At 39.6% G+C, this 72,089-nt stretch overlaps 1 protein-coding gene and 6 long non-coding RNA genes across 19 annotated transcripts in view; 4 read left to right on the top strand and 3 right to left on the bottom strand.

The window, feature by feature from the left end:
- LOC147758462 (uncharacterized) overlaps positions 1-1,433 on the top strand; it is a 1,604-nt gene extending 171 nt beyond the window's left edge. The window contains exon 2 of the long non-coding RNA XR_015327167.1: positions 1,011-1,433. This is a non-coding gene — a long non-coding RNA (uncharacterized LOC147758462). The remainder of the gene's footprint in view (positions 1-1,010) is intronic.
- A 3,349-nt stretch (positions 1,434-4,782) lies between these two features.
- Positions 4,783-9,277, top strand: LOC111253183 (uncharacterized). 3 transcript variants are annotated; one of them, XM_086988123.1, is made up of 4 exons: positions 4,783-5,020; positions 6,720-6,823; positions 7,540-7,673; positions 9,150-9,277. In XM_086988123.1, the coding sequence occupies exons 1-4, from the start codon at positions 4,962-4,964 to the stop codon at positions 9,180-9,182; spliced, it is 330 nt and encodes a 109-aa protein (XP_086844249.1). In that variant the 5' UTR covers positions 4,783-4,961; the 3' UTR covers positions 9,183-9,277. The 3 variants fall into 3 exon arrangements, with proteins under 3 accessions (XP_086844249.1, XP_086844258.1, XP_086844264.1); XM_086988138.1 differs by lacking the exon at positions 4,783-5,020 and adding an exon at positions 5,049-6,451; XM_086988132.1 differs by lacking the exon at positions 9,150-9,277 and having other exon boundaries at positions 7,540-8,265.
- A 467-nt stretch (positions 9,278-9,744) lies between these two features.
- LOC147758460 (uncharacterized) lies at positions 9,745-33,809 on the bottom strand. Of its 11 annotated transcripts, none has more exons than XR_015327145.1 (4): positions 21,760-22,091; positions 14,138-14,195; positions 13,292-13,305; positions 9,745-11,613 (listed from the first exon to the last, which is right to left on the bottom strand). It is a non-coding gene; the product is annotated as an uncharacterized LOC147758460 (long non-coding RNA). The 11 variants fall into 11 exon arrangements; XR_015327124.1 differs by lacking the exon at positions 21,760-22,091 and adding an exon at positions 18,297-18,369; XR_015327150.1 differs by lacking the exon at positions 9,745-11,613 and adding an exon at positions 19,313-19,516 and having other exon boundaries at positions 13,149-13,305; positions 13,975-14,195; positions 21,874-22,091.
- LOC147758461 (uncharacterized) lies at positions 22,228-23,075 on the top strand. The gene is made up of 2 exons (XR_015327165.1): positions 22,228-22,387; positions 22,840-23,075. It is a non-coding gene; the product is annotated as an uncharacterized LOC147758461 (long non-coding RNA).
- Positions 33,810-34,528: 719 nt separating the features above from the next.
- Positions 34,529-35,547, bottom strand: LOC147758459 (uncharacterized). Its single transcript, XR_015318958.1, has 2 exons — positions 35,392-35,547; positions 34,529-34,810 (listed from the first exon to the last, which is right to left on the bottom strand). It is a non-coding gene; the product is annotated as an uncharacterized LOC147758459 (long non-coding RNA).
- Positions 35,548-51,032: 15,485 nt separating this feature from the next.
- Positions 51,033-55,789, bottom strand: LOC147758458 (uncharacterized). The gene is made up of 4 exons (XR_015318476.1): positions 54,909-55,789; positions 52,632-52,741; positions 51,612-51,798; positions 51,033-51,338 (listed from the first exon to the last, which is right to left on the bottom strand). It is a non-coding gene; the product is annotated as an uncharacterized LOC147758458 (long non-coding RNA).
- A 185-nt stretch (positions 55,790-55,974) lies between these two features.
- Positions 55,975-57,121, top strand: LOC147758457 (uncharacterized). Its single transcript, XR_015321312.1, has 3 exons — positions 55,975-56,086; positions 56,314-56,472; positions 56,994-57,121. It is a non-coding gene; the product is annotated as an uncharacterized LOC147758457 (long non-coding RNA).
- The last annotated feature ends 14,968 nt before the right edge of the window (positions 57,122-72,089 follow it).

The raw sequence follows: 72,089 nt of genomic DNA, 5'->3' as shown, positions 1-72,089 counted from the left end.
AAAAAGACCTAGAAGAAAATACTCCATTATGAACCTAATAGTGGACTTTACGTTTATGCTACGAACTTGACTGACTAGTGTCCAAACATGGCGTCCTGCGAACGTCTCACAAATCAACATTATTATCAAGTGGATTAACACCCCTAAGAAATGCTTGCTTCTTACGTTTTCCATAAAGAACATTAGAATAAATCGCTCGATGTCCTATAAGAATCAGTGCTTCTATTAGACAATTTAAGCTAATAGCACTACTGTTGCGGGAATAGCCCCACCTTCCAAACGCTATGAGGAGACTCGTGAAGTAAAACCCTATGAAAGTGCCTATGGGTTTAAGAGCACTACTGGTCGATACGAAAGGAAATTGACGATCAATGGTGCAATGGCTGCCTTTGATGTTTTAGAGATGAAGAGGCAACTACGATGGATAACAATTAGTAATAATAATAGTTAACAGTGATAACAAAATTTACTCGTATTGGAGGAAGAATGGATATATGGTACAGTTTAGGTATCGCTAATGCTTTAATCGGTGGAGGATTTTCTCTATAGTGCGGTGATTTGAAATAACAGTATACCTGTAATGGAAGTGTGTCCTGTGGAGAACCAATCCGTTATTAAGTATACGTATTGGAATATCATATAGAAATTTCAACGGACTAACAACAGTAACACTTGATCCATTTCCAATTGTGCCTGATGATTGCATTTTAGACCTCTTGTAATACAAGTCACTTTGTTTTCTTATTCACGTATGTTGTGTACCACATGTCAATCATGGGGCCTGAACCAGCAACTCCTAGCTTCTTCAAGCAAAAATTTTTGGCCACCCCTAAAAGTACGAATATGTCAATGCAAGCTATCTTTTGCACATCTGCCATTAGTGAAAAGCATCCATTCCGTGAATGTTGTAGCTAATGAACCGCATTAGTAGTTGCTGGACGATTATAGGACGCAAAGTACTAACTAATAAACGTTCCCGAAGTGACCCATGTACATGTTTCATTTGACAGATTCGAAAAGTTGTCCTAGCACACCGCAACAGTCGTTGTCCAGATCCTAGTCTTGCCGTAGACGGGAACCTATTTGCTCGAAGAATGTCTTCGGATTTTCGGGCGGAAGCCGCCCAAGGCTCTGAATGGATGGCCGCATCAGGGAAGGAAGAAGCGAAAAAAAATGACAAAGCGCAGGAAAAGAAATGAAGACATCCACAATAACAGCAAACCCTTCATTAATTAGGGAAATAGGAAAATTATGAGCAACCTTATTATATTTCACTATTCCATGTATAGTGGCCTTTTAGTAACTAATTGGTACGTAAAGCGGTCTCGGGATAGTGTGTCATATACGTATCTTATATCATGTAATGTTGGTTATGCGTATTACTGTCGTATTTCAAATGTATTCTATGTCAATAAATATTATTTACTTTAGAATCTCGTACTCTGTACGTCTAACAGTATGTTACAGATTCAGGGATTAGGGACGATGCCCTTAAAGCCAACCTAGCTTCCCCTATACAGTAAAGCATATGACCATATAGTCACACTTTTAGAGAACTAAATTAAGGATAGATTCATATAGTACACATTTTCAGGCTTTGATCGCATCATTTTTCGTTAAATTAAGAATCGAAGATATATAAAATGGAGGGCGGAGGAACAGGCTATACGCTATCTAACGCGTGTTTGGTATTCGTGTTCGTACACACATATATGTATCCCAATTACGGATGAATAAAATAGGAACCGTTATTAGGTTTTCAAACAGCTCAACGCGGAATTCATTGTCGTTAATGATGGTAAGTTTTCACACAGTAGATACTGTCTATCACCTCTACAGGCTATGGTACTGCTCACATATTATTACAATTACACTTGACCCCCATTCAGGCCGTCCGCAGGGTGGCACGTAAGAATAAACTCTAGACCTTGCCCAAACCAGATGCGCTTTACACAAGGCTATAACTCATTCCCTCGTAACATTCGTTTATAAAGTGCATGTTTCTTGCCAGGCCCGACGCGGGATTCGTTAGTTATGCATAGACTCCTCATATTAATCTGATAAGAGTCCCTTCACATGATTGCGTATGCAAACACGAATAAAAATGAGCAGACGAGTTTTCCGTTCTTCAAAGCATTTTCTTGCGGGGCTCCTAATTTTTCACCCCAGTAAGGTGGGTATATTATTTCGACGACACTGTGATAGAAAGCTAGCATTAGCAACGTTTTTGTGCGTGAATAAACTACGCAAACTTATAACTCCTATAAAAGTTATGAGTGGTGTGATGAGCTCCTGTAAGAGCGTTGACCGCATGTATAAATACATATGTAAGCGCATGATCGATCCTAGTTTGTTAACCGGATCAGAATGGTCATCGTATGTAGTGTACTTGAAAATTTTCTGTGTGCGAAAATTAAAAAAAGCTTCAACATGCTTCAGAAGATCTTAGTGGAAGGCCTTCACGGAGCGTCGATTGAATAAATGCATCATCATAGCGATCGACTGGCACTATGTTGATATTGGCCATCCTCTGTGAAATGTACAGGTTCGCACACTGAGACATGGCGAGCGTTTCTGGTTGGGACGAATGGCAAAAATGAAGATAGTCGTTGTGTTTAAGGGAGAAATACTTGGCAACAGAGAACTGCCGCGAATAAAATCTCCCGCTAACTTTCAAATGTATACAATCGTGGCTATGTCCTTCTACGACAATGGTGGCCGCATAATGGTGGCCATTTACTAGAATGGTCAGGGGCCTACTCAATTTTAAGGTGGGTCAGGTAAAATTTATAAGTTTAACATCCGCTGTGTTGCGCTGCATATTAAGCTACTGGATATATAGTTGTTGTGAACTTTTCAACTTGTTTTGACTAGTGATGGTTATAGATTCAACTCGATTTTGGTATCGTTCTCCACGGAAGTAGTTGAACTTGTCTGAAATAATTTAATTGTTGGATATGCAAAATACAGAATCCAAAAATAGGTTGTTCCTCAATAAATATAAGTGTACTTCTCTAACCAGGACGGTTTAGTAGTTTCATCGTAAAATTTGACCTCACACGGAGTGTGAATCAGTTGAAGGCATCCAAGCAGAAAAATTAGCTTTACCCAATCTTTAATCGAAATGAGAAAAATTAATTTAAAATAAAAACATTTATTTAAACAAAAGGTTACGTTACTTCACCAAAATTGGTCGCTGCAAAAAATTATTATAAGTGTTTGATCTAAACGTCTCAATGAAGATAGATAAGTCTATTGTCGATTTTCCTTATTATTACAAAAAACTGAAAAAACATCCTCCTGTGTAGATTCTATTAATTGTTGGGACTTAGAAATTGCTGAAGGACACCCTTACCTATAAAAATGTTCATCTTTGTTAAGGAACTCAATGTATCAGGATAGTACAGAAATTTTATTTGCATTCTACAAAGCAAACGTTTACATCTTAGCAAAAGGTGTTAAAGAGACACGTTCAGACGTTGAGCAGGTAAGCTAAGAAAAGAAGAGGTTGAAAACTAGGATATATAGGTTATTTACACTATTTAGGTGTAATAAGAACCCATAGTTTCCTTATCGATTAGTTTTAAGGGTTTCCTTATTGACTATTTCTACTAGGCGCCTTTTATAGCTGTATACTTTTTAAAACCAGAAGAAAAATTAAAAAATCGCGGTTCAAAAGCTGTATGTTTTCAAAACAAACTGAAAGCAAATTGCTTTTATCGAGGGTAATGCATCAAGTTAAATTGTGTACCTTGAATGCTATTATTTATTGATCTATTGCTAGTGGATGTTTTTCAGGTCGCAGTTTCATACTTTAAGGGTTGTAGTAAACAGTTTTATCATAAAGCGTAGAGGATAGCGTTACTGTCGAATCGACGGTTCCCTAACTGCTCGGGGCCTATAGACGCTATGGGTAACGGCAAATGTCCAAGGCTCGTTGTATGAGCGCCTACTCGAACTTGCCGATAGACTTCTTTAAGGCGCAACCCTACAGTAGTTTGGATCCGCTGTAGATAATGCAGCCACGCGAAAGTTAAAGGCTAGAACTCGAGTTTGTTTGAACGGTTGCTGCGCGTTTCACCGCCTCACGCAGCAGAAATATATCATGCTCGAGCCCGAAGAAGTGATGAAGACCTTTACAGATTCACATTAAATAAGTTTCGTGCTAGAACGTGTCTCGTAACCCTTTAAGTTTAAGAAGTTCCTAGAATGAGTCAAAGAGTACTGCCATGTCAAGGCTTCGTAAACAATGTCACTGTAGCATGGCCGCATGACTGAAGCGGCCTCTTGAAGTTTGCATGCGACGATGGAAAGCATCCCTGTATCGTTCAATCCGAGTTCTTGGCGAAGTTAGCGACCAATGTGCGAAACATATTAAGTTTCTAAGTGCGCTATGGAGTACGTCAACGCTAAAAGCATCTAGATTCGATGCGTTGGTATAGCACAAGACCATCTCGGATGCCAAGCTCTTGCTGATGCCCGCCATAGAAGCATGTACTTATAAACGGGCCATGAAAGGGAACGCAACGTTATTGCGGATTACGCAAGCCGCGATTACGTCTTACTACTCTGGGAAAACGTATGGACTTATAGGCGTCCAACAAATTGTACAGCACTTTCCTATCGGCTATAGCATATGTTCGCAGATTGGGGAAATAATGGCTCGGTTCAGTTCTCGAAGTCCAAAGCCTAAGGGAACGAACGCGTGGTTTCCGATGTTATTTTCATTCAAGAGAATGGAAGAAGGTTTAGCTAACGAGAGACCAAACGTACGCCGTACGAAAAACAAGCGGCCGTATATTTTATCGAGATCTAAACGGAGACAAGTGCGCCAACACCGTCGGTGACGATGCACAGCCACAAAGAAGGCGGCCAGCCGCTACATCCTGTCGCAAGATCGCAATATTATTGGTACTCTCCGAAGGTCGTAGCCGCTTGGAAGATACTCGAATGGCTGCACCATGGCTAGCACCGACGCTGGCCATTACGATCAGAATGCAAACAATGGACAACTGCTTGCGTAAGTTAATGGTAAATAATCCAATGAATCACGCAGCGCTACTTGGCACCTACAAGGCTAGCGGATAGTAGACTCAACATGCTATTGGCTGACCCCGCTCGCGGTCGCTCGACACGCTAGCGGAGTCAGCCAAAAAAATCGATGAAATTATTGTAAAATTGAACAAGATCCGTATGTGTGGTAGACATGATATCGTTAATGAACAACCACTATTAGACAGCTTTCTCTCAATCTCAGGAAAACGTGCTGTAGAAAGAAAAGCTCGATGTCTGAGTACTACACGAATCGATGCAAAAGGATTTACTTTATCGTATCTCCGTCCGCGAAATTCTACAGAAACGTCACGGAATTAGGCCATTTCTACGGTAGCTATTCGTGGATGATCAAAAGGACAGTATATACAACAATATTGTGCAAATAAATGCTTCACAATTTGTAGCGAAGTTCAATAAAAGTGACCATATGTGTGATCTATGAAATGCCGCCGCCTGGTAAATCGACGACTAATTCAGACATCTACCGTCAACACATAGCAAGAATACAATCAGCCATTGAAAGAGTTGATCGGATGTAACAAGCGGACAAGGCGTCGTCTTCGTTTATGATAACGCCATACCACATATGTCTTTAGCCGCCCGGCGAGAATAAAAAGAAGTTGGGTGGTAAATTTCAACGCATCACCCATATGCCCTGCATCTTGCACCACAAAATTAGTGGTGTCCATTTCGGTTTCTACAGAACTCCCTTCATTGAGTTAATTAGGTCAAATGTAAGAATGTAAAAATTACTTGCCACGACTTTCTACCCAGAAACCACAGTGAATCCATGATAATGGGATTAAGCTGTTACTCGAAAAAAAATGGCAGAAGGTCACCAATCAAAATAATGCATACTTGGTTTAGTGATATTATTTTAAAATATAGCAAAATGTTTGTTTTATTTTAAATATAATTCAATCTATATATATATATATATATATATATAATCCAATAATCCGACATACATATATGTGTGTGAATTCGTGCATTATACATTGCTTAGAAAGCGTCGTGCGCCGAGTGAGTACTTCTCGGCGGAAGTTCCGATGGAATATATTAAAGAATGCCGAAAACACCTGACTAGAAGGCCTCTAGCAAAATTGTTTGTTACCAGTGCAATAGTTTAAAAACCACAAAGGTGATTACACCTCAAGGCTGCAAATAGAAAAACAATTTTACAGTGCTCATAGGAGCGTTTGAACAACGCGTTCATGATCGGCTTAGTATCGTATCATTCGAAGCGCGTGTTATTAAATCCTAAGAAAAACGCTGAAGACAAGGAATGAGCAACGGGTTTTTCAGAAACGCTAGAGGCGATCTGCCAAAAAAAACACTAGCCTGAGGCACATCGACGCAACAAATAAGATATGGATCTTCACCATAAAAGGATTGGGTAAGATCATGATAAGCTGATACTTGCCTATACTGGAATTCGATATTAGGGGCATTCTTTATTACGAGATAAAATTGCCCAAAAAAAATGGTCGATGTCACGAGAGATCTCGAATTCTTTACTTCAAACACCCAAGGACTGACAACGGTGCAGTGTGCTTGTTTGACTATGGTACACGATTTATCGCCGCGTTTTAATGACGGCTTAGATCGAGGAATGTAAGTCATACTGTATGTAGCCTAACGAATCTTGTTATCGATTCTCTCAGGAGAACTCCATCCATCATCACGATGCTGTATATATTAATGCGAATCAAGTATTTACACAGCACCTTCAAAAAGCCCCCGCACCGCTGGCTTCAGTATGCAAACGGTAAGCAAAAGTACATCTTACGTAGTGACTCCAATCATAAATAGCTTTAAAGTTGTGAATTTGACCTCCAAGTAGCCCCAGATATATATGGTGTCCAGCAGTATTTCGTATATATACAAATATATATACATGGAAAAGCCCCGGAAAAGACATAGGGAAATTACGTAACTTCACCGTTCCCAATAACAACTCCCACCATTATATAAACTCTTAATTAATATGCACGTTTATTAAATTATGTGTGTATATTTACATGAAGATAAACGTGCATATTACTTCACCTTACGAGGTTATATGGTAATAGAAATTGTTCCTATGATTACAGTAGGTATATTTTCCTTTACAGGTGGAGCCAAAATTCGAAATTGCTCCACCCTAAAAATATTTAAAGGCTTTTCAGGCAGTTAACTAACCCCCAATCTCTCGCAATCCTCACAAAGTGAACGTACGATAACTGTTAACCAGCTATTTTTGTTCTACGTTCTCAGTTTTATAGATGAACTAATTCGTTTATGAAATACAAGCTTTTTTCTTCCCTTTAAATTTTACTTGACGTAAAAGTATTTTGGCCCACAAATCAGTAAACGATATTTTCAGTGGTCTATTTTACTTCTGTTTTCGAGAGTTCGAGTACATTGCTACACAGGTGAGCGATGCCGTTCTTGAATTATGGAAGGGTTTTCACCAGCTTGATTCGGCTCGTCTTGTTTTAACAGGCACGGTCAACTGGTCGCAACGAATAATCACGAAGAAAATCGCCACATGCGTGGAAGCTCAGATGAACTCTGAAGACAGATCAACAGAAACTCCGCAACCTGGGGAAAAAAGCGAAACCCATCTTTTACTGACTGTAAACATACATTGATTTTCTTGGCAGGACACTAACCTAACCTGCATAGACATTGGTTTAACGTGCTCGGTCAATTGTGAATTTTTGCGGCTAAGCGCTCTCAGGAAAGAAAAATTGGACAAACGTATAACCCTTAAAAAAAATAATGATTTTATATTTCTGTGTAGCATTCATAGCGCTTTTGGTAGCGTAACCATAGCGTGAACACAAATACGGGTGCACCACTAGACGTATGCAGCGACTCAATATGGAGTTCTATCTCTCAAGTAGCTCTTGGAAGACGATGCTGACTATCACGAATGCTGTATTTCGAAATTGTTTTATGCTAACAAACTGTTTACACTGAATAGCCACTCCACTCCATCATTCTTTGATTACACAAGGGCAGAGCCATGTTATATAAGTTTTAGATTCCCTACAATACATCGAAACTCTAAGCGAACCGGCAAGATGCAAGTGTCTCTATTTTTACTCGCTGATCCACTAACACGGACACATCTAAAAGCGTACCGGTAGCCTTCGGAACCTCTGCAAAAAGGGCTCACTTTTTTCTTTTTTTTTCCCTGTCTTCAATAAACTCTGTTAATGCCTCTGGGATAATATGTTCACTTGATTCATCAAAGTCGTCCATATCCCTCTTGCGATTACTCTGCGCTGATTTAAGGTAAGCCGATTTAACAGTCTCTTCGAAATCACCCCATTTGCCAAGGCGAGTATCAATAGCCGAGTTCGTTTTACTTGAGTGTCTTGACGTTTTGTCCTTTTTCATGCTGGGGAGAACCTTCGTTGATCCGCCGCCTCCTTTCACTAAGTTATGCGTTTCTGGTATTGAACGCTCGTCTGCTGGTATCAAAGGCACTCCACTTTTTACCTTGAAAAACGCGCATAATGGGCATGTAATTGTACTGGCATGATGCGGCCTGGAATTGTTGGCCTGTTTTTTATATCTATCTAAGTGAGCAGACCCCCTTCCCTTCAACCAGGCGGCCACACGCCTGGTTGAACGCGTCATTGACGACCAATAGCTTATTTGCTTTGTGAGCTCAATATTTGCTAAAAGCTTCGAAACCAATCGTTATTCTCGAGTCATAGTTTACACTTACTCTCCAGTTCATCTTATATTGGTTACTTATACTAGTAGCCATTTACCTGTATATCGTTTCCATACTTACAACTGTGGGGTTAAGTTATGATTATTTTTTCGCAGTTGCTCGATAACGAGAAATCATCAACACGCTTGAAAACATGCAAACGATACGGACAAAAGTTTCGGCGTATAGAAATATCAACATTGGCACATATCTATATATGATAGTCATAGGGAATATGTTCAGTCACATACAATTTGAAAAATCATAAACTAACTCATTCACAAATTACTAGAAGTTATACGTGGCTACATCGTAAGCTATATCATGTTTTACGTTCACTACTTAAGCACTACGTTAGCCATTACTTTACACGACTGGCTTTCAGCTCTGGAAGAACTATGTTTGTCCTTGGACTTGAACCTACAAGGCCACGTATCCCCACGTTTCGCGGGCAAGGACATCATCCACTACGCTATCAAAGAAATAGTTACACCGGAAGTGGCTGATTTATCCTATTTATTTTTCAACCAAACTAAATTTGTTTGCACCTTAAATGAACCAGGAGCTTAGGATCCTCTGAACTGCGGAATTTTATAAGTTGGAGTTTCTTAGATGGTCAAATTTATTCTGCTGTAATTATGCCTAGACATACGATATTAAATGCTTAACTAGCTAATAATTAAGCCAGCTGATAGCACATACTTGGATATTAAGTTGCCCACGTTTTTGCCCCAGTTGCTGGAATACATTGGATTTTGATCCTACAAGTCAGATCGGTCGTCTCAATTTAATAAAATCTTTTCTGAGACATCTTGGTCTACTTATTGATTAAATTATGGCAGACTTATATGATCTTTCGTCATGGCGGGACACGAAAATGATGTTAACTAAAATGCTTCTAAGCGTGGTGACTTGACAGAATAGGGAAAAACTATCGTGATTTTTTTGGCTTGTCTCAATGAAATATACCTAAGTAAACATTTGGAGGTCTTTCGGCCTTGTTTAGAAGACTATGAGTTCACTCAAAGTCCGAAATTGTTGATTTTTATTGAAAATAATTTCTAGCCGTTTCTCTGCAGTTACCCTGAATAAGGTGGGGTTATCGTTGAGCTTGTTTGAATTCAAGTTACGGTTGCGGAGTGGCGCTTCAACAAAGCTGGAAGACCACAACGAAGTTTCTAAACATGAAATGGTCTTTAATTTTTGGAACGAAAATAATCCGCGTAGATTACTGGTAAAATATAGCGCACATACGAGTTTGGAAGTTACCACATGTGCAATTTAGAATTTCCAAGTTTAACCACGCTCCGAGTTTAACCACGATGCAGACGACTCGTACAATTTTCCTGACATTCTTAACGGCGCTTGCGGGTGGCAAACTTCTTGCTAGAAGATGTTAGGAATAATTCCAGCGAGTTAGGGCAAAACGAGCCAATTTATCTGCATGCTAAAAAATGCATCAAATTTCCTAAGTTTTGATGCCGCATGAATGTAACTATTATTCTGGGGCGGTGGCCTAGAGTTTTGTCTATTGCTAGGTAAAAATAGATTTCTTTGTAGCAGTAATACAAGGTGTATACCCTGAATGAGCGTAATTCAGAATGAAATCGCGCATTAAGAAAGGAATAACGGGAGTCACGCTTCGTCTATAAGAGTCTCTTCTAAATTTTGCTACCAGTAAGTCAGTACCAAAATAAAACCCTGTTAGACATCTTGACGTTGCGGTAACAGTGAAAATACGCTCTGGATGTCATATAGTTCGAGTTGTTCAAACACCCGCTGATCTATAATGAATCACATGGTTGCTTTATAGTAAATACGATGAAATTTGGCATCAACCTTCGAAGAAAGCCAGTCGTCTCAAAGGTTTTTACCGTCTTAGGTCGCTGTAGCGACAACGAACAAGTTAAGCGATGTACTTCTTCGCGTGTCTAGTACGCTAAGTAGATAGTCATATTAAGGACAAGTGCATTTGTTTAGTATCATGATAAGTCGACGATAGCACTCTGAAAAATTACTGCAGTACAGACAATTCTCTGATTGATTTCTTGAACTCGAATAAAGATACATTGAAATTGCTATGAGAAGCATAGTTAAAAACGATAAGGCTTTTCAAGCAGAGCTGTACCTCATCATTCCGAAGGTCGGTAAAACGTATGTTCAACTTTGACGATATTCTTCTGTTCCGATCACCATATGATCCTAACGGTGCTCCGTCTAGCCTATCATCTGCCTTATTTTGTGCTGGGCATAATCTATAACGTCGCTATGTATTATAAAATTGTAGATATTCTATTATTATTATTATTATTTATATTCGAGAACATTCATACCGTCTTCTGGACAAACGGCCTTACAGACTCGTGAAAAAAACTAGAGAAAGGCGACCGAAAATAACTACTATACCATTCGATACGTGCTCCTGGCCACGAAAAATGGTACTTAGCTAAAGGTATATGGAAGGTTGAAACGAAAATCTCCGCGCTTTTGCTTAACAGAGAATATTATTTTTTTTTTCCTGTGACGATAAGTTATTATGTTTTGTATTTCCTGCCATTGTTCGCGACTTTTTCTTGTCCTTCGATCAAATGACGTCTGCCGTTTCGTCGAAAGGTAGCAAGTTTCGTCTCAAAAGGATTCTTCAGTCACATTTTGAGTCCTTGATCCATGTCGAAGGCAAGACCACGAAGGTGATTCCCTATTGAACAGGAAAAAATAAGGTGGATTTCCGTCGGCGTAAGATCCAAAGAATATGGCAGATATAACGAAACCTATCATTCGAAGTCCAAGAACGCAGCGATGTTTGCCGTGTACAGACCCGCGTTCTTATGAATGTGGTTTTTTTCCACCTGGAAGATCCATATTTAAGGAGCTCTTTTAAGATTACATTCACAATACAACACAATAATATTAAAGCACGCTGAAAAGCAACAAGGATAACGGTATACCGAAGTAAACAGCAAGTGAAGGGAAGCGGAAAAACAAACATTTTTCTAAACGCCACAACTTTAGTTTCAACACAATTATAACATATTATATAGGATGTTTTAAAGGTTATCAGTAAAACGTTTCATTTCAATTAACTATACATTAAAAAAGATTACGTTCATCTTCCCTCATTCTGTTTAACAGGCTTCACAGAATACATGATCATAGTAGCGAGATTATTCTCTTACTTCGTTTCTCAGACAGCGTGTGCATTCTATGTTCCTGGAATCGTAACCTATTCTGGTGCACCATGCCAACTCCGTCAAGCCGAAGATGGCGAAGACGTCGGCGGCGATAGATCTACGACGAGGAGGTTTAAGACCAATTACGACAAACCGTCAAGTGTTCAGAGTAAATCGACCCGCAGAATAATAAGTGGTTAGGCTGTTTATCCAGCAGCAATAAGATATATGCCCCAACATCCAAAATACTCGCTGGTAATAACTAGTTAACAAACGACACATTTACGCTAAAGAGAACCGCTTTTTATATATAGCACCTAGATGAATGTACCCTAGTTGTGAGGCAATCCTCTGAGTCTCGATATTGCAGTCTTGAATGAAAAATGATCGTCCAATTAGTCTCAATACAGAGAAACCCTTGTGATTTTCTAAAGGTCAACCACGTTATGAGGTTCAATCCCTACGATCTCATCCCATTTGTGAGCTTTGACTTCGGATCTCCACAGTAAACCAATGTTTAAACGTTGAATTAAAATTAAAGTACTACTTTTGCTTGTGTGGGATGTTTCCTGTCTCTGCTTGTAGTTAGAAAGAAACATTTTATGTTTATTTAAAAGTTGCGTATGTGCGAACACCTGCGTTCATTACTGCACTAATACCTATTTTTTACAGACTTCAGCTCCTAAATGGTCCCACAGCCCATGCTACCCAAACGGCTGGACGCACCGTAAATAGCCCAGTAAATTTTATAGCTAATCACATATACATAATATAACAATTTCGCTTCTACTGCTACGTTTCACTTTTGTTAAAACGTATATTGGTGTACACGTAAGGACTAGCCGAAAGCCTATTTGTCTGTTTTGAGGGACCCAAGCTTGCACCGCTTTAATACGCTCTACGGACGGTAGATAATCCTGTTTGGGCAATTTTACGCATTTTTGTGATCCTACCTGTTATCTTGCACGCAAACTAGACCAAGAAAGTGGGTGTACTTATTCAAATACGATAAGCTTTTATCTCATCAATCTCAATTAAATGGGCACTTTCAAAGCCTTGTGTGAAATTATCACCCATTGTCAATTGAACTAGAACAAAACATGTTTCGTAAAAAGTTGTCTCACATGTCGAACTAGTGAGTATAGGGTTAAACCATCTGCCAGGTTTCTATTAATTACCAATATTCCTTTTAATGTCATCAGGATAGCACCAAGGACCGATTAGCGGCATTTTTATTCATTATATGTTTAATAAGCTAATAACGTTTTTTTATAGCACATGAATCCTATAGCATCAATCAGCCGATCAGCCACAATTTCCTGGACCTTTAATTTGTAGTCGCCACTCGGATAGTTACCGGGAATGAGTTCTCTGTGAAAATATAACAAACAGCAAAAAGTCATCTTTAGAATTAATACAAACATCCCTTTGCCTACTACAGGTTTAATGAAAAAAGAAAAAAAGCTTAGTAAGTTAGATACATTCGTAAATATAATAGTGTCATTAATCAGGAAATAGTTATCTGACGGGTTACAAGTTCTTATACTTTGTTTCTGTGCTTTTGAACAGCTCAGTACAGCAGATGCTTACAAGTGAGCACACGTTTCGGGGTAAAATGATTTTTTGCATTTATAGAACTTTATCCATACTTTCCATCTATTTCACTAGCCGGTTTTTGGTTTCCGCGACGCTCAACAATTGGTTTGTAACAACAGCCAACAGGGTTTGATTTCAAACAGAAAAAATAAATTCGGTGTTAATTACTATTTTTATTACTTATGTCATTATTATGAGATATGTTAGCGATAAACGGCGAAACCAACGATCTTTGCTAATAGGTGACGGGATCGTAACTTGGGTAACGTTTTCACCGATTATATTCACGGACTTGTCATGGTCTAGGTTCAAATTCGGTTGTAGACATATTTTGTTTTTCCTGGGAGCGTGTAGAGTAGTAACTAATAACTTAAGTACCGAATGTAAAACGCGAAAAGCGTATAAGTTTATACAAATTCGTTTCGTATTTATCGAAAATATTACCTTTTCAAGGGCTCTTTCTAGTTTGGATAGCTGAAGTCCTTATCAGGCGACTTATTTCGTCTGATATGAACTGTTAGCGGTCAATTTACGCTAGAACGCTTCCTCCTGCAAGTCTTTCTCCTGTCCTTTCTGGCATAAAAACCGTTCTGATCTCTATACATACCCCTTGCCAATTAGATGTCGTTGAACGGATTGTTAATGTTATATGCTGGTTGTTGAATCTGAAAACAAATAATAGGTATACAAAACTTAGTATTTGCTGATTACGTCTGTTACTTAAGGAAAGAACTAGGTAAGGGGGAACAAGGGGTTCAAAGCGTGTTATGGGTTGCTGGCTGTAGCTTTGAACCTCCAATAAACAAGTAGGTGCTTTTTTCGCTCATCAGTATCTAAGCTTTGGTTTATATCTCAGCAAACCGTTTGTAGGCAGGATACCCTAATCAGCAGTGAATTGTTCTTGATTTCATAGGATCACTCTGCGCATGCTACCATATCCGACACATGTCAGAGATGAAAATTCGTAAGACCTACTATATAATACTATTTAACTGGAACATATATAATACTGAACTGATCTAATTTAACAAAACACTACCAATTTACAGATTTAACATAGTCGGCCTTAAGTAAAGGTCGAATTTGGATCATTTCAGTGAGATTGACAACTTCGAAGGCTGTGGTCGTAGGGCAAGAAATCTTTAGGCATGAAAACCGAATGTACCTTGTGACCCATCTATCGCGCTATTTCTCAAGGACGAACCACATGGTTCTTATATCTAGCCTTCGTTGTATATTTCCACCAGTGTCTTAGTATCTACATAAGCGATTTGTAGCCAATATGAAAGAAACGAATGCCTTAATATTCCCAATTGTACGTCTATTACTCGTTAAGCACATCCCTTAATACGCAGAACGACTACTGCAAGCGGTACTTATATAAGTTAGCTTATTTGCCCAAGACAAGCCCTGAACTCCGGGGGTTTCTGTTCCAACTTGAAACATCGTATTTTGATTCGCTCATTTCAGCATGTCTTGACTCCGCGAATCGGAATATTGCTGATTGTTTGCCACTGACATTTGTACATTTAACCATCGTTTGCCATCAGCGAACTTCCTCAAGGGAACTCATTGTCGTTGACTTCGTTAAAAACGTTTAATTCAAGACTGGCGTGATGTTCTAGCATACGCTTTCAAATCTAGGATCCCTGCACGCCGTTCAGTTTTTATTGCACCTTTTTAAATAACAAGAAGATGTTAAATTATAGTAATAAATAGACCGTGCCATTGTTCCCAAGCTGTCGAAAGTTCCTAGTTAGAACTCAAGCTGCAAACTTAAGTGTCTGAGTTGACAGAAAATTTGATGTGAAAAACGGTAAATTGATTTTTATTCCTATTTCATAGCTGGACAATACAGCCAAGATGATTCCCAAATGCGATAGATAGATAGATAGATAGATAGATAGATAGATAGATAGATAAATTTTATTGAGTTAGCTAGGAAAAAAAAATAACATAGACATTCTACCAGATGGTTGAGCGGCTCCTGAAATTTAGGTAAAACCTTTTATATGAGCGCTTTCTTCTCTACGGAAACGGGAAGATTGATTATAAAGCTTCGAAATATCACATTATCATTAACACGATATTCTTTATTAATAACAAGCCAACAGTATCAACGCGATACGTTATTATTATTATTATACGCTGTATTAATGACTCCCGAAGCAAATATAAAAATGTATTTTCAGCGCGAGCGATACCTTTTTTTAGCTATTAAGTATATATTTCTTAGATCAATTCTTTCGATATTAACCAATTAGGAGTTTAGCAACAAATGGTATTGACGTTGATCCAGGGATGGAACGAAGGGTCGAATAGTGGCGTCTCAACTAAGAGAAAATATCCAACTTTAGACTGAATATTTTCAATGACGTCAACGCATTTTTTTAGCTATGGCTTTCATCCGGGCGAGCAATCATCGGTTCCTTCCTTTAGATCCGTAATAAAATAGCTCTACAAAGTGGGACGTACGAATCTGGGAAAACTTTTGTAGACTGCTGGTCAATACAGACATGCGCTCACTGGCTATTCCATCTGTCAGAGCAAATCTAATTATTCCTGGAACAGAGCAGGAAGCCGACTAGCGGAAAACAGTATGTTATTTTCGAATCTTAAGCTAGGATCAGCTTTTATCTAATGCATTTTTTTTATGCCCGAAATCGGCAATGTGCGCTAGTGCCAATCCAAGAAAGATTTCCAAGATGCAAAATTTGTGGACTCTCCATAAAGAAAATAGCAGCTCTAGCAACAAATGGCTACTTCTGATACCTCTAGATCATGCAGAAGTTAACGATCGTTTTGAAGAGTAGAACCTGTAGTAGATAAGCTTAGTAGTAATGTAGTAGAAAGTAGATAAGCTTAAGGTTAATCTTGTTAAAACTCTCTGTGTGTTTTTGCATCTTTTATATTTTTGCTAGTCGTCCCGAGCTGCTTAATTCCTCAAACCTTTGGCCCAAAGTTTGTTTCGACGGGAACTTTTCGTACGTACCGTATTCGAGTGACACGTCAGCTAATTCCTACCAACCAACCAGTATCGCTTGAGGTACAGCCGCTCATAAACAATTCTTTGTCAGCAAGGGAATAAATATTCTGAAATTAGCTAATGAGTGATCTGAATTTTGAAATCACAGAACCGGCAAGCAAATCTCAGAAATGAAGAGAATTTTTTATCGCAAAGGTATCGCCCTTAGCCAGCGCTTCGGTTTTTCGAGCCACGATCTATCAATCTAGTAACAAAAAAAAAAACTGTCAACAAAATTAGTATTTATTGTCATTTTACTCTAATGCACTACATATCTATAAAAGTGAAAATTAGCCTTTTGGGTAATATCCATTCAATTTTTTATACTATTCTTTTAAATTCGACACGTTTGAGAGAAGACAGTCGGTAAATGTTTCATGAATTAGGTGGGAATATCAACACATGGCTATTAACAAGCATCCTGAGGTCAGTAAGATGTACTTGAAAAGTAAGGGTTTGGGTACACATGTACGGAGTGAACGTCACAAATAAACACGGCGTCTCATTGTTTTGCAGCACAGGACAATACGCAGTTAAACAATGACAAATCTCCTCACGAAGCTAATATCAGTGACGACGAACTGTGTGTCTACATCGGTGTAAAGCACAAAATTGGAAAAAGCAGCTCCGATATTCATCTTAAAAAGATGACCATTTGCGTTTGGTAGGACTAGAAGGGTCCTATACACTGGCGAATCCTATAGCAGAAGAAAATCATCAGTCGAGATCTGTATATAGCCCAACCGCATACAGCCTGAAGGCTATTCAACCGAAAGAAAAAAAACCTCACAGACGACGTAAAGTTATCCTTCTGCACGACCATTATAGACTGCGTATGGGAAAGAAACGCCGTGTAAAAGTTCGACCGATAATTTTTTCACACGCATCATGCACTATAAGTCGTGCTTTGACCTTTTCCAATCACTGGCAAATAAAATTAATGACCGTCATCAATCAGTGAACAAGGCGACTGATGGAAACCCAGCTGGAGAGATACTTCAAAATCACCTGAAAATTTTCTGCCATAGAATAGGTAATAATGGAAAATGGTTATGGAGAGTAATAGCAAATATATAATAAATTAATTTGTTGCTCGAATTCTAGAGAAACGTTGAGCCTTTGGGTAGCTGAAGAACGGCCCTTACTTGGGTCACAATCTAATATAGACACTGTACGCCTTGATGGAAGTTGCCCAACACAGAATAGAGTAAGGAGTTTTAGCTTTAGCGGTAGCAAAGTGAATTGAGAAAATGGAAGGTATGGTAGCTTTAGGAAATGCTTAGGGGCCAAGCAGTACACAGCGTCAGCTCTACCGCAAGAATGTAGGGACCGAGACGTGTTGGGGATTCGAAGACAAGCTCGCGTACTTTTTTTTTTTCGGAGGAAGAGCTCAAGTCTCCCAGACAAGGGTTCTTAATTTTTATTAAGACCCGAAGGGAAACGTTCGAGAACTTTGTTAGGCAAGTTAACGTTGCCTGAGAATGAAAAACAAAAAAATTCAAAACTTGACGTTAAGATGCCGAACTCACAACGGACGTTAAAGTCCGTCGCTTTTGCTAATTCTATCATCGGTAAATTCATGTGCGGGCTCAATTTCTATATTCTGATAATACTGTATTATCGTGTATTACTGTACACGATATTCTATGTAAGTCATTAAAATCATTTGAATGACTATAGTATTTGTTATTGTAAACATTGACATAACCTACCAAATGTTAGAAACGGTATTAGGGTGTACCTATCACAAATGTGCTGCATAGTGAGATACGCCTTTTATCCCAATAGCTTGCGTGTCTTTGGTATTTGAACAACTGGAAAATGAAGAAGACGCTTCTGTTATCAAAAGATTTTTTCAAACCTTTTCTCAGACAGATACTCTATGTATATATATATGTATATATATATATATATATATATATATATATGTACGGTAGGTTTCTAACTTCTCGGGCGATATCGATGTGGTGCGGAAGCGTTTCGAAGCCTCTTTAGGAAAAACTGTAGATGGCAATTTAATGGGTATTCTCCTCTGAAAATCAACAGATGTAGGAGCGAGTCCTTTATTTTTTGACCCTATTGTATGGGAACTATATGGGGATATAGTTCCTTGTACCCCAATCAACGCGTAAATGTATTTGCCCACGTTTCAAACGGAAGGTCCTTGGGTGGTGCGACCTCTCGATCCACGCCTGGGAACTCATCTACGAGTTTGATGGCCTATCTTGACCAGCGAAACCCTTGACGACACCCGTCTCTTAGATAGATATCTATTCTTTAGAACTGACGAGCCAGGAGCATTTATTTGGAAGAAGGGCATTGGATAATTCGCAGCGACCAAACGCGTTCTACGCATAGTACCCTCACATAAATTTACTGGATTCGTTTGATACCTTATTAGATTCGTTTTCAAATATAAGACCAACTTTATCTACCAGAAGGTTAACTACAACACCATATCAGTTCCCTTCAAATCAGTTATACACATTTCTACCTAAAGACCCGCTCTAGAAGAAAGCTCCTATTTGGGCTCATAGTTCCCACTGTATGGCTACTATCCTTTTGAAATCACGATAGCAAAGAGCCATATTTCTACTAAATATAGGGTAACATCTCGAAGCGATAACTCTAAACAGGAGGTCAATTAGGTTTTGTTTCCTTGAGCTTGTTGCTTACGATATGCCATGATAGTAGGTTTTCTGACCTATTAATAAATCTCAAGATCTTCATAAGACTATCTATACCCTAATGTATTACTTGATCAACAAAATTCATCAAATCCGCCAACATTTACGTATTCGACCATTGTTTGCGATCCGCAGACTTCCGTCTAGTTAAGTCGCTGTCGTTGACCTCCTAGGAAAGGTCTAGTAGTTCACGCCAACTGTGACTCCCAAAACTCCGCGCTCGAGAGTTAGCTTGTGAACATACTATTATCTCGATGTTCCACTCTGCGCGTACCTTGTTAAATAAAAAAAGTAAACATGTTTAACTATGTCGGTGAAGTTAATCAAGAAAGACGGGAGTGAGATGCGCTGTATACGCAGTCCCCAACTCACAACCAAATCTAGTATAGGTCATCGTACCTAAAATACCTGGGCAAATTATATCAACAAACCGTTATAAAGCGCCGTATGTGCCTAATAAAGATACTGAAGAATTAAGACAATGATTAGTTGAGTGCTTATGAAGCAATACTTCACTAGGCGACAACTCTTCTTCTCTAAGTTCATCGTATATCGCCGATTCTATTTCTAACAATCGCCGTTTGAATCTTCTACTCCATAAATCGGCTGATTATTGCGTTCCTTTCCCATGCCGTTTTGTTCCCTAAAGCTAGCAAGCGTAGTCTTTGGTTTAGCAAGAACAACAATAATACATTCCGGTTAGAGCCTTTAGTACGTAGATATTAAAACTTTGCAATGTATCATGTAAAAACGACATGATACAAAGCTATACTTAAAGCATAGTAGCAATTTGATTCATCTCACTATGTGGGCCAAATAAGTCGTCCTCTGATCTCTGACCTTTACCTGAAATATGGGTATTGTTGACGATGACTCTGGTTTACATAATAACTGAGTATTTTATAAAGGCTACGGGAACGAGTACAAATCTGTCGCCCATCTTACTGTTAGCGCCGTCAAGCCATGCTTTGAAAGCCAATAGACAAATGCTTTATTCATTGCTCGCGTGGTTCTATTCATAATAATGAAGCTAGTTTGGGGTAGTAAAGGGGGCAAACTAAGAAAATGGGCACAAGAAAGTAAACAACTGATTAATATACAACAAGCAGTTCGGTTCGAATCGTATTGCTTTGGCTCTGTAGTGAGCACTCCATATTTTACCTGCATGCCAGTTATTGTTTTCGAAAGTTTCAAATTGTCGAGACCTGCCATACTTAACTTCGCTCAGCATGTTAGTACTTCTCGATTATCTTAAAAACGAGAGTGTGTGTGTTCATTTTAGGGCTCGGCAATTGTTTGCATGAATATATATATGTAAATTTTTTTTTTAAAAAGATATTATTTTAAAAATAATATACATTTTTTAGTAATAGTTTTTCATAGTTTGCAGGGGCTTAAGATTTATTAAGTACGGTATTATCGTGCTCTGGTTAGCTAATTTGATTATTAAGTATACCATTTGTGCATACTATAAAATATTTTCATTTTTATGTCATAATTTTTGGAATCATTTCAAATTCTGGACTAAAAGTTTGGAGTAAAAGTCCTATTATTATTGTAGAAAGGGTATCATTTAAAAATAGGACACGTATTGATACTTAAATCAATTCTTTACTGCGAAGCGATCTAAACGTGCTGAAATTACGACTAGAAGTTGACTTTCCAGTTGTTAGTAAAAGTAACAATTTGAGATCTTAGATAAAGCTTTTTTTCGTAGAACGGATGTAGCCTGATTCGACTGCCGAATTCAATTATACTAAACGATGTACGAAGATCTGATTCGTGAGGTGCTTTCGGTAAAAAGTTGCTGGACATCAGAGTATGAGCGTTTTGGGAAATCACTCGACGCACATAACGACACGGCTTGAAGGACAGCATCCAGTTGGCCTACATACAGGCCATGCAATAATAATCTATGTAACGCTTTTGTAGCCTGTAAATATGTTTACAAAAACAAGCTCATGAATATGAAGTGCCAGATTCATTCAATGCATCACTATCGCAATTTTCAAATTTCGATTCAAATCGTTCAAAAACATTTTCCAATTTGGTGGAAACAGAAGTAGGGTGTTAGGGATAAACGGTCTTTGACACGTTTTTTTTTTTTTTTTTTTTTTTTTTATAGACTACGAGGTTTTAACATCATTTAAATATAATTTGACGTATTTTTAGCTCAACTGTGGTAGTGTATATTGCAAAATCATATGCCATGAATTATATTTGCAAAAACTTTATCGAGGAAATTGACGCGCTAGATCGCCTGAGCATTCCATGAGGCCTCGCAAGAAAAGAGTATTTCGAAAAGTGGCGCAGAAGACAAAATTACCTTTTTCTCCGGCTATTGAGCTGCCCGGAATTAAACAAAGAAAGAAACAATAGCTTTTGTTAGTGTAAGTAAATATAAGTTGAAATTTATAAGCACTTTGCTTCCTCATTGATCGAACCTTTTCGTTAACTGAATTGCATTTTCCGTAATTAATGCCACTGTTCCAAGACATGCCTTAGCTTAGTCCGTACCTCAAATTTCGAGAGCTTTTTCATGTGACGCGTTCCTAGAATGCTCTTCGATGAACAGCCTACAAGCACTATAAACGCTAGCACGCAGCTACGCATCACAAACGAGTTACTCACATTGTCAGCTAGGTGTCGTCTCATGGTAGCCGTACTCATAGTTGCTTTAAAGTGGCCAGTATATATATATATAAAGATTCTTCAGCTTGGCCTTCAAACCTAAGTGGGATGGCAAGTCGTCAAAAATAGCACGTAGGTACGTTCGGTGCCGATTGTTTTCTCAAGCTTGTTGACGATCGGCTAATTACGTATTTAAGAAACATGCCACTCCCTCAGACTATAGCCTCGTTCTTTCCGTACGTCCCGTACTAAAGATCACGTGGTTCCGTCATGCGGCTTTAGCTGTTTGTATCTTGTTGGCATCATTTCCCTCAACAGATTCCGGATATGAGATTCAGGTGGACACGGGAGAGGAGTACAGTCGCTTAGGTATAAATAGCCCGGCAAGAATTCGCAATAGACACAGAAGCGGTCACTTGACATAGACGAGGAGCTCAAACAGCGGCCGACAGAAAGTAAGATAACCATGTGTGATGATTATGAGACCCACGCCGACAAGCCTCTCGACCCCGAGGTGAGTGCATGACGACAACCTTTCTCCAAACGAATAAAAACAAGCCCTGATTTTGCTTCAGTCACAGTACACCAGGTAGATAGCTGGCGTACTTCAAACGTATATTTTGGTAGGGACGTAGGTTATGCGAACTCCCAAAGATTTTAAACGAGGGTAACTAGTCTATATGGAACTGTATATCCGACAAAACGAGCTTTAGTTTGGCTACAATTTTTCAAATGGGCAGACTATTCTCAAGCGGAGTGCATAACACTAGGATAATGTCAGAAATCAACCAGCTTACGTTTGCTATTCTATCTCGAAACTTAGCATTTACTTGAAGGAATATCATTTAAGTTTCGATGTCGCGAAGAGTTAGTTACCGTGTGACACTTATCGTTGTTCTATTTTCGTGTAGAAATGTGCCCTTAACTCAAGCAACGATTTTTTTATTTATTTATTTACATTTTTAGATTCGTAAACTGATTCTGGAGCGGCGCGCCAGCCGTGAGGCAGATCTTCCTGAGGAGATCGATGGGAACAGGTTTACAAGGAGGAAATCTGTTGATTACAGAGAATGGTCGAATGCGCAAACGCTAGCCGACCTGCAGGACCTAACTAGTCAAGCTATTCAGGAGAATAAAAATGAAGGATAAATGTCTTATATACAAATAACAAGTGATGTGTATGAATAAACAGTCACATAATAGCAACGGGTTATTTCTTATGCAAAATGCTCAGAGCGAGATAACTATCTGTATTTCTGAGGATATTCTCGCAAGCTATATAACTGTAGAAATCTGATAAACAAACGATTGAGATTTCGTCGTTCCTAAAGATTAAGCACAACTAAACTGATGTAACAAATATTGGGGGGGCAGGGTATTAAAGTTAAGTAGCTTCAATATAACTCGAGGAATAATACTAGAAGTGATGCAGTTTGAAGAGGGGTTGTCTAAGAGTTTGGGAACTGTCTCCTGAAAGTTCCTTGGCAAACAGTGGCAGAGTTTTCAGCGCACGTCGATTAAAGCAACAGTAGGTTTCCAGACTAGTGCAATAAAATCAAATTTAACTTGTATGGTGGAACATACGTTCAATATCTTCGTATTCCTATAATATAAGTTTCAGCATATGAAAAATGCAATAGTTATTATCTGGCTTTTTTTTTGTCGTCCAATTTTGTTCGATTATCCGGCTCCCTTCTTTCTTGGTCAAAAGCGTATTGAAATAGTCGGTGTGCAAAAGTTGTAGTAAGGAGCAATAGTAACACAGTAAGAAATATCTAACCTTGTACCAGGTACGGTGAGCCACTACTGACCTGTGCAACGTTAGACGAGACTGTAAGTGATTGCCTTTAGCGAGGAATTAGAATTATTATTAATTACGAGAATTAGCGAAGTACTATCCTCCGCCGCAATTTGTACTTTTTGTTATCCCGTATTTCATTCTTTGCTAGGAGACTTCTCGCCTAGACGCCTATAATCCAACGGGAATATATGGACGTCAAGTGACGATGTTAACGTGACTTGTTACAAATGAGCTGTGCAGTTAGATCCGTTCTTCAGTGCTTCCTCCTACTTTAACAAACATGAGATGAAGATATTCTCATTGCCAATAAACGTTGGTACCTTCAAATTACCGAAACACTTTTTTAATTGTATACAGACCTTTGCCTTACACTTTATAATATAGCAGCACTTCAAGGCCACTTAAAATCGCTGTGTCCGTAAGTAGTAAACATATTGCTCGTAGTATATTTACCCCTTAATTTATGATTTGTGCTGTTTAGCAGAACGGCTAACCTAAACTTTTCAGATTACTCTTATCGTTTATACTGCTCGGTGTTTTACATTGTTTTGAATAAAATAAAAATTTTCAGGATAATTCAATTCGACATTTGGCTTTTGGTTTACAGGTAGACAGGCAGGTAAAACCTTGGGTTTCGTAAGTAAATTCCGAGAAAAAGTGAAACTTTCTGTATAGCGATGCCACTTTTTTTTTTTTTTTTTTTTGTAAAACTCGTCTACTAGTTTTCAATACCGTCAAAATGCCATTTTTTTCGACAGCTTTCATGGCTAGAACCGTTTTATTCATAAAATATCGTTTATCCAAATATCTGCTGAAAAATTATGGCATTATCTAGAACCACAGTGTAGACGTAAACAAATCTCTAACAGATTATTATATTTGGGCAACTAGAAAATAAGAAGGCAGCATTGCACACTCTTTTGGAAACTTCATATATTACAAATTCCACCTGTCGAAAAGCTGTTTCAATAGCTACTGAATATCTGTACCGGAATAGGTCAGTGTCTGTAGGCAGTGGCACAGAAATGCGTTATTTGAATGGTAGTTATAACAGGAATTGTGATAGGTCTTTTTTACACAACAAAACAGTTTATTCTGGGCGCATTATGAGCACACTCGACCCAGTGTATAGGCTTTTATATGAGCAATTCTAGGACTACCTTTGTTTCGGTCCTATTATGATGAAACTCGTCACGACCTTCACTTCCGGGATTTCTCTACTGCGATCGACGAATCTGTTTGTTTACCTTTTTCCTTCAATTTGTCCCGGAACAATGTGTATGTATACATTGTTTAATTCAAGAGGTCTTCAAGCTACAAGCTTCGAAGAGCATTATTTTTGTTTTGCTTTCTTCCCTGCTAAATGTTATTCGCAGTGGACATTAGTGCACAAAAACCGCGTTAGTTTTGATTACATTATACTACTGATATCCCGTGGGATAGCACTGTATCTTTGAAACAGATAACTTTTAGTAGGATAAGAGTGGTCTTCCCCTGAATAGGTCAAAGCATAATTCACGCGCAAACGATCGACATAACATTAGCTGTCCTTTAATAAGTGTTCCATTAAAATACAATTACGGTCTTTAGAGTTAACTTCATAGTCGAAAGAGCTAGAATCGTCCTTGGGGTGTGCTACATTTCTCAATTACGTTAACATACTACCGCCATACTATTAAGGCTATGCACAAGTGAGTAAATTTTAACGTGCACAAAAGTAAACATTGTCGCCGATATTTGCGTTTATAGAATTAACGAAAGCAAGGGAAACACTAACCGTGTTTCTAAAGCTGAACTAATAATGCCTACTATTCGTTCACACAAATTTCTATTGCATAGAATACTTTCCCAAGATTACAGACTGCAACGACGGACAACACTTGACGATATTAATTTAAATTTGGTGCCGTCCCACATGAGCGTCTATGCTTGCCCAGCAACCTTCACCGGGCATCATAAGAACAATAATATTATTTGTTTATTATCATGACAAGCGGCATAACTAAGAATTTTGTGCTGGCATGCGTGGTGTCCTCTGTTCAACGATGTGTTGTATTAGACAGGGCTGATGGTCCGTCCGGAAAGGGTTTTCAATCATTTCCGAAAGACATCGTATAGATAAACCAACGAATACATCTAACTGGCCCGTTTTCAAGTGGCGTGACTGAGCTCAGTCTTTCGTACGAACGATACAGAACGCAAATAGCACATATCTGTCAGTAAGCCTATTTTTAGGCTTTGTCTTGTTTGTGCTATTACCACTTCTCTGGCACTGGATATACACCGCTACGTTAGGATCTCTTTCCTTTGCGATAGTGAAGCTCACCGCGGTGGGACATAATGCGCTTAACAGAGCAATTTTGAGAAATGTTACATTTGAAGCGTCTCGAACCAAGCAAGATGACAACTAATGACTACTAAATAAAGTTTGTTGTCTGACGGGAAGCTGACGGGTTTGTTAGCTGTCCTGGCTTGTTTTGCGTATGTATGACGAACCGGCTGGTCAAATACAGCGATACAAATGTTCAAGCGGGAGCTAAACCAGCAATAATTTCCAAACAGGAGCGTTGAGCTAGTATCAGCTCATTGAACTCTAAACAGCTAGCTTTAAAATAAGTATGCTATCAATAGTTATAAAACAGCAGAGTTTCTTTGTATTACAAATTCTATAAAAATAGTTAAATCTGCTTGATGTTTCCACTAACTCCAGAGCGCCGAGTTAGCCGCAAGGCGGGTTTTTTTGAGGAAGCCGATGGCAACCGATTTACGAGGAACAGGTCGGCTGACTATAACGAGTGATCTGATGCGCGAACATTAGCAGACATACAACACGTTGCTAGTCAGGCCGAAGCAGATTGAGCAAATAAATAATAAGCGAACATAAATATGCAGATGGTGTCGTAAGTGTATTTCGCTTTAATTAAGTCCAGAAACTTAATGCTACCTTCGTCTTGATTTACCCCCTATGACGTAAACCTTAGACCTTCAGACCCATTGCCTATTTACAAAGCCAGCAGTAATGTACAGGGTAAATACTTACATCAGACGTCTTATAAGCAACTGCTAGATACATTTGTTAGTATCAAATTGAATAGGAGACATGGGATCGTACACACCACAATGCGAGCGTTCGTTGATGTTTTCCAATTAGTTTCAGATGGGAAAGTCGTGGGCATTGAATCTATCCACAAAGAACATCTATTGGCTTTGATTTGATTTTCTCTAAGCAGCATATTTTACATCATTATTTTTGTTTATATACAGCGAAATTCTAAGTAAAGATAAGCCTGTGAAATTTCAGTGCTATATCCCTTTGCCCCATTTTTCCGCGAGTTCGCTAGTGTATTTTTTTTTTGCTTTTATTGGCCATTTTTCGACTGGACGGCCTAGCTCAGGCTATCGCTCCATTTGATGACTGAAGCAATAGCTTTGTGATAATAGTTGACGATAGCTTGGCAAGCGTTTACATAAAAAGCAATACATATTAAGACGCCTTATTCAATTGTACTGTTTCAGTCATTTGATTAAATTACAACAGCACTTTTTTCGCATAGGTTTTTAATAAACAAATAAAAACATCGAACATTGCCAAAATAATCGATTGTAGCACGCTCAATGTATTCAATGCTTTTTGCAAATATTAAAGGGATGTCATTGAATTTATCGCAATACTAACCCACCTAATGACGGCTCAAACAACTGCTGTTTTTATGTGTATTGCTGATGCTCTTCCGGTCAATGATAGGAATAGCTGTACAGTGCCGCCGCGATAGACGTCTCGCGTTGAATACGCTTCTGGGTAATACTAGTCATTAATTTTCGATTAAGCATATAGGTCTTCTGTGGATGCGTCGGTACTCGATATACCACGTGAAAAATCGATTCCGTAACCCACGGGTACACTGCACCGCAAATATGCACACATAGTCGAATCGAACTCAATTGTGGAAAAAAGCTGCGAAATACAACAAGCACATCTAAAGGAGATCATCAAGCTAAAAGCTGCTTGGCAAACGTATTTTTATTAAATTATGGCATACCTTTTTGTAGACTAAGTCTGCCTAGTCTCTTTTCTATCTGTATTCCCATATGACATGAGCATTAGTCCAAATACCTAATACTTCTGCATATGTAAAAACACATCACCCTGTAATCTATGAGTCCTACTTGTAGCTTGAATGTTACAATTAACAGAGTAAATGGTCATTATCACTTAACTAGAACATGGGTGTATTTAGTTTGACCGTAACTATTATCGATACATAGTTCACTACAATGTAATCCGGCCTCATGTCTGACGCTTCCAATAAATATATGAACTATTTTAACAGAATTTGGCATATCCGGACATCGAACATGCGTACAAGATAAGCAGTGAGTACGACGACCAGATACTTAGTTCTCGATTGTCCGCTGCGCAATAATCGCACATTTTAATATACAGATATAATCAAAATTTCGCGAGTATCTGTAATGAAGTGTTGGCCATGGGATAAACAAGCTCTTATTTAATCTTTAAGATTGCAGATCCCACCGCGGCCCCAGAATTAGAGTTAACTCTTATATTTATATGCTATCTAAATGACGACAATGCTTTAAAATTGAAAAAAAAAACCAAAATGCCTGCTATCTATAGTTTAGGTCGTTGAAATCTTCCCCTGAAGTACTATACTTCAAGCTCGATCGCTAAGCAACTCAGCAACGATTACGTCAGTACGCACTGGCTTAATATAATAATAACGTTGTCAACCATGTATCCAATTTACCCTAGCAAGGCTTGAAAGTATGAGGCAGTGGGTCCGAGGACCCAGTCGATAAGGGAACCCTTTAATCTAATCTGATGCGATATAACGCGCAGACGAAAGCACAAGGTGGCAGCTAGCCTATATTTTAATCGGAAGACGCTGATATATGGTGGATGAGTTTAATATCCGGTGCTGGGAGATCTCCCTTATTAACACCACTAGCAACAGCGTATCGTCACACTAGAAACAGAAGAAGGACCCACTACAAATAAAGGTAGAACCCTGAAGTTGCCAAACTTTGCTTCTATTATGATGTCTTGACACCGTCACCTGCCAAAAAGAGCCGATCAGCCTTCGCGGATAGCAAAGCTAAGCTGACGCTGGAGCAATGTAAGCCCGAAGGGCAATCTGATATCCACTACGGCGAAGATCTTAGATAAGTGCCATTAAGTGATCTAAAATAACACTTAAGCCTGAACGGCAGCCGTAGTGTATAAAACACGAGTGGAAAGTACGCTTACCCGTCACATCTCGGGTCACTGTCTGTATACACGTATGAGTGCGTGATATTAATTAGGCGCCTTCTTAACAAGTGGCTTAGGTAGGTAGGTAGGTAAAATTGCTTCTGTATATCAATACATGCCGTATAGGAATATACCCGTATATTTAAACTCTTAATATATTAAACACTCTCTCTCCCTCTCTCTCTCTCTCTCTCTCTCTCTATATATATATATATATATATATATATATATATATATATATGTTGCGGAGGAAGCATCTATATCATGCAACTTCCCTTAAATACTTCGCTATAATTTTTTCACATATTTCTTTTGTACATCGTGGTATAGTTTTTCTCGTTGATTGGTCCTGACGATCATGTCTTATCGGCTTCTGTGTATTATATATAAATAAATATATATAAAAACACAAAAACATCTTGTAGATGTATATCGTATCGTATTAGAAGAGAATTTTGATTTGAAAAACAGATTCAATAAGATAGAGCTATTAACTAGGAGCAGTCTGTCGAGGCTAACGCATACATTGCAAATTTCGTGAGAGAAAACAAAGCTATGGGATCCTATCTTCCTAGAGGTTATCCTAGCAAAGGCAAAAGCTGCCAGCCGTTCCATGTAACGTAAACATCCCTAGCCACTATCGAAAGCCACTAATTTCAATCGGTTTCGTAAGTATCCTCTGTAATCAGACTTACAGAGTAATGCCTCTTATGCTTTGCCGAAGCCTCGGCCACTACAGCTGTACTTTCTATATAATATATGTATAATTACTGATAAATTCATTGAAAGATTTGAGCTCTCTATTTACATGTCTCATTGAACAGCCGCAAACTACAATAAATGAAAATAGCCTAAATTCTGATCTATAGATAAGTATGATTTTAAATAGAAATTAAGTACTATTTAAGCGAAAAGTTGCCTATGGTCGATTCGGTTGCAGGGTACAGAAGGGTGAAATCTCTCTCTCCCTCTCTCTCTCTCTCTCTCTGTATATCTACATAACTAGGAAAATTTAGGCATTTGTGTGGTTACTGGTTCGATAATACTATGTAAGAATCAGGAAGGCATAGTATCATGTCGCGTGACCTGTTGTCATGCAAATGATTTCAGAGGACATTGGGTTCATCCATCCATTTCTTGAAGTTTTGCTGTTTACGTCAGTTTTCGTTAATACGTATTGGCCGAGCTTCATTACTTGAGTAGATAGTCTAGCAGTTAAAACTTATACACACACACACACATCAAGTTTGTCTGCCCTCTGTTGATTTGCCCATTTCTAGTTTGAATTTCCAACTAAATGAATGATTCTGCTTGAAACGAGTTCTTCTAATACGACCGCGAATCATTGGAACTTTTTTGTACGGCTTAGTTATGCAAGATCTATTTTTATTTTAGCACGTTATCCAATGCCTGTGCAGCATAATTGATAATTCTGCTATGAATGATGATGTTTTTAAATAAATAATAATGTAAATATTCTACAACATTGCCAGCTTCTAGCTCTATCTCAGCTTTGTAAATTTGTTATTAGCAAATTGGTAATATGAATGATAGGTATATAATAGACGGTAGTGCGCATGATTTTTAGGAGCTCCTCATATTCTAGCATGGCTACAGTACCAAAAGGTACCATAACAGCCTGTCGCCTAATAGAATTAGGAAGTGTTCATGGAATCAATAATTCGTTCTCGCGGTAGAAAGCCCGTTTATAGCGTATGCTTATTACAAAGCATATGTGACAAAAGTGGTCAATTGCAGTGCGAGTCTGCGAATATGCCCGTGCTCTGTGGCAGAATTTGTTCTGTTAGGACTTCTGAAACTTCTCTATTTCGAGGTTTGAGGAGGGTCGATAGGCTTGTCGAGGGCTGAAGGCAATCAGAGGAGACATGTTAGAGTTATGGCGATTTAGGGCACCGTTCGTTCCGACCGACGCTTATCGATCAGCGTTCGCCTCTTGTTCTGAGCTCTTCCGTCAGCGAGGACTCGTATGGGCCATTCCGCAAGACGATTCGAAGGTGTCCGAAGTGCTTTTCCGGCCCTTATCATTTGTCCCCTTTTTTTGCGATTTTCCGCTTTTGACGACTACCGTCCCTTCTTAAGGATCAAGTTAGTGACTTGAAGGCGGGTCACGTACTCCGCGAAGCCGCTACGCGACTCAACCCCCAAAATCCCCGAAAAATGCAGCGTTTTTTTTTCTCACAGAGACTTTGCCGGCCAGATGCGACATCTGCGACGCCCTCTGTCGCCTCTCTATATCAGCGAGCGAACTGAACCAGTCACGTTTAGGATTTCGGTTATCACATGAACGGAAAGACAAACAATCAACAGAAAAAATAACGGAAACGATCCTTCGCTGTGAAATGTGTGATTTAAAAAAAGAAAAAGATATACTAGGCCACAAATGCGGCCTAGCCCTTTACCGAAACTTCGATTGATTCGCGAATGGTCAAAAACAGTTATATCATGCATAGCAGAATTAGCATTGATAGTGGTTTTTGCAACGTAACAAAATATAGATAATGAAAACATATTTTCATTGATTTACATATCTGTTTTTTTTTTTTGTAGCACAGAAAGCTCGTTCCCTTATCTGCTACCAGGGTAGCAGCTCGGATTTATAAAGTTTTTTCCCGTCTTTTCTAACCGTATATATGAATATTGTATTAAAGTCACATTTATTTGTGTATATGACTTATGGCAAAATGTCTGCATGTGAAAAAGGATTTTGGCTCACGACCTCCAACCATCGATACACTATTACATAAGGATCTGCTTCGCTCTCGCCCGTCGATTCTAGTCGACGCTAAGGCGGCCACAGCAGGCGTTACTAATTCCAGTAACTCCACGTACGCGTCTGTACGTTGCCATAACATAAATATAATGATTATACGTAGGTATAACGTATCGCAGTTCGGACCCCATATATCAAAGATAATTGAATCAGCCTTGAATATTTTCATTCGTAACCCATTTCATGCTGTTTTAGCCGTAGCCGCTGTACAATGACAGACGGCGCTTGAATTTGTGCCAGGCCGGCACTTCGGATCGCTGAATTCGGCGAGGAATATTGAAGCGATATTGACGTGGCACCGGCACCTGTCGTTAATAGTTGGCGGTCGCCGGAGGTCCGTTCGGAGAAGCAAATCAGTGAACGTAACGTGGTCAATCGTTTAGTGGGTGCTTAATTAAACACGTATTTGTGCGCGGCCGCTCTGGATACGATATATGATGGTATGAATGTGTAATTAGTTATGAGTGGAAAGGTACCAACTGTAGTATGTTAGAATATTTGAGATGTCTGCTCATTCGGCCCAAGTTGGCAGTCAGCGTTAGAGATTTTAGGGGAAAGCGAAACCACTCGAGAATCAGGGAATGGTCATTAGTCAGATTGGTATTGAGTTGATGGATCCCTTTTTCGTGCCGGACGTTGCTAACGCCTATCCAATTTGCAATGGAAGAAAGTCATAGTGAAAACCACTTAGCAACGCCCTCATACGTGTGAAACAAATATTTATGCCTAGTACAAATGGACCGTTTGAGGTAACACGCCTCGCGTGAACAAATACGTGAAAACCTCCCGCTTGCTGAGGCAACTACAGCAGAGCTAACATACGCTGAATGTTCTAGCAACATTTGCCCGTCCAAAAAAGATAGCAGACGAAGCCGTTTCGCGCGGCTAAAGAACCGTTGTTCCAAAAGCATCGGAACAGCGGGTCAATCTAGCGGCGTTTTAAAGTCAAGAACTTAACACTAGAGCGGTTCTAATGTGGAAAATGTTTTGTCAAAGTTAAGTTAATATTGCTATACGTTTCATTGTATAACAAGGTCTACCATACGATAGCGCTGATTTGATAACTTAAATTTAATTTTCGTTGCCTTTAAAATACTAGCTTTCCTGGCTTGTTTTTTTTTGTTAGACAAGCGTCTTAAATAGAGATTATTCTATACTAGAAATGGTTGCATGTTGCTGGCATTATCGCAGCATATAAGCCGACGTTGAGTTTTGTTTTTGTTTTTCCATCCGAATCTATGATTCGAAGAGACACGCACACTAAGCCACTTCGCAATATTTATGGTGTATTTCTACTATACGTAAACGTTTACGTCAAACAAAAGGAACCATTAGGAGATATGAAAAAATTCGTTGCCATCCGAGGGTTCCGTTTGAGGGAAAGTCATTTGAGTAGTTACATAGTCGACTAGAGGCTGGTGGTATACAGTAGCAAAGCAAGAAACGCCGATAGCGATCCGTACGTTTCATTATGTAGCATTGTTCATTTACGTAGTTGAGCTACAGTCACGTGGACACCGTACGCATACTAAAAGTGACCTCGCATCGGGACCGTCACTGAATGCAAACTATTCACTATCTGCCAGCGTAAGTGTAGCATTCTCTTGTAAACACAACACAATAGTAACGGCGTGTTATTTTCCTCGATACAACCGTCCGCTACTTTACAGTGCAGCTAAATATACTCTTTCGTCTATTTAGTAACACTGGCAGTAAGGTGATGTTCGTTCCTATTTCGAATTTGTCAGCAGTTTTTTTTTTTTGTTTATAGTTCAACCTCTCACGTAGTAACACAACGACCCGACAGACTGTTAACTCTCGTCCTGGGCTAAACACTACAAGGCAGTATCGAACGAATCGACCACAACACACGGGCAAGCTAATGAATTAGATCAGTAAATGACATTACGAATATGATAGGCTCGCCCTAATGACTGTCTCCAAAGTCATGCCATTGCTATGGAGCAATTAATGACGTCAGCAATACCGGACCGAAAGGGCTGTCCTAGCAAAGCAAAAGGATTTTCACCGAACAGCGACTGCGGGAGAAATTATTTGATAAACCGCATATAATCTTAACAACGGATGTATTTCGAAGCGCTAGTTACCTCCATCAAAGATCAATCTAATAGCTTACCTATTTTTGATAGACTCAATGCGAACAAACATCTAATACTAAAGAGATAATGACGAAGAAACGTAAATACGCCTCGATGATTTTTCCGCCGAGGTTTTCTGACAAATACAGCGATATGCTCTGCATTCATTTGATTTAAGTTTATTCCTCTGATTTGGCGCCTAGAAGCAGACGCTGCAGGCCTGAAGAATTCCTCCGGGATAGTGCAGGAGGATACTCTGAGCTACTTCAATTATCTCGTCCCCTGCATTGAGACTGACACCGGCAGCAGTGGCTATTGATATTTAGCTCACCGATGTTATGCCCGAAAGTCCCTTTTGCCCCATTCTAGATTTGCGCCACCTTGTTGGCCCGTCGCGCCTGTACCACATCAGTAGCGTAGAGTTGACGAAACAAATATCGTCAAATATTTTTCCTACGCTAGGACATTGCCACCCGTTTAATTAGCCAGTGAAACATTTACGTTCGTATGGGATTTCCACCATATGACACCATTTTATCAGCCGCTTAATTACCTTACAGCTTATCACAATTGGATAAACACAACAAAAAAGAGCCTAAACTAGTAAAGCCTTTAGTTCGTGTATGGCGTAACCGACTTTACTGTCACAGTAATCTAGACAGCGACGCAGATATACCTAAATAAAACACATACAATTACTAGGATCAGATAATTACTGAAAATATATTTAGTCATTATAGACATACAGCGTACTGACATCCAGGTATCTTTGTGACGCTTGTTCTTTACTCGTGATAGGTATAGGCTTGTGGTTTCGTAACAGTTTTCTCAAATCGCTCCTGCAGATCAGCCAGAGTCTGTGCATTAGAAAACTCCTTGTAATCAGTCGACTTCTTTCGGGAAAATCGGTTGCCATCAATCTCTTCAGGAAGATCCGCCTCACGGCTGGCTCGACGCTGCAAAATCAGACGACGCACCTGGAACATACCGCAAATACGTACGCTAAATGATAACATTAGGTGGACAACGTTGTCAAGAATGAGCCGCCTTTCATACTGTTTGAAGACACAAAAATGTTTATTTACGATCAGTGGATAAACGTACGCTTTGTACCAAAGGCGTCCTGCTTACCTAAGTCTTGCTGTAAAAACTAGAAGAAATCGCACTTGTCTATCAGATAATCACATCTTGGAATATAAATACACCGTAACAATATTATCTTTATAACAACAGGGCAAGAATTGGACGGGTAATCATACGATGGTTGGTAATTCTAGTTATATCTCTAGCTAATCTCACATATTCCAGTATCATGAATCACTCTAAGATCTCGCCTTATAGTAATAAAAAAATAATATCCAAACTGTCTGGGTATCGGGTTTTAAGTTGAAGTTTTTTTTTAATCATGAAAATTTCAACACTATGAGATAGAAAGCATTGCTATAAGGAAGAAGTACTGCTGTTCAGGGAATCATCAAAAGACATCTTATTCACTTATTTAAAGGAAACATTTAACGCAAGATTTAGTTTAGCTGTTAGACAACTTTCGATCACCCACCTCGGGGTCCAATGGACGATCGACGTGTGTTTCATAGTCGTCGCACATTTTCTGCTCTGCTGCAATCTTTTCCTTACCCTATAAGTATTATAGGTAAGTATTTAAGCGGACTAGGTTAGTATTCGTTTGCGAGAAATAAACTGGACGAGGCAGCTTATATAAGCACGAAAATGCTGTACTCTATGGGTTCAGCCATAATTGGAAACGGTCATCGTCGGGATAGGACACGGCATAGGTGAAGGGCCGCTGCGGCTGCCTAAACTGGGCGCTACCAGCCCTACCACTCCGTGCCACCGCGGTGCACCCACTCCCGTGGGACACCGGTGTTTTCGAATATCGCATGTAAGCTCACATTTCCTATTTTGAGACCGCATTGAAACTGGTGGCGTCGAGTTGTCGTTGCATAGAACTCATTCAATGGTTTCTTCGATGCCATTGGCCAGCTAACCGATCGGTTCGAGACTCTGCGGTCCACATCCCCACCTGACGCTCTGCCTATTGTGGGCACTCTCCCACCCTATCTGAGTCAGGTGGTGTCTTCCTGCGGGACGTCTTTGATGATTATGTTGAGACAGTTCATTCATCCTGCTACATAACCGTTTGCAACGAAGCTATGTACTGGCCGGTAAAAAAAATATTGTGAGTTGACGGTGTACTATCTATAGCTAGCTGCGATCTCATTATGGTGCGCACGACGCATTGAGACACCGTTCTCATAGAACACTTAGATTCGACTTGCGAGTCAAAGATATCTAAAATTATAATATAATATCCGTTACAAATGGGTCATTCTGTAGCGAAGCGTTGGCTCGGGATTATATCAGAGCTTATTCATAATTATCTTGAATGCGGAGTAAAGCTTTTAGATGAACGCGTTTGACGCAATCAAGCGCGCATACGAAATGCTATCGAACAGTCCTAAATCAGTTTAATGTTAAAAGCGATATCAGCTCTCAGACTACTTAAGCAGTTGCCCGACTGATCCGCTGAGTTCGTTCACGATCGAACGTTTGCCCTGACAAACAAAGATCGCGTTTGGTGACCTAGTTATGTCAGTGGGAGAGGTCCTATAAGATCAAAAGCGGCCTATTCATACGCCGTAACGAATGGGAAGATTTGCTTTGTAACAACGTTAGGCTAGCGAAGCTGAAGGCTCAGACGTGATAAAGCGATAACACAAATTGCTATAAATACAAGAAACACGATATATATAAGGACCTGCCGTATAACGTCTTGCTGTACAGTATAACTACTTTGAACAAACCTATATATACATTTATATTTTTCGTAATTTTGGAATCTATATATATATATAGTTTAATGTTATAGGGCATTTTTATTTAGCATAGTTTGACTTTATCATTCAAAAATAAAAGCATTGCGTTTTGGTTTAGGATTCGTTGCTCTAAAACTGGCTTTAGGTCGTGCGAAAAAATCTCTATCGCTCATTTATTCGAAGAATCAAGGTACAATTATTAATCAATGCAGGCTATGAACGTATCCGTAGATAATTAACAAATGGCTACGTATTTTACATATGAGATAAATACTATAAGTTTTTAAACCTGTCAGTTACTATGAGGTCGTGGCGAATTGCTTTATTTGGATCCAATACCTTCTATCGTATAAATATGCTTTTAATTTTTACGTGCATATTCTAAGCTTATGTAAGCGGCCTAAGCCAAGAAGCGGTAATAAGTAGAAATTGAAACAGACAAAGTAAGCTGACATCGTTCCGTGAGTGAAAGTAAGTGACCTGTCGTAACATGAGCATTATTATATATTTATGTAAGTAGTAATGAATTTTATTGAAATCCTCTCAGCTTTCTCTGAGTCGCCCCTTTCAGATCCTTACACTGGGTGCAGTAATCACGTTAACGTAGCGAAATAAGAAGGCCTCACCTAAGGTCCGCGAAAGGCGCGACCCGAAATACGATGTTGTTAATTAAGATTAGTTTAACCGATAGTTGCACCGTTTCCGTTCGAATGCCACCCTCGGAAGGTGCATGCAACGTAAGCGTCCAGAGCAGAAATTCTGTCATTTAAGTATACTGCTTGGTGGACTGAAAGTGCTGGGCTTTATCGTACGGCAATACAGTCGCTCGAACTCGGCCGACGGGCAAGCTAGCCCCTCGATAGACGGTCAGGCGCAATTACTGCCAAAACTCTTAGTGCTTTTCAAATAAAAAAAAGTGAGCATACTGTATAGAGTCGAGAGTGACACCATGATAAGTGAACACAATGTCTCTAGGTTTAAGCAATACAGACCGCGCTCGTATAATACCATTACAATATCATGCTCTGTAAAAATTTGATATTTTCATTGTCGTAGTAGGGCTGTATACAAGATACCATAGGTTTAAAGTTTTTCGATAAAAACGGAACGCAATTTTTAGATCGAAGCGATCCTTAAAATAATTCGCACGATAAACACCAACTATAAACCCGATAAAAACCCTAATTCACTAAGGACAAGAATAAATTACTATTAGTAAATGAAAATATTAGGATCGAGCAGTAAAAGGACGGACTTAGGAGATGCAAAATAAAGCACTGCTTCCGAGACGATTATATTAAGAAATTCAGTAGAGTATAGTCGACTCTGTCAAAGACAGTTGAGTGGAGCACCTATCGTACGACCGAATGAGTTGTCACTTACAATCTCCTGTTCAGAGGTAGAAAGCCGCCACTGGATAATTAGGAACAAATATGCCGCATAAAAACGTATAACATGCGTTTAGTTTAAGACGCGAAAACGATCTCCTCCTATTTAACGAGAGTAACTATATAGTTTAATAATGATGAATACATTTTACCATTTTAATGAATTTGGGAGACATCTAATATATGATAATAATGTCCGTCCAACGATACTTTGAGTGGATTTGACTGTGCACACTATGAATAAGCATAAACTTCAGATGGTCCACGTGACCCGTATCTTATTAGCAGAACGAAGCCTCTATTTTTAGTACGGAACATCTACCGCAACATCTAACATACGACTAAAGCAGCTCATTACGACGAAGTTTATTCCCAATTCCAAACCTATGAGTTTCGAATTGGTAGCAAGATTATAGAGTAGCGTTGCTTAAACACAAAAATCACGACGGCATGTACCTGACTATGCAGGTCCTTGCTAGACTAATGAGAATACAAATCCAACCGCTACTGACAAAGCTCTCCTAAAGTACGTTCATGTGTGGTGATATATTATACTATAAATGCCCATTTCATTGGACAGATAAAAGCGATGTTTAAGGAACGTCCTTCGTCATAGGTTTAATAGGGATGCTTGTGCTTTTGTTATATATACTTACGGAATTGAACGCGGTGAGGCACTTATTTTGTTACGGACCTGCTACCTGCTAAGCCTTAGTATCCCAATTTGAAAGTAAAAGGCTATCTGGCCTTCGGGAATGTTTACGGAAAGGACATTAGCATTGCTTCCCCTATATTAGAGGACCCTCCCGTTGGTCGTTCTTGTTGACTTTGGACTCCTGCCCAGGCATTAACCTATATAGCCACCAGGTGAACACTATTGCCTAATCTTCTTTTCTATTCCTCTATTCTTTTTCCTCAGCTATTTTCCTACTTCAGACGCATAATTCCTTCTAGATATTCCTGTCTGCGCTCTTACATCGCGTCGGAGATGGGTACCTTTAGGACAACGTTTCTTATTGTATGCTGGTGAATGTAGGCATATGCTAATTTTTGTATGCTCCTCGCTGTGCGTCGCATTCCGTAACCAAATATTCTACATCGTTTCTTTTACCCGGCGTTCACAATACGCATGTATTCATGCCTGTTTCGTTAATCCGAAGCATAGCTGTTCGAAGCGGTCCGTTTCCTGCGCGAACCTGTGTGTCTGATAGTACGGCACTTCACCATCCGAACCTTCGTACTATAGATCGAGAACAAGTATCACCCTTCTCGTCCACTTTTACTTGATCCTTTCCGTGTGGTCCGATGTACGATATTTTCAGCCTTCTTTCCGTTTCTCTAGTGCGGATCTCTTCACAACTGTAAAATCGGGTGTCTCGCCCAGCGCTCTTTTGAGGACCTGCCTTGTCAGAAGGCCCCACGGGAGCATTCTGGTACGTACCATTACCATTTCCAACGGCACCGTCCTATTTGCTCCAACAACCCGAAGCGTGACAGCTCTTTGTGTCGACAACAATTTCTCCCTGTTGCTTTTGGAGCTCAGGGCCTTGTTGCCTCAGACTGAATAGGCGTACAACGCTGTTGAATCCGCTATCGGGGCCAGAAGATGTCATTCAGCTTCTCTCGCCCCTTTTACTTCTAGGAGAGTACACTGCTAGATGTAGCCCCACTCTAAAAGCTTTTTTAGCCACGTACTCCGTGTGTCCAGCACCTATTAGTTTTATATCTAAGGTGGCACCTTGGTACCTGAAAGTTGTCCTGAGCCTCAGATTTTGATGCTTGTTTCTCTGAACTTCCTCTTAGTAAGAATAATGGCTTTGTATTTATGAGGTCTCACCTGCAGGTATAATTCATTTTCCAGTTCATTCAGTCTTCGACCCGAGCGAGTGCAGCATTGGCAATTGTCTTAAGGAATAACAATGCTACGTCGTCGGCGTACGTAATCGGCTCTATCTTCTCCGATAGAGAAGTGGGGTGTTTCGAACGCTTTGTCGTAGCCACTGTTCTTCAGAGTTAGTTAGGCCAAGAATTGATCCCTGCGGGACGTCTGCCATAACGGGAAAGCAAGATCCCTGATAGTGATAACGTGGTCTATTGATAAAAACATTACTTTTATATTAGGTCTGCTCATAGAGATAACCAAAATATGTTTTTGTTTGGATATATTGTTATACATAGGCTGATTTACCTATCAATGTTCGACCAAATTTATTCACTTATATGGTATCCTTATTTCGAGTATGCTATGAATATTTTTTGTCCCAAATTTTTTGTTTCAAATACTGAAAATTATAAGCACTTTGTCCTTAAAGGACCGGCGACATAAAGAACAGATATGAGAGCGGTCGAAAAAGGAACAACGTAGGACACAACATACCGTTGCGAAGGAAAGATAGACCATTCTGATCACTCACCTTTCACTCATCTTTTCATATTTTGTATAAGTAGACCACGACAAAATGCAGTTGACACAGATACGGAGATTTCTACTTGAATACAACTTTTAAAGCGCTTGTCTCGGATCGCTCGTTGTACTTCCATAGGATCTAGATTTTTTTAATACGGTGCGTTAGTTTTGAATTATTTAGCCATGTCTCTAATTACTTCTTAGCCCAAAACTTCTTTTGTTATTGAGTCAAATTCCCGTTTTTAGTGTAAACATAACTGGGCCATCAACGCATGAATGCCTTCGTCAAGTCGGCCCTATTTTCACCCAGTCCCTCATCACAACAGCTATTAGCATTTTCAGTCGGCTGCAATTTATGCAGGGACTCCTCATGCTTTTTCAATGCTACCACTCCGGCTATTATGCGCAAATTGATTAGCTTTCAGTTTTGGCCGCTGTTTCCTTTTAGTTTCACTCCTCACCTCCTGGGGATTTTCTCCCTTGCCCCCCATTTTCTTACATTCTCGTCCGTCTGTGATCTCGCTATTGGGATCTCTCGTCTTTTCTTTGCTCCTCAAGACAGTGCGGCGGCAGCAGCAGCAGCAGTAGCAGCATGGTTCCTGTCAGGCCGCTCCGTCGATCACCCCGCAGGTGAGTTTACCCTCCGAGCTAGCTGTAACTCTCAATCAAGCCTTTCTCCAATCTCTTCTCATTTCTCTCTTGAATTTGCGCACAGTCTGCTGTTAGCGGTGGCAAAGCCCCCCGAGCTTCGGAACGGGCCATGGCTGTAGAACAAGATCGAACGCAGCAAGAGAAGAGGGAGCAGCCAGCTCTTTCTGACAGGCAGTTTTGCTTGCCTTTCTCAACAGCTGCTGTTATCCCATTTCTACCATGCTTTTTCATTCGATTGAAATGCTCGACAAGCAAATTCCTCGAATGTTTGCCTCGTCCGCGCAAAAAATGCTACCGCGTCGAGGGGTTCCATTCACACGAGGATGGAGACTCTACTATGGAACGAAGACGGAGAGGACCGCTGTCGTACAGCCGAAGCTGGGTAGCAGCGTAAGTTAGCTGCCGGACCACGCTTCTGACGTTTGGACTAGATGTGCCACATCGATAGGGAGTAAACGAGACGATGTTTTGAATCTATCAGTGTAGAAGCCTGATGTAAGGACAATATATAATGTGCAATGCGTAAGAATGGAATCGTTGGCTTATACCTTTACCATTCGTTAATGCTATTCTATTATATACCGATGCATAACCTACGCAGTATCTTCTTTACTGCACCAAGCCGCAATGTTCACTTTATAGGTATCAAAACGATTCCATTTAAGAAACCATATTTTTAAAAAATAACCTGCAGCATCGTTTTATGTATAAAATGCCTAAAAAGCTATATACCCTCTGACTAAGTTCAATGAAAGTGATTTCCTTTAATCAAAAATAAGGTACAAAATTTACGATGTTTTCTATGCTAGAAATAACGCTCTTGGCTGAGTATATCAACTCTCAGCGTTATTTATGTCTTTACAAACGAAATCGCCCTATTAGAAGTTAACTTTTTGTTACGATCATTTTTAAATCTAAAAAACGGACCAGCTGCTCTGGTAAAAAAGCCAGAAAGTAGCAAAAAATACTCCCTTCTTGATCTGCTTGTCGTATGAATAAACCGGTATCAGCATGTACCTTATCTCATTTGCCGGATCGTATTTTGTGCCATTTACAGGAAGGTGCTGCAAAAAAATTACCAGCAGATAGGAGAGGCCTAGAAAAGCACTGTACAACAGTAATGAACAATAATATGCTTTCGAATAAATTACTTATTACTAAGTCGATTTGTAGGCGCGTATCACCATTACTACCCATAATGTCAGTCCTTACAAGGAGCATCGATGCAGTGCCAAACGGTTACCTCGCCTTAAACGTCTAAATAAATTATAGCGTCATTAGGGCTTGACACAAATTTCAAACGGGATTTACTCGTTGGCGATCTCCCAACTTTGTTGTCGCATTCAGTTAGCGCCAGTATAACAGGTAGAAGCATAACATGCCTCTGACGTCCAAGCTACCTTCAGGCTGCTCACCGTTCGTAGCTCACACGATCCTGCTAGCTGCTCCCCGACGCCTTCACACTCATCGTGGATTTATCTATTATGCAGGTTCAGATGCTGGGAGTTGCTGCTATACGTTACAGTTTCCTCCAGCAGGGCAACACTTTTTTACTTGATACATCGCCTAGCATAGCGGCTACAGCATTGATTTCATCGAACATAGTTTCACGGCCGTCTGATGAGATGATATATGTTGCTGCAGAAGAACTTCCCCCATATAGCGAAACTTTAAAATGTTCAACTAATCAGCTGCTCGTTCCAGACACTTTGTCGTCCCTGTATTATTGGAAAAGGAATTTATAGGCAATCACCCTATAGCATTGCTCCGTGCCATAAAAGCAACATCGATATTTATAATACTACTTTTTTTTGCGATATATCTTGTCCCCTCCGCGGTGTGCGTAGTGTGTTTTTCTAATAAAATTTGAAACACGTGGCGGTCTAGCTTCGGATCTCGACATGGATCACACACTTCATTTCGTGGTGGGGGCCATGCGTCCAAAGCACTATCAAACGATTTTGACGCTGGACGAAAAACACGAAAACGTTTCGCACTGTGCTTTTAAACTGATGAGTAAATTGATTCCGCAGAAAGGGCAAGGCATACCGTTTTCTATTGTTGCGACATAGTTCACGCACGCAGTAGATGATAGGCTAAAGACATACTTTACTGAATCAGAAGATTCGTTAAGTGCTGATTATTACTTAGTGGGTAACGTATATACCTGATTTTTTTAGGGACGCGTTGTGATCTAGGTTCGAGCCCGGAGTTCGACACACTTTGTTTCGTGATGGAATGATTCTGACGGAATGATTAATGGAGGTAACGGGCGTACAACTGAACGTACGGAGACTTTATTGTCGTGCAATGATTTTTTTTAGCGCCAAACATTAAAGTTATATTATTTTTTTTGTCAGGTTTTTTCGACATCTTTTGATATGATTTCTCGTATAAAAGATAGAATGAAAAATAACACTTATATAACTACCTTGCCTTTTTGATACTACGGTGTAAGTGTTGAAATCGACCCCTATCCAAAATAAACCACAGACAAGAGAGAGGCCAAATTGTCGGCGATACATTTGCTACCCAATTAAGAGATCTCCTCATTCCACTCTTCGTTCTTCCATTTTACGTTAGCTAGGGACTACAGAGATCTTATCAGCTACTAGACGTAAATATTGCCATCGCCTACGTCATTTCCACCCTGCTGTTTCGTCCACTTCTGTCTGTCTGTCTCTCTCTCTCTCTCTCTCTCTCTCTCTCTCTCTCTCTCTCTCTGGCGGGGACCTCCTTCGCCTGCTCTGACTTTTCCTCCCTGTAGCAATAGTGATGGTGGGACAAAAGAAAGTCTTCGACTACTAAGAGTCCTTAGGTTGACTCATTTTCTTCCCTGCTAAATGTGCCCTTTGTTGACTATAATAATAATAAGAAATTTGATTGTAGGTTTGTACGGCCAACCCGATCGACCAGTAGCATTGTGAGCCGCCGCGGCTGTGGCCACGATTGCGACGTTGGCAGCGGCGACGGCCTTAATAGCTGAACCCTCGCCAAACTCCACCGTACGTGTGCGGGTTGAATAGGCTAGACAATTGTAATATTTCCGCCCAAAAAGAAGGCAGTTTGACTTCCCCATTTCAGCATTCGTGGAACGCTGTAGTGACAGCTACATCTGGACTATTCGGACAGTCAGTCTGAAGTCGATTGTCTGCGAGCGGGGCGCACAAGTATCAAGCTTGTAGGGCATTGAGATAGTGTAGCAGCGACTTATGCAAATATAAGAGTGGACAAGAGATAACGGCGAACAGTGGGAGACAGCGAGATCGTAACGGGTCTACGCAGGAGTCGAAGGGCGGAGAACAAATTTGGAACCAAAGTAAACGGCCTCTGGGGGCTTCAGCAGCCTGAGGGCAGATGGCAACGGCGATAACAACGTCGACAACCTCATTGTCAACAACAAAGGACAGCGACAAGAACCCGAACGGCAGTTAATCAATGGGCTTTTTCGGGGCTGTATAGATAGAACCTGACACTTGCGTCTTTCTTCCAGTTGCAACAGAAGAAATCATATCATTTTCGAAATAGATGCGCTTGGATTGAAGAACTCATATCAATTTTAGCGTTTTATGTTCCTTGCTGCCCGAGTAGTACGTAACAAAAATACGCAGTGCTATAAATTGCTTATTTTGTAAATACAAACTTGGCTAGTGAAATTAATTTTGGATAGAATATAAAAGATGAACAGCAAATAGTCGAGGCTCCAGACTAACAATCAACGAAACCCCGTAACAGCTGAGCGAAGAAGGAAATGTAATGTTGAAAACAAAGTATATAAACAAGGGTGACAAACAATGCAAAGCTCGAAAGATAGATAGATGCTCCCAGTAAAAGAACGGTACGCGCACGACACCTACTTTACTTTGCCTTTTGCCGAAATCAAAAAGCTACTGAAACAAACCGTTTATGTTGTGTACGAAGGGGTTTCTGTATTTGAAAGAGCTTGCTTGCGAGTGGTTTGCCAAATTGTAAAACGACATTTTACCTCAGGGTCCACCTCAGTATGGTTAGGCTAAGTAATAATTAAATCATCCCCAACCCAAAAAAAAAACGATGCTTTGTGCTTAATGGGACCGAAAACGTCCTAAGCACTAGGAAATGTTTAAGGAATCAAGACGGTTCACAGGGGTTTGTAAGTGGCCCAGTCGCATCGATAAACAAGACTACGCAATAGAAAAACGTGAAAAAGGCACAATAATCAGTCTTCTTATATATAATGTGGGGCCACACAAGGCAAAGATTGTTAAACCCACCGTGCTTCACTGGAATGGTTCTTCCTGTTGTCCTATTCTCCGGACTGCTTGCCGACAGATTATCACCTACTGACGGCTACTGCTAAATAAAGTTCGCAAAACTATATCTAAAAATGAAGAGGGTCCCAGAAGCTAGTAGGATGAGTTCTTCAATACTGAATGTGAAAATTTCCCAGCAGGACGAAAAAGAAAAAATTGTAAATCATGACGATAATATTCGCTGCTAGAATTCGAGGAAAAACAGCATTCATCATCAACAGTGTGTGCCATTAGTCAGTGTCATCATGAATCTTTGATTAGCTTGATGTTTAGTGCATGCAGGACATATCGAGCTATATTTTTGAAGGTGGGCTGTTTCTAGCAGCAAACGTACGAGCCGTTACAGCTAATGTCTGATATCTTTACGCTGGTCAACCCCCGCAAGAAACTAAGTCCTTTTGTTCGTCCCAAATCGTCGTTCAATGTCGTTATCGGCTTCCGTGCGGCGATCGAAGAATGCATAGAAGACTTGAAACAAGCGAACCGAAAGATTCACAACAGGGATCAATAAAAAAAAAGGCCTCGAGAATTTATCAGCAAAGCGCGAAAGTCGTTTCTGATAACTACTTCCTATTGCCGGAAGGTAAGTATCTATCACTGATTGGGTCATTCAGATAAGCTTCAACTATTAGTAAGTTGGCACCCTTTCCGCTCTTTGAATCAGTAGCCCTGTTTAGATGCTGTATTTCTGAGACTGTCAGGCTAGGAAAAATTTCGTTCTCCAGATTGTTTTGTCTGTGTCGTCTTTGAGCGACACCTCAACGAGCCTAGGCATACTTAGCGGGTTTATTTACGATTGTTAGTACTCGTAAATTTTTTTATTTACAATCTTGAAGCCTAATTAATAAGCCTAATAATGGAATTGTTTCTGCTGGAACACGCAGTAACGTTCGTCCAGATATAGGTTCACTTGTACCTTAAGAGGGAGCAACGTCAGATGCGTCCAAGCTTATCCTGAGCAGCCGGTATTTGCTAATCATTTTTGCTTTATATACAGCATTAAAAGTATATGTCATTTAAAAGCGTATTTCGGTCCACTGAAAAACTGATCTGAGAAACTGAATCGGTATTTAAAGTGACAATTTTATAAAGTCGCAAGTTATACAGATATCACCATGGAAATGTCCCTTGACTCGTTTGAGATAATGAAGGCAGATACAGCATTAGTATTGAAGGGAGAGCACAGCTGATGTGTGCCTGATCGATATTTCGCTCAATCGAATCAAAAACCTAGGCGCGCGCCACCCAGTGTTAGCATGCTTCTCTAAGACTAGCCTAATCAGACCGTCATCCTATTTGCTACGTAACAGACTTTCAATGACAACTGAAATATTACTGTTGCATTCATATGAATTGCTAGTGCATCGTCCAAATCACAAATATAGGTCGAACCATCGAACGGCAACTGAACTTGATAATGTTTTAAATGCCTTAGGCGGTGTAATTAATGCCGTGGACGCAGATAGCTCGTCCCGTCCGTTCACAGGCCTTCTTCGTCAAAACGGTTTGAAGTAAGATAACTTCCGATGCGTCTTTTCTTCTCTTACACTATTGTTCTTGTTGGGTAAAGGAAACAGGCGTAGAAGAGAGCACTCCTCTTCATAGGCAACCGCTCCAATGGATGATAGGCGTGCCTATATAGTGGTGCCTGAAATAGAAGCCAATGAATTTAGGGAGGTCGCACAAACTAGACACGTTGCCACGAACGGCGATGCATTTGTTCGACACTGCGTGCATTTCGACACGCTCTGCTGGAATCGGAAATCACTCATCGGGTGCTAACGTGAAGTAGGGCTGGGTGCGATAACGAAGACACGGTGGACGAAACTAGCTCGTTTCTTCAAGACAACGATGTGTTGTGGGGGGGGGGGGGGGGGGGGGCGAAGAAACAGGCACGTGGCGTCGAATCAACACGTTGTATACTCAACTGTGGCACTAACCCTCACCTCTGCGATAGAATAATGCTATGTAGAAGAGCAACTTTACAGACGAAGAAGCAGTGTATAAATGAAGTTACTTTAAGCGCTATGGCCACGATTCAAACCGATGGTGAATGGTAAAATGTTCTCCATGCAACAACGAACCCGTGTATCGATACAATGTGAAACACGTTCCGACCGAGAGCTCTAGGAGAGATCATTAATGATCAGAGTGGCCCGGTCGCGACGTTCGGTGGCGGAGGTTGTGGACCCAGCTGTGACTAGCGGTTACTGAGTAGGAGAAGTGCAATTAAAGGATAGGAGAAGCCGAACATACTCAAAACGTCGTAAAGTGGCAAGCAAGTAATAATGCTATTCAGAAGATGGCTAGCTATGGCCTTGGGTGTCATCTGGCTGACCCTATGGACACATTTACTGGGCGTAGAGGCCAGCAAAAAAGGAAGCAGCCACCACTATACGCCCGATTATTTTGATGAATCGTCTGAGTGGGATCGGAAGGTTTGCATTGTTTGAACATACACACGTATCCTGGTCCCAAACACACCTGACCCAAGACATACCATGTCTAGAATCATTGTACTACTGGTTTTCAAGATCATAGGATTAGTTAAGTACATCTTTTTGAGGAGGTCTGTTCATTTCTTCCTCTGGCATACTATGAATTTATAAAGACATCAAAGGATCTGCCTCTATTTCATCTTCGAATCGCAAAGAAACACAATTAGTGAAGTTAATAAATTATTTTTGACGATGATATTTAGACACATTTGCTTCGTTCTGACGTGCAGTCTAGACTTCATAACAAAAATCCAAGAGGACCCAAACTTGAAAATCGACCTTCAAAGTTTTATTTAGATTTCCAATTTTATACCATTGTTTAAATCCAGTGACAACTGGTACTTGCCTCAGTCTCGTGCCTAATAAATGACTTCAGCGATTTTGTAGTTAATAATCTGCGAGACTTGGCTCGTAGAAGTGGACTTCAAGGTCCTAAAATTAAAATTCTAACATAAAATGGCGGACGTCGCTATCGAAAACGGATTTACCACCTCGATTATTTATCAACAGATTGGTTTCGATGACCAGCACGGTCTATTGCTGTCGGCGGATAACACACTGTCATAGTAAAGAGGCGTTAATTGACATCATAACGCAAGATAAAAAGCAAATGACGATCACATTTTTTGCTACCGTACGAAAATTAACAGTTTTTACTATTACGTCAGTCTGCATTTGGACACGGTGAGATAGGGTCAAATTAGCTTAATAAGTAGGAGAAGATCATTTGGAGCGTAAGAACCAGTCGTAAAACTTAAATTGTGAATTATTTATCGACGCGGCCCGTTCCGAGTCGTTTATAAGTTATGTTATGTTACTGTTAATAATCTTGTTCTTATCTATGTTAAGTTACAACAGTTCAAGTATCTCGTAGACAAGAGCGGCCATAGGCAAACCTGTGGATTGGATGCGGCCCTCATAGCGATTCTACTGTTTCTGCCGTTGATCGGTTTCCTTGGACTTGTCGCGCCGCTTATGCTATCTGTGTTCCCTCTACTCCTTGGTGAGACCTCCTTAAACTTAATTCCTTCTTATTTCTTAGATTCCAAAAGCTGACCTTAGCTATAAAGTCAGCTTTTGGAATAAAGTTTTACTATAATCTTTTACGAACTATGCAAAGGAAATTTTTGAGGAGAATAAATCATATGCTTTATATACAAAGATATTTACTTATATATGATTAACTGAACAAATCACCAAATATAATATCACCGTTGGATGTAAGCAAGCGGAGAGATGGTCAAGAGACAAATCCTGATCGCTGAACTAGTAACAACTAACATTCAAAATTGTCACTTGTTACGATGTTGAATTGCTAGCTTAGATAGAGTTCTCCAGGTCTAACATCAAATCATGTGAGAAAAGCACAGGTACGCTCGTAGAGTACCGCTGTTGGCCGTAGATGTGCTTAGCCAAAATGGGGCATATTTGTACCTGGATAAAACAACGCATAACCATCATAAGGCAAAATTAAAATGATACCGTCAAGATCTGGTGACGATTCACATATGGCTCATTAATCTTTTACTGAGAACAGTTTGTAAGGGAGGAAAGAAAAGAGCGGTTTGGAATAATTCACATGCTTGGCGGAACACAGGAGCAGACAGAGTGGCAATTGAACGTGTGGCCGGTGAGTGTCGAGGACGCAATGAAGACTTCACTTGACAACACGCAACTCAGCGTTCCGGGCATGCACGATGGACCCAAATGTGTGAATACTGGCTGACAGGCGACCCAGCCAGTGCGCTTGCATCATAGATTCATGAGGTGTTTGTCATGAGCTGCTGTTCCTTATATTACGTAGTACTTTATGGCGCTGTACTTCTAGTCAACCTTCTACCCTGCCACTTCTAGGGGTAGGCAAATTCGTTTTTGTTTGTACCCGATTTCTGATTATGTTTTTTTGCCTTCCAGGTATGCCAACGCTAGCTGGCTCTGGCTCAAATGCCGGGGTGACTATTGCAGGATACCAACAACGTTCAATAGATGATGTTAGGCAACGTGTACTAAATGCAATAAACAGAATAACCAGCTAGTAGCAGCTGGTTATCCGTACGCGTCCCTCATTTCGAACTCGTCTATTTAGCCAAAACCAGTCAGCTTAAATCGCCTACCTTACGTGTTGCGTTTTTTCAATCTTGCTCAACATGAAAGCCTTTCAACTTAACATGTGCACTGATTTATTCTAAAACTACAGCACGTACATATTCGGACAGGGAAGCTCAGGGAAATACCAAATTTGACGTAGTTAAATTTGTACAAGATGAACAATCGGCGCATGAATTGCACCTATCGTTTCGCAACGAAAAATTTGCAAAACCGTACGAAAAATACAAAAAAAAAAAAAAAAAAAAAGGGATCGCTATTATTATAATCGAAGGTGAAAAGATGGGAGAAATTTGACTCCCTTCATTGTAGAAGAGATTGCCACTGTGTTTTTTTCTATATATATATATATATATATATATATATATATAGCGAATACCCTATTCGCTACGTATAGAAAGCGGTTAAATAGTGATTTCGGTGTATGCGAGTCTATGTGTAATTTGTAGTGCTAAAAGAATTAGGAAACTCAGTCGAGAAATGTATCAGTTAGAAATAAAATCGAGTCCTAAATCTTTCCTTCCTCTCTGTCATTCCAATCTAGATTATTATTGTTACTATTATTATTACGTATATGGGTCATACGTATACGTAATTGTTTTCTACGATCATTTCTTGGGCACAACTCAACTACGCTAACGATTCTCGTTCGAAGCACTTTATCGCCATACGTTTGATTAAGCAGTCTATGATCTAAATTTTATTATTATATATATATTAATATTTCAGATTCTAATAATAATGTGTTCGATCGTTGCTCTGTTGGGTCGCTTATGAGCCCAATCAGAATATAGCATTGCCAATACGAAACATAATTAACGTTTATGCTTTCCTCATTAAATCATATCGGCCATGCAGTATATATATATATATATATAGGTACATGCAGTTGGAACAAGTAAAAGATATTTGAAGTTAAACTGAATAAACAATGTATAATAACTAAACGTAAGCGCTGATAACAGTAATTTTTTAGTTAGTTGCCCACTGCTCCAAATTTCTGCCAGTACCGCACAGGTAATTACAAAGAACGATGTTGTCCTTAGTTAAGGTCACTGTCAAACCTAGCGTCCGCAGCCAATATAAGGAACGCATCTTCCATGTCCTCGAAACTAAATAGCCCGCCACGCGATTTACCCTTATTGGGGCTCATATCGACCGAGTGACATTGGAAATTAATAAGTGCATTTCTAATTAAAGTCGACGCGTTGATAGAACGAGGTTAATTGCGACGCTACCTCTTCGAAGAAGGTGACAACAAGTTAGCCCAGATTTGGAGCTAAGCCTATTCAATCCGGTTACCCCAGTGTCCATGGCCTATAGTGGCGCCTGCAAAAACCATGCAGTGATTGATGTAGGCATTACTGATGTGCTGACAACAGAAATTGTTGGCTGAATCCAGAACTTCAGTTAACAGAGGAATAAGTATTCAGAATCCGCATCTCACACATTACAGAAAAAAGGTTCCTGTGTTCGCTATAACAGAACACTATAGAATCGGATACGAGTGTTACATGGACGAAAATCTAACATTTTTATTCCTACTAGCTAAATAAGTAATAATCATAAAGTAATAACATAATGCCGATCGGACCCACTTACTATGTTTTATGTCATTTGTCAACCCTTGCATTTGTTTAGTCTCTCGAACCATAACCAATTCCATGCATGATGAATACGTGCTCTCGTGCCTGGCTTTGTGCGTATAAACGCTTGAGTTGTCGCCATCGTTGGCTTCCACCGGGGCCTTCATAGGTGTATGCCATTTTCTGGAGATATTTAGTATCATCTGCAAGGTATTTTGCGTGCACACGTGACTAGCTCAATGGCAAGGTAAAAAAGTCGAACGGTTCTAATTTAGAAGCAGCAATACTTGAAGATGTTTGCTTTCGGGTAGAAGGGTTGGCTTTTATCATCATGCAATCCGCTTACAAGGCCTACATTAAATCGCGAATTTCTATTTTTTACATAGGATGATGCGATTTATTTAATAATGCTAGTAATAATTGAAGAAGATTGATGTCGTTATAAATAGAAAAGCACCTTAGCTGGGCCTCCCTGCGCGGCACATGCAGAGCGACTACTAACATGGGTTTATCTAGTGATCCTAAAGGTCGTGCGGCTCAGTGAAGAATGTAAGAGAAAAAAAACGGATATGGCAATAAGTTTGTGAGCAATAGAGACCCTGCTGTCGGCAGCTTCTTTACGATTGTAGTGAAGAAATACCGAATCAATAACGACGGCCAAAACTATAATAATACTCATAGTAAAACTAGAATAGTCAACGTTGACACTTGGACGAGCTACTTTAATATTTAGACGGTAAGTGGAGAACAAAGCAGAGTAACTGTGCAAACATCTTCTAAATTTTACGACAGATATAAAACAATGACTATTATTATTAGCTATTATTGTTTTTTGTTGCCCTAGGCAAACACCTGTGGGATGAAGAACTACTATGTTTTTCCATTTGTAGGCCTTGTTACCATAAGCAACAGGCCGTTAAATGGTAGCTGTTATGCCCGTACCCCCTCAAAGTAGGGAGAACATATACTCATAGAACATACATAAAATTATAGCAGCAGCTCGAAGTGCCTTGCTGCTTTCCTAGAAGATCCTTACCGTATGCTTGGTGAATACTGCGCATCATCTCGTTTCCTCGTAAAACGTCTAACGGTTTTCACAGAGCAGTGTCGAGATCATTCCTATTTTCCACGAAGCGATATTTTTTGCTGATTTATGTCAGAGAAAGGAGCCAAAGTGTTGGATCAACATAGAAAACAAGCGTTATTACAAGCGCTGAAAAGCAGGAGGATGACGATAGAACAGCACAGCACTTCCGCTTTTAGAAATTAGCGATTTGTAAAGGGGACGCATAAAGATAATTTATTCGCTTTGTTCTGGTTCTGTATTTCCACCAAATTAGCTAATAGGGTGAGGTGAAGCTATCTATAGAATTAGATAAGAACAGCAATTTTAACATGGTACAATTTCTTCTCCTGGCGCGAAGCGTGTAAATTGTGTGAATTTGACGTCTGTAAACACTCGTTTGAGTTTTCCAAGTTTTTGTTAAAGTTACAAGGTACGCCGAGACGCAAGTTTTTTTTCGTTTGGCGGTAAAGCGAGCGATTAACAGCTCAAGCTGGATAAACTAGTAACAATTCAAGTCACTACTGATTTGCGCATGGTCATATAAGCAGTACGAATACGAACGGTATATGGGACAGGCAGTAGAGGTATGCGCAGCTATTTAGAGACCAATTGTTGCTATTTAAACTCCTGTTACGGGAAATGGTGTAGTTGAAAATTTTTACACATGATGCGGCCTTCAGAAGGCTGGTTCGTATTGCAACCCAGAAATTCACTCGAGGTTCGCAAAATGCTTTAGACTCCGTCGCTTATTTTGACTCCAGCCAGCTGAATGCCAAACCGAGTTCAAAATGGAATCAGGGACACGCCACTTAATTCTTCCTGCTTGCGCATTAGTGAGTGTCTATAATCACTCGTTGGTGCCCTATTTCGGGTATATCGCTGGGTCGCTAGTAAAGGCCATTCCACCTATCTTGGGATAGATTCGACAGAATGTGTGCGTACCCAGTTTAATCTAGTTAAAAGATTAATCTTTTTGCAAGGAGGATATAGCAATCAATGTAAATAATACAATGAAAATGCTCCATTATCCGTTTTAACGAGGTACTCTTTATTAGATCTGAATCCCTTTTGTGACCCTCGGCTGGCTGATATCGTCTAATGAAGAGTTAGCGGCCTGTAACTCTACCCTTCCCCAAGAACCGCTCTTTTAAAAACTTACGACGCTTTTTTTTTTCAATTTGAATCAGACTTAAGTACGCGTTGACTAACAACAGTATCTAAGTAAGCTTTCCTGTTTTGCTATGAATCTATATATATATATATATATATATATATATATATATTAAATGGGGCTCTCGATTTCAAAATACCACAGCGTTCAACTGCTTCTCTTGCAGCCTGACAATAAAGAAGGTTCGGTTAGGTTAGGTTTCAGTGATATTGCACCTATGTGACAATAGCCTATTAGCAACAATACGGCGTTCAAAAAACGATCAGTAACCATTTTACGCAGACTATGGCACACGTTTCCGCCTTGTCGCGATTCTGACTGAAAGGAGTGTTGATCTGATACATGCAACTGGAAAACGATTGCCAAATTCAGCTACGGTTCAAGATGTACTTTCGACCTATTTACGGACGGGCAGGAAAACGCCGCATACGTTAAATGTAACGGAGTAACTGTCTTAGTCATGCATTTCATCAAATTACTGATCATTTTTTTCATATTTCAATTAGAATTCTACTAATGGCTTTTATGGATCGTTCACCTGTCACGATTAGATGCGTAAAACTATTCAGATGCAGCCTTGACGTAGCTTGCTTTATAAAAATCTTTTCCATCGATGAGGTCTTTGGCGAAGCTATGCTAGTGAGGTATTAGTCAATATGCGGTTATAATGTTATTATCCTTATATATGGCGAGACGATAAAAGACGTACAAATCGCGTGCAAATTCCGTGCTAACAGAGCATGTTCGGCGTATATATAAACTACTTTTCTTCCTATCTTAGGTATCGGTATTATCACAAACGTTATATATGTATTAAAGTGTATTAAAGACCGTGGCATGCCTCGGTTTTTTAATATATATATATACACGTACAAAAAAAGAAGACCTCGACATTTAATATTTTAATTTAATATTTCTGTGTGAACAAGTTCTCGGAAGCGTTTCGTTGTTGTTGTTGCTGCTGCTGTTCATTGCATAGGACACGCTTTCATTAGCAAAAGAACTTTACCATCAGACATATAAAACAAAATGGCTGCCATATATGCAACTATAAACCTTAACATATGTTTGCTTACCTTTTTTTAATTAATTCCTTCTAATCACTAATTGTTTGTAGTCATTTTTGCCAATGCTGAGATTTGAGAGATTCCCAGCTCCCAGCAACGCACCTGACAAGATGCGCATTAGTCACTCATATAATGCCGCCTCCATAGCATTCATATATTTAATTATTTTCAAGTTACTCCATTGACTAGTCAGTGAGTCCTTAATTTTTATATGGTTTTCATTTTTTTTAGACCATAAAAATATATTTGAATAATTATTTGCTTGCTCGTTGTTGTACCGGCCTCAAAAGGCCGATAATAGAACGCAGATCGCATAGAAAGTTCATACGAAATTGTTGTAATGCCAAAAATACATAGCAGTATTTTTCTCCTCCGAAATCCTATCTTCTCCTTTTGTTATCATAGCGTATAAAGCCAACGCTATAAAGCAAACTTAGGATACGTGTAGCACTTAACCAATGAATTCAAAACCTTTAAAATTCCAGGGCTCGCTTTTCTGGCCATATAGACCTCTGTTAAGTAGCATACGGGTACGTTGCTGACCGCGATAATCTAATAGTTGCACGAGCTACGATGTCACCAAATATCGAAATTCGGTACGATGGTCTTGCGTTACGTCGTTTCCACCAATAAATCGTTCACCATATCCGCCATAGAAAGTGGAATTTAGTATTCTCGCCAAGAAACAACAAACGCAGTGAGAAGTTGTGTACTTAATACGGGAAAAGTTCTTTGAATTTTACGACACGTATTTTTTGCCAAACATTTGGTTGACTATTGCAAAAACAACATTTTCTGTTGAGAAGTCGATCGATATTCAGCTGATTCGATTGAAATTGAATTCTATGGTAGCCGTCAATAAATGGTGGGAGATCACTCGCTAAAACACGATAGTGAAACGCGACGATCCGCAACGAGGCTTCAAAGCAAATGTGTACTTGTTCATATATAGATAATGTTGTAGACAACTAACAATTCTAATTACGATAGGCTTATAGTTGGTCATCTTTTCAATTCATTTGAAGATCTCACACTTGTAGCGCGCCACTTTTTAAAATCTAATTGACGCCGATACCGGGCAATATCGAACGCTGTATTAATTTGATCTGGTAGATAGCAAAATGTTTGTTTGTGTGCGCCTGTCGGACTCACGATATCGTTGAACAGCTTACTACTCATGAAAAGGAGTGAGTTTATTTTTACTGCGAAAGAAAGCGTCCTTATTTACAGAAAACAGCATTTGCATCTAGGTAATCTAGGACACGTCTGTAGGCGTTACGCAATAAAGCTGGCGCTAGCAGTCATAGCAGTATATATTTTCGTGTATTTCGTATTAACGACTTTCCTATTGTAGGCATGCTCAGGTGCGGTCAGCTTGTTAACGAGCATAAAACGTATATATGCCTTTCCGTAGTTGTTTTGAGCGAATCGTTACCTGGCGCAAAAGATGGCACTGAGGTCGGCTTATGTAAGAGTGTTAGCCAAACGCCACCCAGATTATAGGTTGCTGCCCGAGGACCGGTAACGGAATACACCCCCGTGTAAAAATACGTTGTGTCGTTTACATTGCCAGGTAATTCAGATACGGACTGAGTGGACAACTGCACTGGTTACGCGACTATTTCTAGCATTCACAGCAATAGACGAAATACTAAGAATAGTATGCTGATACCAGGGACTGGCAGACCTTTTGAGTACATAAATAAATAGACCTTAACGTTGCTGGGAATCATTCCATGTGTACTAATAGAATACACTAACCGATGTCTCACTCCGTATGTAAAATGGCATATATGTCTTCTAAGATCATGAACACGACGAAGCTTCGAGGGTGTTTCTGCAGGTAGAGTCTAAATTTAAGCTTTGTTGGTCCCATTCAAAGATTACTATGTAAGGCATCGTAATTTGCATACTCTAGGACAAACCAAACAAGGTCGTTGGAGCCACTGTTGCCACGAGGCAAACAAATCATACCAGTGTGCTCCCCAGAACCTAACCTATTTTGTGGGCTAATTTAATCTACAGCGATTCATTAATTTTCTAGAAAAGAGAACTTAAAGATACCTCTACGTTCGGCTCGATATGGAGTTACAGGGATCACTAAATGCTTTATTCAGAAAAGCCTGTCATTCAGTGAAGCTATGGAAAGCGCTCATCTTTCCAGGGAGGGCCACGATCTTGAGCAACGTAGATAACGTATTATCTGCCCTGGTCCGATAACCCTGGACGCTAAACTCCGAGCTGCATGAACTTTCAAGCGAGCTAGGTCAAGCTGTCGTGGACAGACAGAAAAGAGCTTGCACATGGCTCAACTTCGGGTGTTGTATTTTATTTTAAGAATGATAAAAAAACCGTAACACAATCTTTTGAAAACAACGTTAAAGCTAGTACACAACAGACCAGATAAGATGATCTCTCACTTTGTCCTGATGTGTGTGTACCTAATGGCGTACTTACGTACGCACTATGCGTATGAGTATTCGAAAACGATTCCTGATCAAATGATAGTGTTTGCTTTTATACAGTCGCCTATAGGCATAAAGCTACTTCAGTTTGGCCCAAGATGGCCACGTAATGGTCCAACGTAAAAACTTTTATGCAACGCAGTTTGCTTTTCAGCCGGTTCCTGAAAATCTAGCTCCGAGACTCTGATGATTGAACTGTGATTGAGAATAGAATTGGTTATTTTGCATCTTTATAACTCGGTTGAACTCTCATGAACTATAAAAAAAAAAAAAAACAAAGATATGGCTCGCCGATGCGAAGACTCCTCCGTTTTGGAACGCAGTCAATGAATCGAGCGATCGAAATTGCACCAGCTAGAAAATCCGTATACATCTAAAGACGATTAAAACTCCAATAATATCAAAATTAAAAAGCAAATTTTCCTATGCTAAAAAATTGTGTGATTCTTACCACGCCCCATTTCGTTCACAGCAAATTAAAATTACCTAGTATATTTCTGTTGACGGTCTCATTCAAACTATGGCGCCTCGCTTTCGATGCTTAAACACTCATTGTGCATACCTTTAATTTCTAATTTTACCATTATTTAGTTCACATTAGTTCACGCACCAGTTGCTATCAAAAAGTAGTTGTAGAAAAAGAAATAGATGATGTCGCCTATTGTTGTTAATGTGTCCGTATGGGTGTTCCTACGATCATTTGAATCGATGGTAATTCTGCTTAGCTGATTTCTTTCCTATCGAACACGTCACATGTCGTGACCGTGTCACTCTCTGTCGAACGTAGCTTGGGTAAGTTGGCTGTATTATTGCTTAAAATTTGTGAAACGTTTAAGACGAAATGTTTATTAGGTAAAGAAAGAAACATTCTGTTCATCAGCTGCTCGGTAAATGAATTAAATTATTAATTCAATGAATAATCACTTTCCGAGTTTTGATTTTTTCTATAGCAGCATAGATTCAGTACGTTGATGGACATTTTTTCTAACAAAGGTAACCAATTAGTGGAAAAAGAATCGTGACAGGGTCACTGACACAGAATAAGGAATCGGCTAAATCAGAATGAAATCTACGCGCAGTCTGAGAAAAATCTGTTATGCTAAAAGATCCTATTAATTAGTTTCCTCAACAACAGTCGCAAACTTTTCAAACGTCCACATTTTAGACGAAAGATACATTCTTTTATATTTCGCTATGTTAACATTGCTTACCTGTTTGGTCGTCGGAATGACCTAGGTATTAAAAATAAAGGCCAGTTTTAGCGTAACATAAGCGCAGGGTCGTAGAATAATAGAGACGCGATAGTAGAGTGTTCAAATAGTAGGTGGCAAACAATCGAAACCAGCAATCGGAAAGCTGGCAGCAGAAGGAAAAGATAAAAAGCAGTAAAAGAATGGCTTAGACAATACCTTGACTTTACAGAAGCAGGTAGTAAAGGTGCCCGTGAAAACCGTAATGGAATAAATGTAAGTTGTGCAATAGGTTCACATAGTAAGTGCAGCAATAGCTTTTTCAACCACACAGGTAAACTTGCAGTCGTATAACCAAACCTGGCAGACTTTTTATCGCATATATAAGTACCCTGCTTTATATGTACAGATAAACTAAACTGGTTATTTGACAACCGAGCTTTGTTCTCTTTATCTGTTGCCTTTAAGTTGGCCCTGGGGTCACATGCACAGAAGTAGGTAACGGACAAGATTAGCTCGATGTGTTTAGATAAGTTTACGTATGACGTTTTTTCACTAAGATGATGATTACAGGGAGGATTGTACTATAGACATAGTTCATTTAGAGTATATGACCTCGTATGCTCGGAGTGTTTGGGTCTTATCTGTGGAAATGCCTAGGAAACTTCTAATCTGCAAACAACGCAGCGTCACATTTATTCGGTATATTATACCCTATATATATATATATATATATATATAGACCCTATGTGGTACGTCAGGAAAGATGGCTGAAGCCATTAGTGTATTTGTGACCGTTGTCTGTTGGAATTTTTTTTCTCAAATATGGAACTTTACATAGTTCGAGAAAAACGGTGGCGTCTTCAAATTACTCATAGCAAATAATAATTCGCTTTATTATCGTAGTAAACGTCACGGGTACACGTCGCCACGGGTCTAAACTTCGTAGGCTGTACCGGGCTTCGTAAATGTAGAATCTATATTTATGTACATATTCGTATATGTACACAAATAGAAATTCACTTATTCCATATGAATACAATTCATTGTAGAACAATAATCAGCTTCATCGTGGTGTTTAGGTTAATGAGGTATCCTTATCAGTACGAATCTCAAAGTTGATCTCATAAAAGTGCAGAGGGTCTAGCAATGACCATCGATAGTAACATCTGATTTGTGTTGTGTAATTACCGCTGCTTCATCTTACATTTTCTTGAGCAGGACATTTAAGGTAATGTTTTCTCCGCATACTTACAGTCTTTTCGTTCTGGTTGTTTTTTAAATTGAAATTTCTTTATAGATATACACTTCGAGTAGGACGCCTGAGAAGTTCACTGTCGTGTTTGTTGTGACATGAGATTTCTGTAGAAGGCTCCCGAATTATAAAAATAGAATTTATATTTATATACATATTCGCGTGTGTATATAAATTCATTTGTTGAAAAACACCACGTTTTATATATACTTAACTTAAATTTTTCTATAAAAATCCAAATTTACTTATTAAACGACGCACTCGTAGAATGTTTTGATATCATGTCTCTTTATGAACCTTTATTTTCGCAAAAGAAATCTTTACGATATAACCTTACTAAGAATTAGGCTATGAGCCCTGAGTTAACGAGTTACGTTTATGATAGAAAAAACTCTGAATAAATCTGCATTATAACAATGTGTTGAGTGGAGTTAATGTGAGAGATGTGCAACACGACTGCACAAATCAACGAGTTTCATACTCAATAGTCTTTTTTTAACATGAGCCAAATGAGTCTCGATGTTTCCATCGCACATGTTTCAATGTGGACATAGGTGAGATGTCTCTAGCTTGATAGGGTAATTTGTTTCTCTGAATGGACAGCTTTACATTAGTATTGACCAACGCAGATTGACAACACCTACACTGGGTTAAACTTGTGAAATTAAAGACCATTAGCTCTTATCAATTTCAGCTTTTCATTGTTTATAAGATGGCGTATTAATTTAAACTTCTATTGGATTTCAAAGCATTATAACATAAGGGTGAAGCGCAAGCCGTCGCTGAAAAGATTGGTGAAATCCTGTAGAAGAAAACGCTTTTGTCACCATCGTTGTTCCAAGACGATCATCTAGTTCAGTATCGAATATGAACTTCTTGTGTATAGTGGGTTCTTGCCCAACATGGCATCATGTGCGTTTCTATATCGTGTAGATATTGGAATCACACATACTAACACAATATTATTATTATTATTAATAATAATAAAAGCCATACATGGACCTTTCATTGATAAAAACGATTGTTTATAATCGAGCTCCGTATACACTGGCACAAACGCGGGTTACGCTTTCGTCTAGGTCGTAAACCTCATAAAATAGGATTTAAATTACCTTATGCACAAGGAGCAGCCATTCATGATTCGACATCGTTGGCAAAAGCGCACCGTATAATCTAAAATGCTTTCGATTTCGTCTTCATCGTTCATTGTGTTTTCAACTCAAAACATTGACTTTGATTCGCGTGAGGGGTCATTAGGGATTTAGCAGATCTATATATCGCTATAAACTTTTAGTTAACGATAGGAACCGTCAATGCATCCATCTGCACCTGTAAGAGTGCATTTGCGTAAGCAGATCTGATCACCCATCTGCCTAATGATCTCTTCGTGCCCACATTATTTTCCAGATATTCAATAATTTCTACATTGAAGGACTACGGACAATTAAAACCCTTTCAATGGTTGATATGAGAGACAATAGCCGTACGTATTGAAACCAGCGAAACTACGTAAATTCTTCATGAAGAAGTTGTAGTAGAAACACTGACAAAGTAATGATTAGTCTATATGCTTACATATGTATTCTATATGATTTATGCTCTAGTTACAATAGTCTTTTCCATGAAGAATAGGATTCTGTCTACGACGTGTGCTGTGATATATAATACGAACATTTCGAATATGAACATTGGTGGTGAGCACCCCCGTACGTCTGCGGCTTATGGCTGTACAAGTGGGTCTTAAGCTGGAGAATGATGTCTGCAAAAAGCTGTGTCTTAACATGGTCTACCTAAAACTGTTAGCCGATAAATACAAGTTCTTCTAAAAAATTCCCTGTTATTATGAGGAACGTGTATATTGGCCCGTGACAGAGGTCTTCCCTTTCAAAAACTGGATAAGAAGCATTAATTAATTTTCTAGTTATTAACTAACCTAACAGTTTACACTATCGTAGATGTTATCGCTCTATTTAAAAAAAAACTCCTTAGAATATCGAGAATGCCGGTCAACGAAAAACACTTGTTCTTGAATATAAACAAGTTCTTGTTGGAGCTCATGATATTGGATTAAGCATGTTGTGTATACAATAGCGCTTATTGATTTTAGACAGTAAGGTAGAAGATATGTGACAAATCTAAATGTTTTCTTCTATATTACATCTTTTTTAAAAAAAGAATACAAAAAAATATTACGGCAGTTAGCGGAGTTAATGTATCTCTTTAAAAAGGAGAGTTAGGAATTCTAGTCTTAGGTTTCACATTCTGTTAGGGAAAATAATGGTAGTTTTCGAAATCTTTGTCTCTTCTTCACATTTCCAATGTTTATTTAACTCTGTGTATTTTTCAAAAGATTCTCTCTTTCGTGAACCCATTATATATTCATTGTGTAGTGAATAAAATTTTATCGCTAGTTCAGACCCAGAAAAATTGATGTTTTTGTTGGAAGAACGCGCACTTTCGATGCCTGTTACATCTTACGTTCCGCCCAGCCCGAACAGCTGCTGAGAGTTCGGGATATATTTTCATCTGATCCGGACAACTGCTTAAAGGCGGTTTGCTGAATACAGTAGTATTGTCTTGAGCATGGAAAAACCCTTTTTGTTTCCGTCAGCCATCCAACGTCGACGGAGACTATCTGAAAGTATTTCTGATAGAAGACTGCCGGCAAACAACATTGAGTCGCCTGAGAAGATGATTCGCAATTATATATCTATGGCCAGCCAAATCCTTTCGATAAGCTGCATTGTAGGTTCTGTGAAGAGTCTTTTTAGACCCTTTTTTTTTTATTGCCCTCTCAGCATCTCTCCCAACAATACGCAGCCATACAGGCATATTTGTGATACAGATTTTTACGGGTGATCAGAGACAGAGGTGTCAATACGAAAGGCATGTGTGGCCTGTGGAGATTAGCACAAGCCAAAGGTCAAGTCAGATCCAAATCAGATTACCAAAACGACCCTGACTGATGTTAAGTGGTTTACATGTTAAGAGATACTGATGAGAAACGAGTCGTTAAAAATCGGAATATCGCCCAGTTACATCGAATAAAACCCTTCTCTTCCGCAAGAATGCTAGGCTAAACAATGCAAAGGTCGTCAAAGTTGTCGCGTAGGAGCTTCGATAAAAGGTTATTTGCACCTGCATATTTTCTAGAGGTCTCATGAATAGAGTCCCCCTTTTTCTCCGATCGCTGGAAGATGAAACTCGTAATAGCGCATTTAACAATAAAGCGAGCTTTAAAATCACGACAGACGAGTTCTTCAACAGCAAACCAGGAAAGATTTGGCATACGCAGCATAAGGAAATTGATTGGTGATGGGACAAGGTTGTACAGAGAGACTATCGAGTGACTCCGTATTTTCTTTAGAGTAAGAACCGCCATTATTTTTCTGCTAAAGCGATGCGTATAATTCAACTAACAGCATAAGTTCTCTCTCTCTCTCCCTCTCTCTCTCTCTCTCTCTCTCTCTCTCTACGTTAGAATAGGTGTACGCACGATTAGATTGTGTTCGAACTTCGACGGCCCCCAACGGTTTAGTGTGCTATAAATTTGATAGATTCTGAAATGACAGCACACAGACCTTTTCCAAAGTCATGAGCTCAGGTTAACCAAATCCATAATCAACCATCTTGGATTTTACAGTCGATTTTTGGCAAAGTGCAAGTGTTTATTTTGTGCCGGCTGTGCTGCGTAAGCATCCATCAGAGAATGAAAGAAAAAATAGCAAAATGTTTCAGTCGAACACATAGATACACCATCCTTTTGAATTCCTACACAAATGATTTAGGTATCCGTTATATAGGGATATGCGTTCGAATAACTCATAAACTGTACAGCATTCAGAGCTACTATTATGTGTGTATTTACCATTATTTTACTTAAATTACTTGAGGCAATATATGCGTACTAAGCTACCGCGACTCTTTTCTGCAAGATCGAAATGGTATAAAATACAGAAACATCCCAATCATCGTCTCCGACAATAAAAAACTATAAAAGGTCACTTCCATTCAAACCTTGAAAGGTTTGCTTTCTTATTAACTACAGTAATTATACGATATGCAGATAGAGAGGGCGACGAAAGAGTACTTACGGAGCATAAAAACCAACGCTGGTTTAACAAACAACCTAATTTGAATGAGAGCACAGAATGCCGATAACCTCGGTGCCATAAGTTCTTCTTCAATGACTTGATTGGTAACAGATAGAGACGAAGCACAAATATTAAGTAAATATATGTACACAAAACTCGCTCGATTTGCCAGCCCATTAGCAGAAACAACTATCTTAATAAATTGTTTACTTCGCGTGTCGAGTATATCTAAGCAGAATTCGAAAACCTCACTTTAAAGATATCGGTGTGGAAACATGGCAACAGAAACACCAGAAACCATGCTTTTCATGATTGCTTCCGCGCTTCGTTCTGAGGCGTCACAATCATATGTGTTCTGAGTACGATATAAACTAGCTACGATCCGCTGCTAGGGTCATAAAAGTATAGACAACAAGTTAACTTTTTTCTGCCTTGTAGAGAGCTCGAACAGGTTCTAGACATGAGACTGAAGGACGCAAGCTGATAGACAAATAAGGACACATAGAAGAAAAGTAGTGTGAGCATCAGTTTTTCTCGTCCTTCTAGTCAATACCTGAGACGCGCCGTAATGCGCAGAACGTAGTATACAAAAATACAAACTAAACCTAACCTATGAATAGAGAATAAACAATTCGAAGATTCATTGAAATGCTGACAGCTCCCATGAGAACGATATTTGGTCGTTAAAAGTGTACGACTACTAAATATATATGAAGTTTAAGAATCGGATTGGTGCTGAAATTTTAAGCTGGTTACTTGTAAGTGGCTTTATGGCAGCATAGCTAATAAGTGGCTAGACTATAAAAAGCCAATTTTTGCGCTATTCTATAGCTGAGACAACTTACTGTACAAAGTTGAGGGAATCGAGAAGACTGGAAATCGCATCTATAATTTACGTATCTATCTATTTCAAATATGGTTATTTAAATAATTTTCGGACTAATAGTGTTATAGGCGCATACTATGCCGTCTGTTTTAGACTATCTAAATGTGACACAAAGTTCGCATTAAATTAAGAACAAAAAATGTTTTTTCCTTTTCAGCACGTGAGCTTTTGCTCTAAACGTTTTCGCTACTGTCTGCTCAGTCGGTACGCTATGGTTTCAAGCAATCATCCCCAGGCCGCGACGTTTGTAATCGTTTGTTTCCTACCCCGTTGTTTGCTGCTGCAAGTGTGTGCATATTTCAATGTAACTGCACTTCCGGCGCTCTAATCAGACGCCCCAACGCCGGCTGGCGGATGATATGGTCCCAAATCTATACAGCCATGACCACCCCACCCTTGAAAACTCGCAAATGCTACGACAACAGACGGTTCCATTATGCACTCCGTATATTGGAAATCGCTTAGTGTTCCCATTCGACACTTAATTCATCGTGATTCGAGCTCGACGAAGGTGATAGTGTCGTGTTTAAATACGCTGGAGTGGGGTCTCTCGTGCCGAAGAAGAGAGTACGTAGAAGATGTGTGTGTTAAACATTACATGTGAGCAAATTATTGATTTTAGGCAGAAACTTCATGGTTAACGAAAGTAGCATCTAATGAGATCTGACAATAGTTGACTGCGGAAGTCAATAAGGAAGAAAAACGAGAATGACTGCTGTCCTAATTAGCGTACACTGGATCCAGGTATTACTAGAACGGATCCTGTATGCATATCGATCTTACCATCCAAAACCACCATAGATTGCCGTTTCAACCTTTAACAGACGTCTATTTCACAATTCTTCTTCGTACTTATAAACAAAGCTGTAAACTTCAACCAATTTGTACGTTTATGCAATTGTCACTTGGCATAGTTTGGGGCGACTCTGCTTTATCAGTTTTTCAGTTTTTTTTTTTTTCTAGCGTCAATGTAGTTGTCTCAGGCACACTCAGTAATGTTGACTGCAGCCCTGTCCTCTGAGTTAGAGTTCCGTAGGGGCTCGTACCGCGGTCTATGGAGATCTGGGAGCTTTGTGTTCAAGCAAACAGTGGGTCTCACTACACAAATGATGGTAGGATTGGACTATGGTAGACTCAGTGAACGGGTATGAGGACCAAATGGTTTTGAGATTCTGTTCAGTCACTGTTGTTACTGACGTCATCCTTCATGGTGTACCATAGCGGCTTGTCGCTGTGGTGACTCTCGATTCTGCTGTTGTTATAGTACATGAGATACATTAGGTCATTTCGGTCAGAGCCTCAGTTGTGGCCGTAGCAGTACACTAGTACTCGCGGGGCGACTAAATGGGATAGAGGAAAGCAAAGCTGGGATGGTGGGGAAAGTTCCAGCTGTAGGGCTACCGAGTGAGGACGGTAGAAAGTCGGAGGGAACAGAAAAAGGCAGGAGAAAGGACGCAATAGGTCGGGCTTTATTTGCAGCCAGCTGCCTATTCTCAAACCACCCGCTCGTCTGCTGTCTGAGAGCTCGCAAAGGAACGACCGTCGGTCCTTAACCAGTGTTAAGGCTAACGAGCCTTCTACGTTTTTCAGCGTTCCGCCTTTACTGCGACTTTCCATTCCCCTTCTCCCATTCCACAGCACCTCCTCTACCGATCTCACACCCCAAAAGCTTTGTCCCACTCTTACGTTAGTAAAACGGCGTCCAATGGAAGCTGTTTTCCCCATCTTTAGCCTCTGAGACGCCTCATCGTCCCAACAGACGCTGAAGCAGTTGGTAAGAGCGCTAGAGCGATTTCTTGCCGGCATGTACATATTCTTCTGACCTTTTCGCCATCATCCCGCACTACTGGCTGTGGGATAGTAGCCTGCAACGCTTTTACTGCAACCCATCTTGCTGCACGTTCTGACCGGATAAGGGCACGCGTCCACGTAAAAGAGAGATTAGCCGACTTGTTCCCCAAAGGACCGCAGGCAAGTAGCCGGAACGACAGAAGTATTTATAATTTTTACTTCCCCCATACCTTTTCTCGGATCTACTCTTGTTTTCATCATCATTTTCACCCAGTCCTGCCGTTCTTTGTCCGCTGGTTTACTTTCCCTATCTCGCTGTCATACACTTCGTCCTTCCGTTAATGCTGCTCGAATTGCGTGCAGCGTTTCGGTTGTTCAGCCCGTAGGAGCGTAAATGAAGCAAATACTGCGTTTTTCTCTTTCGTTATTATTAACGAGAATAAAACGATGGGGACAGCAGAAAATTATCAGGATAACATTTATTGTACTGTACGGATTTTTGCCGCTGTTGTTCAGAATCCATTTTGGGAGTTTGTTGTAATGGCCATGATGTGAAATTATTGTTAAGGACAAACAAATCGCTAAACTGGTTACGTATGTGACTTCTAAAATGTGTCAGACGGCAAATTACTACAGACGGATCAAACAATGTAAAAGCCAACGAAACTTGAACAACTGCACGGGCACCAGTTTGCACTCACCCTGTTTTTAGCTGCAGGCTACAATATAATAACTTACAGCTAAAAGTAATGAAATACAAGTTTAATGCTTCAGGCAAATTGAAGCGTGATTCCTGTGCAAAGCCGTTCTTTGAATATAACGAGTTAACAGAATTCTCAATGAAACCTTTTCAATGATGGTAAAACCTATCAAGTTTCAGGTGACCACGGTTAAGTTAGTTGCCTAGGATGAATGGCCATGGCCATGAATATGCCATGGTTTGTTCTTATAGTGCTGAAAAGTTATCACTTTTTTTTTGTGATGACTTCGGCTATGAAGATGTGCTTCCACTAAATTACACTCGATCATAGATGTTCATATACATGCTCATAGAGACTGATTAAAATTGTTTAAAACGGTACGATTCCTTCGAAAGTCTTTATCCATGCTCCACCATTAGGTGTCTCTATTATTTACACCATATTCTTTGACATCGAGTACTTTTTTCAAGGAAACATGTGCTTATTTTCACAGCTGGAAGGATGATCTTTGGCATAAACATTTTATATTCAGAACAAATCAAGTTAAATTGTTTAAATTTTCAATATGCAAACCAAGTCTATGTTGAAACACTAGAGATACTTTTGCAACATATTTTCATGTCGTGTTAATATCAAGACCAGTGTTTACTTTGTTAATTAACTAAGTATTGATTTAAAAACGTGCCGACATTAAGGCATTTCAAACAGTTATTGAAAGCTGTGCACGAAAGTCTTTTGACATCCAACGGCCAACACATTCAAGAGAATGGAAAGTACGTGCACACGGTAGGCGTACCTTTGTATTGTCATAATGTAACTGCAGTAGAACAATATCTTCCTCTAATATACAGCGTTCCGATTCATTTATGGATTTACCGGTTTCTAAATGCGTCTCATAGGCTATCGGCAAAAACTCCGAGCTATAAGGAAATCGAGATGGAGAGAGATGTCATCAAGACGTGGGGTGCCGCTTCCCCTAACGAAATATTTAAATTTCAGGCGACAAACCCCTTTGGCAGCTGTCGAACTCTGGTCCACACTCGGTTTTATAAGTCCGATAGGAGTTGACTGCCCGACTGGCTGCCTGACCTCCTCTTGACGCACTATCCATTTGCCTGGGAACCATGTTAGCCGTAGAGTGAGCGAGAACGCACGAGGCGGTGTGAAGCCCATATATCGGGTTTGGTAGGCAGTTGTCGTATGGCGCCCCGCGGTGAGACGTATGAGGCGTCCACAAGGCTAAAACTGTTCGCAGATGGCAACGACGCGTTGGGGCGGGATAACTGCATAGTGGCAGGTGGCCCTGCGTGTAAGGCCTACTGTTCCTGTCGCAAAGGGGTCGTAGAGATAGCAGTAGAAGGTAGAATACGGAGTGGAACGATGGGGTGACGTGGGATGTGATACGCAGCTGCAACCCGACTAAACACTGAACCTTTTATTCAACGATATATTAATAACACACAGTGTATATGAGCACGGTGTATTGTGTTCGATGTTTATATGAACATGACAATCTATTCTCTGGAACGAATTGCGGCGAATACTGCTGTGGACACTTATTATGAGAGAATGATTATAGGTTGAGCCTTGTTTGGTGGCCTTAGATTCAATCCTTTCGATTTTTTAACTATCAGCTGCAGTTCATAGTCAACATGAAAACAAATCGGATTTGCGATGCGTAAACAAGCTTAAAAGGCTGTAAAAAAAAGTATTTATTCATCTTAATACTGATCTTTTTCAGATTTTAGTACCTGTGTACAATACATTCTTGTTAAAAAAAAATACATATATATACGTATACGTATATAAATGAATGGAGAAATATTTTTCTATGACGGTCCTCTTTATCTGTGGACTATTATTGCTTTCATACGCAGGAAGCTGAGGATGTCGGCGTGATAAACGTGTGAGTACATAGTGCCGAGTCCTATGCTATTGCTGGCCTATTGAAATTGTTTAATATATAACAGCTACCCGATGATAATTGTAATTATGAAAGTGTTTGTAAAAAGTGTTAAAATCTCACGCGCTGCCTCGAAATGTAGACTTCCCTCTCTAAAATATAAAGGGAATTGTTGTTTTTTATAATCAGGCACAGGTTTGCCTACATTCCTCACCTTACAGTTATTATATAAGCGTATCAGATCAATAGGTCAATAATGTCAAGAAATGTTGGTTCAATTACGGACTATATTTATGGTTGTTTACGCGTTTTTAAATCACTTCTTTGTTTGTTGTGGCTGTTTTCTAGTAATAGCTATCAGTGCACATCTTCTGCATAGGGGTAACTAAAATCCCTTTTTTGGCCAACTTAAGCCTATTTCTGTCTCTCTCCATATTGTTGTTAAAATAGGTTGTGTTAAACCATTTAGGCTAAAATAAGCATCCATATTTAAAGATCGCTGTAGCTTCCATGAAAACTTTTGGCATTATCTGAATGCTGTTACACGAAAATTCCCTTGTCGAGATTCCCTTGTTGTGGACATTCAGAGAAACGTACGGTGTGTTACGTAAAACTTTGATGGTCGCATCGATCCCTTAAACACTTCGCCTAACTAGAATCTTCCCGGAAATATCAAACAAGGAAACTTAGATTTCGCATTTGATAACGCATTAAATGCTGTACGTTAACGGATTCAGGAATTGCGAGCCGTCTGCACAACGGGAAATCTAAACGCCCTCTTCACCCTATAGAGATTTGTTAGCATCCAAATCCCCTGTATCTGCGACAATTTTAATTCTGATGAAACACTTTTACGGCATTGGACCACGTTTGTTATACACATATCGTGCCCACGTCAAGTGTCTGCTAGCCTAATAAGAAATGCTATTACTCAACATAAAACACTACGGCTTAGATGTGTGCTAACAACGCCATGCACGCATCACGATGCCGCCTTCGTTTTGTTCTCCTTTTACTTCAAAGTACAGATATCAATACGCTCCTTAGCTGAATATTAAAGGAAGCCATTGTAAAAGAAAACTGATTCAATATGATCGATCTGATAGAAATAATGTAACAAGAGGACACAATGGAAAGCTTCTTCGGTTTCCCTTGCAAGTAAAACATTTAGCAACAATATGTACCATTATTATTAGTTGTCATGTTATCAGAAGAAATTTAACAGATCATTGCGCGAATCGACAACAGACACCTGCGTGCAGGTTGGTTTGGACCACTAGCTAAGAAAACCATAGGCATCGATCGTACAAGCCTTCTCCCGGTACGGACGACTTACTACAAATAGAATTCTCTTTGTGCTGTTTTCTTGTATTAATCCATCCTTAATTTTTCATTATTAATTAATTCGTAGTAATTTTTTTGCTCAATGTACACACCTATTATCCAGCAAACCGCTTTCGCTTCTGCACTGAAACAAACTTTCGCTTGAACTACATTCTACCCTCTTGGCAATAGTCATCACTGGTTATATTTTCTAACAATAAATTAATTGCTCAGCCTTTCTGTCATTTTTAGCTTTCACGATCTTTCGTCCAAACCCAAATGGCGTAGCTGAGTTAATTTCAATATTACCTGCCCTGAGGCATGACGCTTATCGGTCCTTTCCATCGAGCTACGGAGGCCATCCTCGCCTCGCTGTTTGTTGATCTATCTTTTGGCTGAACTATAGAGGAGTATTTCAAAACTCTTCGAAGACTCGCTGGCTAGCGAGTCAGTCAGCTACCAAGCGTTTTCGAAACACGGCTCCAGTTGACGATACAACTCCAATTGTGGTATTTCCCCATATTGCCCAACACCTAATGTTAGTATAGGTAGGTGTTTGGAGGAAGTGATGCCAAGGGAATAAAAACGACCGGCGTTCAACAGTCCAGCTGGAGTCGATATTTTCAGTAGATTAGCTATATCCACGTATCCAAAGAATGATATATTATTAAATTCACGTTTAGATTGTGTTGAAATTGGGTCAGCGGCTTGGGCCGCCCACTGATTCTACAGAATAAAATTTGTTAAGATAGTAATATGCATAATCATAACAACATGCGCTTATAATGGAGGTACTGCTTAGAATATTCAATCCTGTTTTTTACGTGTCGTGATGAAGAGTCCATCCAATATGGCGAAACAAATTATATCGATGACCCTATACGCAAACGAATCGCTAGCAGTTGTTGAAACTGTTCGATAAAAACGACAGCGTGACGTGTTTTGGTCTTGCCACACCTTCGATAAGGAATATTTATTTTCCAATATTAGACTCTAGTATATTTTGTCTAGAAGTGTTTGATGAGAGTTGTCATGAGATGCTACATATAGTGTAGAGGACGGTAACGGCATTCATCGGCGTAAATGCTATTTTAACAAAAGAACCGGCACAGTTCTATATATATATGTATATATATATCTAATGGCCAGTTACGGCAAAAACAGAGAATACTATTACTATTTAGTTTGTGTGAGAATCTCAATGGCAGGATCCAATGTCCCACCTTACAAAAGGATAAGGTTACTTCTCGATGTGCTAACGGTTTCTTTGTGTACAGCAGCTCTGTCTTGAAGCATATTTGATTTCATAGAATACAAGTAATAAGTTGTTTTTTTTTTTTTCGAAACCGGTCTGATTTGGTTTTTGTTGAGAGAAACAAAACGATGAAGCAATGAGAAATGAGATAGGGTCATTTTAAATAAGAATTCACGCAAAAGCTGAGAAAGAAGGCTATGTTAGCCCAATAATACGAGGCGGCTAGTTTTCTTAGTAAACTGTTGGACATCAGTTACCAACATTTATACAAAGGTTAGGCTAAAAGTTGTTTTGATAATCGGAGAGTTCCAAAGTGGCCTGATAAAA

The sequence above is a fragment of the Varroa destructor genome, unplaced genomic scaffold, assembly GCF_002443255.2.
Source record: "Varroa destructor unplaced genomic scaffold, Vdes_3.0 BEIS01000001.1, whole genome shotgun sequence".
In the NCBI taxonomy this organism is placed as follows: domain Eukaryota; kingdom Metazoa; phylum Arthropoda; class Arachnida; order Mesostigmata; family Varroidae; genus Varroa; species Varroa destructor.
This window is presented reverse-complemented; position numbering and strand designations above follow the sequence as displayed.

What these genes read in the sequence shown, in the direction of transcription:
- LOC111253183 (XM_086988123.1), top strand. Translation starts at nt 4,962, where the DNA reads ATGGCTAGCACCGACGCTGGCCATTACGATCAGAATGCAAACAATGGA. An exon ending in AACAATGGACAACTGCTTGC is followed by an intron (nt 5,021 to 6,719) that starts GTAAGTTAATGG and finishes CGATTCTCTCAG; the next exon opens with GAGAACTCCATCCATCATCA. An exon ending in CTGGCTTCAGTATGCAAACG is followed by an intron (nt 6,824 to 7,539) that starts GTAAGCAAAAGT and finishes TTGTTTTAACAG; the next exon opens with GCACGGTCAACTGGTCGCAA.